At 48.3% G+C, this 58,115-nt stretch overlaps 1 pseudogene; it reads left to right on the top strand.

Moving 5' to 3' along the window:
• The first annotated feature begins 7,458 nt into the window (after positions 1-7,458).
• LOC149326737 (uncharacterized) lies at positions 7,459-28,706 on the top strand (annotated as a pseudogene).
• The last annotated feature ends 29,409 nt before the right edge of the window (positions 28,707-58,115 follow it).

The following is a 58,115-nucleotide window of genomic DNA, read 5'->3' as shown; positions in this document are numbered from 1 at the left end:
TCGTCTCCAGAGGTGTCCACCAGAATTCGGACTGCTACCGGACCGCACGCGAACGAAGAACGACCCCTCAATTTCGACTTCAGCCATGGCTACGACACCAGCCCCCATTATTTTACACCAGCCCCGACTGCCGCCCACGTTCAACACTTCACCGCGCGAGGATCCCGAGGAATGGTTGGAACTGTTTGAGCGTGTCGCCGTGTTGAACAGTTGGGACGACCAGACCAGACCGGGCCCGAAGGCCCGGGCCGGGACATGATCTGTTTTGCCGGGCCATGGCCGGGCCCGGGCCTGAAGTTGCTGGCCCGGGCCAGGCTCGGGCTTAAAGCTGCGTACCCGAGTCGGGCTTGGGTCCGAACAGAAACGGCTGGTGTCCGACTATTCATTCACTATTTCAGAGTGAAGTACACAACTGCGGCATTTGAGCAGCGACACGGATGAGCTCCGGGTTATGCTACGCGCTGAGAAAAAAACTATGCTTTATTCATTGACTTATTTATTTCCTTATTTCCACGTCGCGGCTGCTTAGTGGTCGAGGCACTTGAGTACTGAGCTGGGGAACCCGGGTTTTCTCCTAGTTTCGGCGGCCGCATTTCTATTTAGGCGGCAAATGGTAGCCATGTACTTTGTAGTATCATTGCTCGTTGAAGAAACCCAGGTGGTCGAAATGATCCGGAGCCCTCCGCTTCGGTGTCTCTCACAGCCTGACTCCCCTTGGGCCCTTAAGCCCCAAAAATATAGCTTTTATTTTATAGCTATATTTTTCTGATGTGAGAAAATTCGCTAACTAAATCGATCAAAATTTTTGTATGGGCTAGTCGGTGCTTCATCTTAAGGAAGGTAACAGCAGCGCAAAAAGACGGGGACACAAGAGACACACAACCAACAGGACTTCAGCGCCAGTCCTGTTGGTTGTGTGTCTCTTGTGTCCCCGTCTTTTTGCGCTGCTGCTACCTTCCTTAACGCTAAATAAAGCGCATTTGGTTTTCTTTTTGATCAATTGACCGGAACGTCTCGTAAATGAAATAGCCACAAAAGATCGCGAGAGTTTGTAAATCTCATCTCATAACCACATCTATCCCTGCTCGCTTCTTTAGCCTGTTTGTCATGACAAGTGTTTTGCCCTGTAAGTTTTCACGTGGTTCGCGCGCTATCTTCTGCTCCACCAGTAAGAGTAAAATTCAATCGGTCTTAACTGGCCATTGATCGTTCGTCATCCCAAAACATACCTATACACTATTAGAAATGCATTCAAGAAGAACATACTAGTTTAGAACGCTTATAGTCTTGAAAACACACACCGTGAAATACTCGAGCCTGTTATCTTTTCGTTTCTGCCGAAAGGCGGACAGTTCGGCTATGATTTCAACCTGTAAGATTGCGTTCACTAAACAAATGTCATCCCACTGCTTGCTAGGCAGCTTTAATGTTTATACTTCTCGGCAGCAAAATATAACTGATTAAAATCATGGGGGAATGCAGAGTAGCCTATTACGCGAGTACGCAGCCCTTTTTATTTGGCTCTCGGAACTTCCGAGTTTATCTTTGCGCACCTACACGAGATCACTGTCGAAAAGACGGTCCTGGCGAGCGCTACTCTTAATCCCTTCCTCCTGGATTAAAAAGAACCAACTTTCTGCAAGCCAAACTGTGGTTTCAGAACCTTTGTCGGCCAGTTTATTATCGGTCTAGTAGCGGTCTACTTGCTCAGAGTGAGCAGTACACCTCAAGGGTTAGTGAAACGGGCCGGGCCGGGCTCGCTAGAGCGATAATTTAGCGGGCCTGGGCCGGGCCCGGGCTTGAAGCCGCGGGCCTGGGCCGGGCTCGGGCTTCAGGTCTCGGGCCCGGGCCGTGCTTGGGCCTGAGTTTGAGGCCCGTGCAGTGCTCTAATCCCGCTATCTTCAGCGGCAAGGACGACCATGATGTTGAGGATTGGCTCACATCGTATGAGCGGGTGACCGCATACAATAAGTGGGACGCGAAAACCAAGCTGAACAATGAGATTTTTTATCTGACGGGCGTGGTAAATCTGTGGTATCGGAACCACGAGGCGGAAATTACATAATGGTCCGTTTTCAAAGCAATCTTCTCACAGGTATCCGGCCGCCCGGCTGTCAGAAAACTCCGTGCCGAACAATGTTTGCGTGCGCGGTCGCAGCAGGTAGGAGAGAACTTCACGAGTTACATCAAGGATGTCGTCGATCTGTGCGAGAGGGTGAACGCACAGATGTCCGAAGCCCGCAAGATCAGGCATATTCTGAAGGGCATTGATGACGACGCCTTTCAGATGTTGTCGGCGCGAGACCTGCGCACCGTTGCGGTAGTCGTCGCCTTATATCAGAGCTTCGACGAACTACGCAAGCAGAGGGCTCTGACACGCGAGCACACCACGACTGTCGTCTCGCTTGCTGGCTTGAACGATGCAAGTGACCAGTCATCGCTCCTGCCGCACATCAAGATCTTCATCCGTGAAGAAGTTGCACGGCAGCTCTCGCTTATTTCACGCCATCAGGAGCCATCACCACACAACTCCGAATCTGCGCCTCATCATTCAAAAACAGGTCGCTGAGGCTCTCCCGCAAGCCCCTCAACCCACACCTCTCGCGACCCCGCTGACATTTTAAAATATCTTTAGGGGTGACTGGTGGTCACGTGGTTTCGGCGACGTCACGACCTCCGCAACCAAATTCATTGATTGCGAGGAGTCCTCGTATCACTACTGGCGCGTTGGTCCATTGTTTAAGCGATGCGGCTCTGCCTCGGCAGGCGGCTGTTTCAAACACACACAGCAGTCGATGGTACTTGTACAGGTAATGATGACGTCAGAGGGTCCCGTGAAAAATTTTGTGCCTTCACCAAATTTCCTAACAGAATGGCGGGAATTTATCAGGCCGCTACCTAAATGATCTTGCATTAGAAATTGAGCGGACACTTAGGCTCCGCTTTAGCGATATGACACGATGCCGATTATGGGCCCCTTAAACGGCCAGGGCTCCTCTTTACGCATTACTTTGCAGAGAGGGACACTGTTCTTTCGTCCGCCACCACATAGCGGTTAACCTTCCATTAAGAGCGCAATCCAATCGCATTACAAATCTCTTCCGCCCAGGTGCTCCTTGTCTGCTGCCTAGGTGTTGCCTACATGTCCATGTATGCGCAATTGGTCATTCTCTACTTTTACATTCATTGACCGCGGGCATTCTTCATGCACTACCGGCTCAGAGGCGCAGCGGTTGAGCGACGTGTCACTGCCCCGGCATGGGGCTGTTTCTAACGCAGCCAACGGTGGGTCTTGTGAGAAATATTTCGCGCCATACTGCGAAGAATGCGCGACATGATTCCTGTGCAACTCACAGTTTCTTAACGTTCCCTTTATGGTCCAGCCGTTCCACCGATTGCAAAATGAAGACGCATCGCATAGAAGTCGCTACTTCTGCTGGAACACCGATGCTCAGCTTCTTTGTCCAGGCAGTAAGTTAAAAATGAAAGAAAATTGCCACGCTCCCTTTATATTGCGGGTCTTCACTGGATCCTTGCTGATGCCTGTCTCGCCAACCCAGGTATATAATGCCCATTTTGGCACAGATGGGCAGCACGGTGGAGACTGCGAAGGAACACTGTCACGAGAGGCATCTCTAATGCTATCGCATGACACTATTAAGAGTAGATTAACTTTCTTTTAAGTTTTTGCACTAAGTGTGGACGAATGGACAAAAGTTTTTTTCAACAAGGTTGTGTGAAAATATAGCCGTTAAAGGCATGCATGGATTAAAATCACTTTAGTATTAAAACGTCTTGCCTCCACTTTCCATGTCATTTTCGCAACAAAATTGCACTGCGTAGAAGATGGACAAAAAACTACATTGATCTCTTGCCACATGCTTAGATAACTCTCGTTGTTTTGGCTCTACTAAAGTACGAAAGTTCGTGCAACTCAATCATTCCTGGAAATCAGGCAGCAAGCGATTACATTTGCATTCACTTATAACGGACCTGCCGGTAGAGCGGACTGCGTTTGGTTGCGTCCTATGCTTGCAGTAAGTGTACATGCCTTACTACACCCAGAAAAGTCGTCAGAGCGACGTTGATTATTGTAATACGTGAGTGGCTAACCCATGCTTCCAGAGAACTAACCCTATTAAGACGTTTCCTGGGGCTATCCAGCGCAGATGTGCCCCTGGCCGTGGCCCTTCAACCGGACGAGCCTCTTTATGAACGAGGTTATAATCATTGCCATTGGGGCGGCCGCGGTCATTGGTGGTAGATCGGTAACCTTCTATTCGATCTTCGACAAAGGTGTAAGGATGCAGCGACGAAGCTACTGCATCAAATGTGCCTTAAAAACATCTGTCTGCCGCCTACGTGCTGCCTTCACGCGCCAGCAGCGCAGACAGCTAAGATACACAGTAAAAAATTTGTACCCTTAAAGGTGTAGCGCTCATGGCTGCGCCCTTTCCACACCCTCATTTTAAACATTTTTTCTTATTCTTTTGGAAAAGGGTGCCCTGAGCACGTTAGCACCTTTAATGCACCCGTGGACCCTACAAAGCTGCACGGGTGCAAGGGTGTTGTAGCTCCTTCGGGTGCAAGGGTGCGTAAGGGTGTACGGTATTCTTTGACCTGTCGAACAGCACTCCAGTAGTTCCAGCGTGCTTTTAATATGACGTGAGCGATTCGAGTTTTCCATTAAAAGACAGCTGCAGCCTTGATGCGAGCAGCTGTGACTAGGATCTACGTTTCAGAATGTGATAATTAACTGTATTATTGTAGCTGAAGTCCTAAGCGTCACTATAACTCCAAGTATGGGGTCGCTGAAATGGCATATACGAACTTAGAAAAAATATGCGCGGAAGGGTATCTGTTGTTTCAGCCGGCGTCTTCGCTTCGGCGGACGCGGTTGTTGCGACGCGCGTCTTTTCTCTCTCTCTGTTTCTCTTCCCTATTATCTTTCAACACTCTTCTATCTGCATGTGGCAGCGGTCGTGGCTCGGTTCCAGCTAGTCGGCAGGCCCGTGCACTTCTTTTTCATTCTTCTCTCAGTCGCAACAACAACAAACATTACTCCACAGCAAGGAGGTTCGAAAAAACCGTGTGTTGGAGATGCCGTAACGTTAGTGTAAAGTTAGACAGGTCGTCGGCAGCTTCTTGTGTGAAATGCTCAGCTTCCATTCAAAAGTGCACCCGAAAAAAGAAATTGATCAGCGCCTTTTAAAGCAATAAACAGCTATGAAACTTGAGAGCAGTTGAAAAAAGGGTGCGACAGACAAACTTTGCACCCTTTTAGGCAGCCAAAAAAAATAAGGGTGCAACTGTAACGATCCCACCCTTGCTATGCGTGCGACGAGCATACTTTGCACCCTTTTGGGAGGGTGCAAGGGTGTGAATTATAGACAAGGAAAGGCACCCTTAAGGGTGCAAATTTCTTTACAGTGTACGGTTGAGCGAGAGCTACTGTATAAGCGCCTAGAGTTGCGTGTTTCTGTTCCTCGCGTCGGTCGCGCCTATATTGGCTAATTGCTATCTCATTATTGAAAAACTTCCATGCACTACGGGAGAGGCCAATTCATTTGCAGCGTTTATCACTATACCGCTGCTCACAGTACATTCGTACATTCACTGTTTCCCTCCTCTGCGGCATTTTTTTGTTTTTCCAAGTGCACATGGTCACTGAAAACAATGTTTTCTTAACAGTAAAACGGATTTTTATCAAAAGTGTACGCCCATTGTTAAAAGAAAAACGTTTGTGATTTGCGGCGTTTACAACAGCTGGCGCCACCCATCCACCCTATGGCGAGTGTTTTCGTAACTCACTGAGATAGCCCTTCGTGCAACCGGCGCATTGCTAGCAAGTTTTGTCATTGAACGCGACAGATATATGCTCAGAATGAAGCAACTTAGGTAGCCACAATTAAGCGCACTGAGCCGGCGCTTGCTCTGACCACTCCAACAAACCCGCCTGCTGTAAGCAAGAAAGGCGGCTTTCCCTCAGATGATAGATGCTTAGGGGGCCAATACGGCGTACAAAGGCGCAACCCTGGAACTATGCAGTAACTCTAGATGGGGCTATAGTCACTGGAAAATTTTAGAGTACCGCAAAGGTGCTAGTTATGCTTGCAACAACAGCCGTCAGGCGCCATTTTCCTTCCAGGCCGGCGGACCGGCGCCATCGGAATAGCAAGTGACCGCCGCCGTCGGCTTGGCACTATAGTTTTAAGCTCAGCAAAACCGGAAGATTTCGTAATTTTTGTTCAGAACAGTACCACCAGTTATTGTGTGGTGAGCGGAAAGTAAGGAAGAGTGTTGGTGAAGCCGCGAGAATTGCAAGGCGCCTACACTCGCACATCCTCGTTAGCTATCAATTGTTCTTCTGCCTGGAATGGTGTTTGCAAGTGACTGCCTGTGTTAAGCAAAAAAGGCCGTGTGGGCTGCCAGTAAACAGCAGGACCCTGGATAAGGTGCCTTCCGTGGAATCTTTGTATTTCGAAGTGCAAAGATGGTATCAAGTGCACTCGATTTAAGTTTCTTTAAACATCGACCCTGGTCTTGTGAAAATCGCTCGCCAAGAAATGTTCCTGCTTTCATGAACAAAAGTAAGTAGAAGGCATTAATGCAAAACACATCGGTAATACTTGGTGTCCATAATTTGTAAAGAAAGTCAGGTGTTTGCAAAGGATGCATAGTCGCTAATACAAAACAGATCCAGTTGGCCAGTTATTCTAGTCAAAAACGGCATCGACCACTCTTTAACAAGTGAGCTAGGAACTGCAGGAACAGGTACCTAAAATAAAGAAACTTAAAAATCTGTCACTTCGGGTCATTGAGCCCTGATGAACCTTGAAATCCATAGAAGGCGCAGGCGAATTTCATGTATATGCACATTCTCAACAATAAGCCAAGAGCGGTCGCACACTCGCGCGCACATGAAAACACGTGCGTGAACACTGCATTTATTTTTGTATAACTGAATACAGACAGATCTGTTGCCGGCTGGCTACATACCGTATTTACTCGCATAATGCTCGCACTCGCATAATGCTCGCACCCCCCACATTGCCTATCGAAAATTGGAATTTTTTTTCCCTCGTATAATCATCGCATCCCCAACATCACTCGACAGAACTAAGGAAAAGTGCATGCACTATCAAAATATAGCATTACCAAACTAATAATAAAAGGACTAACAGATACAAAGGAGCGGATGACCCAGCTACAGCCTAAGACAACTACGGCTCAGATAGGAAAGAAAATGATTACTTCAAAGCAAAGCGGAATCTTTGGGCTACATAAAAACATTCAAGAGAGCGAGAAGGCGAGAAGGTGTTTCGTCAGTTTTGTTCCGCTGGTACCGCCGCACGTTCTCCCGAGTTCCGCGCATAGTTCTGCCATTTTGCGAAGACTTTCGTAGGCCTCGCTCAGTGCGTGCTACTTTTGTCACCGTGCTGTCGGTGCCGCTTCGCCATGGGGCGATACGCAAGCTACACCGCTGCCTTTAAGCTAAAAGCTGTCGAGTACGCTTTGGAGCACGGCAACCGCGCTGCCAGCAGACACTTCGGAGTCAACGAGTTTTGTGTCCGCTACTGGAGACGGCAGCACGACAAGCTCAAGGCAACCAGCAAGACTCGGCGTGCCTTCCGTGGTCCGAAGACGGGAAAGTTTCCTGGGGTTGAAACTGCACTCCTGGACTACATTAAGGCTCTACGGGCGGATGGTTGCGCCGTGTCAATAGAGCTGATGCGGAACCAGGCGCGCGTAATTGCAAGGAAAGAAGGCATCTCGGCGCAAGATTTCCGGGCAAGTAACGGGTGGGCCACGCGGTTCATGCGGCGCAATGGACTTTCGCTCAGGAGGCGGACGACGCTTTGCCAGCGGCTACCTGCAGCCTATGAAGACAAGATTGTGGACTTCCATCGCTTCGTGATACGAATTCGGCAGGAAAAAAACTTCTTGCTCTCCCATATCGGAAACGCGGACCAAACGCCCCTCAATTTTGATATGCCGAGCAGCACTACAGTGGAGCAGACAGGTGCGCGGTCTGTGCACATAAGGACGACTGGTGCCGAAAAACAACGATGCACGGTCATGCTAGGCGTGACTGCGGACGGGCGGAAGCTGCCACCATATGTGATTTTTAAGCGGAAAACCCTGCCAAAAGGAAAGCTGCCCTCCGGAATACACGTGCGGGTGCAAGAGAAAGGTTGGATGACGGCAGAATTGATGATCGACTGGTTGAAGACGGTGTGGGCACGGCGACCGGGAGCACTTCTTTGTCCGTCGCTTCTCGTTCTAGATAGCTTCCGCGGTCACCTCATGGACTCTGTTCGCGCGAAGTTGACGGAATTGCGTACGGACATCGCAGTAATACCAGGTGGCCTCACATCGATGCTGCAGCCTCTGGACGTGTCTTTGAACAAGCCGTTCAAAGATAACGTTCGGAGGCTGTATGCAGAATGGATGGCCGAAGGCCAACACGCTCTTACGCCGGGTGGCAAGATAAAGAGGCCATCTGTGGAGTTGCTGTGCAGCTGGGTAGCAGATGCATGGAGCATGATTGGCGCTGACGTGGTCGTGAAGAGTTTCAAGAAAACTGGCATTTCCAACGCCCTGGACGCGACAGAAGACCACTTGGTGTGGGACGAAGATGAAGAGGGTGAAGCTGAGGAAGCCGACGAAGCAGCGACCAGCGATAGCGATCGCAATGTCGACGTGGACTCCTCGGACTCTGAGTGATGGTGATGTTGCGGGCGGCCAGCCTTCGCAAATAAAGTGTTTCTGCAGCTAGTGTTTGTCGTCTCTGTGGTTTTATTACAAACGTAAGTCCTGCTTGCAATTGAAGTTTTGGTTAAATTTACAATAGCTGGCTTGAGAACCCCGGTTCACAGCCTATTTACATTTGCTTTCAGCACTCCAAAGCATTGTTCAAAAATTTTCCCCGCGTAATTATCGCACCCCCTAACTTCGCACCGATTTTCTGGGAAAAAAAGTGCGAGGATTATGCGAGTAAATACGGTAGTTCTCGTAATATGTGGGTTGCGCAAAATACTACAAACAAACACTATGCGACCTGTTCCAGCGCGCTTGCGGCATACTGCGTTGATATTGTCACGTTGTAGTGACGGCAGTCTAGCGGTCAGGAAGACACCAGAAAGACTTGCAAACGAAGCTCTTTATTTGGGCTGACTTGCGCCCGCAAAAGGACTGAATCACTCGGTGGCGGCGTAAGCAACAAGCGTGCTCGTCAATCTTCGAACTACGAATGTCCGCCGCTCGCGGCATCGCTCAATTTAAAGCCTTCAAGGAAGCCTCCAGATAGCAGAACAAGATCTACAGTAATCTGGAAAAACCTAGATGCAGCCTTTCATGGCTGTGATCAATCGAGATTAGACTGGTCGCTTCTCGCGTCACGAACAAAAATGATAACAGCCCTTTCCTGCAGCCTTGAGCGTGAACGAACAAACACTACAATGATATGTGGCATTACCCCCCTTCCAAATAAGCATAAATAAGCATAAATAAAATGAAAATAAACACGGAGAATGAAAACTTCGAGTCCTTTAGTGTTCATAATATGGCTTCAGGCGTACGACATGTACGACTTCCGGGCGTGGGCGGCGTCGCTGAGATGCTGTCGTGCTGTCGGGGATGACTTCATAGTCGAGGTCACCGATGCGACGGAGAACCCTGTACGGGCCAAAGTAGCGTCGCAGCTACTTTTCGCTCAATCCACGGCGGCGAACTGGCGTCCATATCCAAACACGATCACCTGGCTTGTAATGCGTGTCTCGTCGGCGCAGATTGTAGCGTCGGGCGTCGGTGTGCTGCTGGTCTTGAATGCGAAGCCGCGCAAGTCTTCGGGCTTCCTCGGCGCGCTGAAGGTAGGCGGCGACGTCGAGGTTTTCTTCGTCGGAAACGTGCGGGAGCATTGCGTCGAGTGTTGTCGTGGGCTTCCTGCCGTATACCAGCTGGAATGTAGTAAACCTGGTTGTCTCCTGGGCGGCAGTATTATAGGCGAAGATCACGTAAGGCAGAATAGAGTCCCACGTCTTGTGTTCGGCGTCGATGTACATGGAGAACATGTCTGCGATGGTCTTGTTCAGGCGCTCTGTGAGTCCGTTCGTTTGCGGATGATAGGCAGTTGTCCTCCGATGGCTTGTCTGACTGTACTTTAAAATGGCTGGCGTCAGCTCCGCTGTAAATGCCGTCCCTCTGTCTGTGATGAGCACTTCGGGGGCGCCGTGTCGCAGGAGAATTTGTTCGACAAAAATTCAGGGGGCACTTTGACTGTCTAAAGTGGGTAGAGGCGGAAGCGTTTTCCGCACCACCTTCGCTGTTTCTATGGCACTGGTGGTGTCACATATAATTGAGTACTAATGACTAAGTGATGGCAAATCACTAATTGTTAATTACTGATTAATCCCTGCATACTAATTAACTGCTAATTAATGACGCTTAAGCTCCGCCTTTAGGAGTGGAACGCGACAGCGCGTTGTAGCGCTGCCAGGGAGTCCGCGGAACGCCACCACCCGTTCGGCGCGATGCCTTGCCCTTTGAACGCAACGCTTTTTGAGGAAAGGGAATGGCGCTGTAATTCTGAGTCATCTCGGTGGACACCTGAACCGCACCGTAGAGGAAGGGAGGAAGTGGGAGTGAAAGAAGAGAAAGAAGGCCCGTAATGAAGAAAATGAGAATTGTATTTGAGGAAAGGAAATTACGCAGTAGCTGTCTCACACATCTCGGTGGACACCCGTCTAAATTCAGGGGCACTTTTTTGACCTAAATTGTAGTCACTGATGAGCGGTTAAGATGTTAAGCTTCGCCTCTAAGAGTGGAACGCGACAGCGTCTTGCAACGCTGCCAAGGAGTCCATAGAACGCCATCGCCCATTCGGTTCTACGCCTCGCTCGTCGGTAAATTGGTTTTTGAGGAAAGGAAATGTATCTGTCTCTCATTTTTCGGTGGACACCTAAACCTCGCCGGAAGGGAATGGAGGAAGATGAGAGTGAGTGAAGACACCGTATTCACTAGACGCGCCTTTGTTCATTCCAAACCATCGAGCTGGCATGGCCGAATGGATAGCATGCTCGTCTCTCACGCCGAAGACCGGGGTTCGATTCCTGAGCTCGACCGATTTCTTAATTGGTTTTATTTATTTATATGGCCTGACTAGTAAAGCTAATTAGGCTAATTGGGTAATTAAGCAATTAACTAAGCTCAGTCCCACTTACTTGGAGCATCACTATACGATCCCTTCGATTGGTTGCATGGTTACTAGCCAAAGTGCAATTGGCCCCGTTTGAAATTCGCGCACTGTGACGTCACGACCGTTTCCACCAATTGAAAAGCGTGACATTTTCTGTCGACAACTGCTGCTTACAACGATGACACATTAAAGGCTTCCGCCTTAAAAAATTTTGCGACTTGTGTTGGGCTACCATTAGGCAACGCTTTTGTTTCGGCGTATCGGGTCATGTAGTCGGTGGCCACGATGATCCATTTGTTACCTGATGATGAAGTCGGAAAGGGGCCGAGGAGGTCCATTCCTATTTGCTGAAAGGGCTTAGTTGGAGGTGGTATGGGGTTCAGGAGTCCGGCTGGTCTAATCGCAGGCGTTTTGCGTCGCTGACACTCACGGCCCGTTTTCACATAATGGGAAACATCGGCAGCTAGCCACAGCCAATAGTACTTCTTCTGGATGCGGTGTCCAGGCAGCTTGCTGACAAAAAGCGCTGCTGGCGGTCATACTGGCCGGCTCTGGCATCAAGTGTTTTTTCCATGGTGGATGCCTCTTCGACGAATTCCGCAACGGTTTTCGGTGGGTTCCGTACGAGGCCCGCAAAGAGTTGCTCTTTAACTCCTCGCATAAGCAGCTTGACCTTTTCTTCTTGCTTCATGCTCGAGTCGGCACGCCGGAAGAGACGCTTAATCTCCTCAGTGTACACTGCAACGGTCTCGTTTGGGTGTTGTATGCGAGGCTGTAGCAGCTGCTGGGCTCTCTCCTTTCTCACGACGTTCGTGAAAGTCTTGAGAAGCTGCTCCTTGAAGGTTTCCCAATCCGTAAGGCTAGCTTCCTCATTCTCAAACCAGACTCTTGCTGGTCCCTCCAAGGCGAAGAAAACGTACCTAATTTCCATGGCATCGTCCCAGTTTTAAAGACAGCCACACGGTCGAACTGCTCCAGCCATTCTTCGGGGTCGGCGCCAGGCGAAGCGTCGAAGGTTGGTGGCACCCGGGGCTGGTGAAGAATGATTGGAGTCGTCGTCTGGGGCAAGCTCATGGTGGACGTTGCAGCTGGCTTTCGCTTCCGGGTAGGGTCCGGCAGAGTCCCGAACTCAGGTGCGTCCCCTAGCAGACGTCGGCTTGCGCGGTGGACTGGAGTCAGGTCCTCCGGTGAATGATTCAGGGGGCTGGCTTCACGACTTGGTGGGGGTGTCCGGTACATAGAAGGCTACCCAGCACCTCCACCAGATGTCACGTTGTAGTGACGGCAGTCCAGCGGTCAGGAAGACACCAGAAAGACTTGGAAACAAAGCTCTTTATTTGGGCTGACTCTCGCCCGCAAAAGAACTGAATCACTCGGTGGCGGCGTAAGCAACAAGCGTGCTCGTCAATCTTCGAACTACGAATGTCCGCCGCTCGCGGCATCGCTCAATTTAAAGCCGGCAAGGAAGCTTCCAGATAGCAGGACAAGATCATCTACAGTAATCTGGAAAAACCTAGATGCAGCCTTTCATGGCTGTGATCCATCGAGATTAGACTGGTCGCTTCTCGCGTCACGAACAAAAATGATAACAAGCTTACCTCGCATAACCGGCTGTTTTTTGACGGCACAAAGTTTTCCCGTCCTATGTACCGCCGTTGCCGGTGATTTTTTCCTTCAAGAATGCAGAAAAGAGCTTCTCCTGACTCAGTCCTGTTGCTGAACCCAAAGGCATAGCCGCCAGGCATGATGCCGTGGAATTTCTCGCGTTTTCGCGTCCACGAACAGACTGAAAAAAAAAGAACTCCCGCAGAAGGCATGTATTCCGCCCGCGCGCTTGGAAGGGATATGGCAGCGCGAAGTCACGTGGTCCGCTTCTGCTAGTCGGCGCGCCGGCGGAACGCGGAAAAGGAATGCGAGGCTCTAAAAATTTTCCTTTGACGCTAGATGCGGCAAGTGACGCACACCACCTGGCAGGGTGGGCTAGAAGGCACATGTAAAGGCTAGAATTGAAAGTTTTAAAATTGCTCCCATGTGTTAATTGCCGGCCGTGTGCACTAGTTTCAAAGCCGGCACCATGTCGTGCTTATCGCGCTAGTTCCACCATTTAGAGCGGTTTGCACAGTCGGTACACGTGCACGCACGTATTGATCTGGTAGCCAGTCGGGCACGCCTGACCGTCGGGTAGCTGCAGTTTTCTTCCTTGGTGGGGACCACGCGAGCTGGGGAGCGCTCTTCGGCGAACGCGCTTGCGACTGCGTGGGCGAGTGTAACGTTGCCTCGTGGCTCGTTATAAAGGAGTGATGCGGCCATGATATTTCGTTTTAAAGAAAACGTAGTGCCCTAACACATCCTAATGCGATCGCATTAGTGGTCCCTCTCTTCAAGAAGATTTGGCGTTCGTCGTTCCGTCCGTTTTACGAAAAAGCAGGTCGGGCATTTACCATCGTGGTCGGGTGACCGCCTGCCTAGGATTTATTCGGGGACCTGCCAGCAATGACAGTTGAGAATTAAAATAAGCATATTGCCACGTATCATTGTAGTGTTTGTTCGTTCACGCTCAAGGCTGCAGGAAAGAGTTGTTATCACTTTTGTTCGTGGCGCGAGAAGCGACCAGACTAATCTCGATTGATCGCAGCCATGAAGGGCTGCATCTAGGTTTTTCTAGATTACTGTAGATGATCTTGTCCTGTTATCTGGAAGTTTCCTTGCCGCCTTTAAATTGAGCGATGCCGCGAACGGCGGACATTCGTAGTTCGACGACCGCCGAGCACGCCTGTTGCTTACGCCGCCGCCGAGTGATTGAGTTCTTTTGAGGGCGCAAGTCAGCCCAAATAAAGAGCTTCGTTTGCAAGTATTTCTGGTGTCTTCCTGACCGCTGGACTGCCGTCACTACAACGTGACATCTGGTGGAGGTGCTGGGTAGCCTCCCATGTTCCGGACACCCCCTACAAGACGAGACGCCAGCCCTTTGAGTCATCTACCGCAGGACCTGAGTCCAGTCCACCGCGCAAGCCGACGCCTGCAAGGGGACGCACCTGAGTTCGGGACCCTGCCGGACCCTACCCGGAAGCGAAAGCAAGTACCAACGTCCATCATGACCTTGCCCCAGACGACCACTCCAATCATTCTGCAGCAGCCCCGGGTGCCACCAACCTTCGACGCTTCGCCTGGCGCCGACCCCGAGGAATGGCTGGAGCAGTTCGACCGTGTGGCTGTCTTCAACAACTGGGACGACGCCATGAAATTTAGGTACGTCTTCTTCGCCCTGGAGGGACCAGCAAGAGTCTGGTTCGAGAATGAGGAAGCCAGCCTTGCCAACTGGGAAACCTTCAAGGAACAGCTTCTGAAGACCTTCACAAACGTCGTGCGAAAGGAGAGAGCCCAGCAGCTGCTACAGTCTCGCATACAACACCCAAACGAGACTGTTGCAGTGTATACTGAGGAGATGAAGCGTCTCTCCCGGCGTGCCGACATGAACATGAAGGAAGAAGAGAAGGTGAAGTTGCTTATGCGAGGAGTTAAAGAGCAACTATTTGCCGGCCTCGTTCGCAACCCACCGAAAACCGTCGCTGAATTCGTAGAAGAGGCATCCACAATGGAGAAAACTCTCGACGCCCGAGCCCGCCAGTATGACCGCCAGCAGCGCTTTTTGTCAGCAAGCTGCATGGACACCGCTAACAATGATAACCTGCGGGAGGTTATACGTGAAGTTGTGCGAGAGGAGCTCCGACGGTTGCTGCCAACGGGAACGCAGCCGCAACTTTCATCGCTCACTGACGTCATCCGGGACGAGGTTCAACAGGCCTTGGGTGTGACGCCGACACCCACGCAGCCTCTGCAGCCCCCAGCCATGACTTACGCCGCAGCTGTGCGCCGTCCTGCACCTCGACGACGGGACCCAAGCCCCTATCGCCCTCAGCCAGCTGCGTTGGACCGCCGCCCACTCGCCCCAACCCGCCCGTCCTACGAGCGACGCGCGCAGCCGAGGAAATGCGACGAGTGGAGAACTCCCGACCAGCGCCGCCCACTATGCTTCCACTGTGGCGAAGCCGGTCACGTCCTCCGGCACTGCCCATACAGAAGACTGGGCATCCGAGGGTTCTCTTACGACGCTCCACGACCCCGACCCGGCCAGCGACCAGCCGAAATCGAGGAGTTTTTACGTCGGGAAGAATACTCATCGCCGAGCCGCCTATCACGTTCCCCGTCGCCATCGTCCCCGCGCTTTGTTTCTCCTAGCCGAGGTTACGCCGTGCGTGGACGCTCCCCCAGCCCACGAAGGTTAAACTAAATAAAGCAGCTTCTGGAGGTGAGGTTGCTTCTAAGCGTAATGACAAAGATCCTTCATCGACGAGTACTCAAGACCATGCCTCAACTACGACGACAACACCGACGACGACAACACCGACGACGACAACACCGACGACGACAACACCGACGACGACAACACCGACGACGACAACACCGACGACGACAACACCGACGACGACAACGCCGACGACGACGACACCGACGACGACGCGGCCAGACTTGAAGCTTTTACCGCTGCCCAGTGAAGTAACGTCGCAGTACGCCCACCGCAGCCTCACTACTCGACGAAGCCGAGATCGGACACCGAAGACAACGTACAATACCAGAACGCGAACAAGTGACCTTGAAGTTACGGTCGACGGTCACGCGGTTACTGCCTTGGTGGACACGGGAGCTGACTACTCTGTCATGAGTGGCCCACTCGCTGTCCGACTCAGGAAGGTGACAACAACCTGGGATGGCCCGCTGATCCGCACCGCAGGTGGCAACCTGATTACGCCGTCAGGACGCTGCACCGCGAGAGTTACTGTAAATGGGAAAACCTATGCGACAACCTTCCTGATCCTACAGCAATGCTCGAGAGACGTGATTTTGGGAATGGACTTCCTGAACGAACATCGGGCGATCATCGACCTTCGATCTAAGTCGATCAAGCTTTCCACAGAAAAAGCCATACCTGTTGCGACGAGCGCGACTCATCACGTTGCCTTAAACGTCCTCGATGAAGCATTGAGCGTGCCGCCCCGATCAAGTGTTCTCGTCGGCATAGGTACTGGAGACATCGAAAATGCCGAAGGTGTTATCGAGGGGAACACCCAGTTACTCCTGGATCGAGGATTGGGCGTCGCGAGGGGAGTCGCCGAAATCCGAAATGGCCGAGCCCAGGTGTTGCTAACCAACTTCACCGAAGAATACCGGCATCTAAACAAAGGTACGACGATCGCTTTCCTCGACGAGCTGGCAGACATCAGAGACGTATTTGCCCTACCCGACCAACCTGCAGAACTATCTGAACAAGGCCATCAACCCAAGTTCGAAATCAACCCAGCATTACCCCGGAGCAGACAAGACCAAATACGCAGTCTTCTTCAAAGGTACACCGATTGCTTCTCATCAGCATCGAATGTGCGACGAACCCGGCTTGCCAAGCACCGCATTGTCACAGACGAACACGCACGACCACTGCGACAGAGCCCCTACCGCGTATCGCCGTTAGAACGCCAAGCTATCCGCAAGCAAGTTGAGGAAATGCTTCGTGACGACGTCATCCAGCCATCGAGGAGCCCCTGGGCAGCACCGGTCGTCCTAGTGAAAAAGAAAGACGGCACCCTTCGCTTTTGCGTCGATTACCGCCGCCTGAACAACATTACGAAGAAGGATGTCTACCCCCTCCCCCGCATCGACGATACACTGGACCGGCTGTGCAACGCTAAGTACTTCTCATCGATGGACCTGAAGAGCGGCTACTGGCAAATTGAAGTCGACGAAAGAGATCGAGAGAAGACTGCGTTCATCACGCCAGACGGACTCTTCGAGTTCAAGGTGATGCCATTCGGCCTCTGCTCTGCCCCAGCGACGTTCCAGCGAGTAATGGATACGGTGCTCGCAGGCTTGAAATGGCAGATTTGCCTAGTCTACTTAGATGACGTTGTTGTCTTCTCCTCAAGCTTTGAAGACCACCTCAGAAGGCTTCGGATAGTGCTGGAAACAATCAAGTCTTCAGGCCTGACACTGAAACGAGAGAAGTGCCACTTCGCTTACGAGGAGCTGCTGTTCCTTGGTCACGTCGTAAGCAAGGATGGAGTTCGCCCAGACCCCAAGAAGACGGCTGCGATCACAGAGTTTCCACAGCCTAATGACAAGAAGGCTATACGCAGATTCCTTGGATTATGCGCTTATTACCGGCGATTCGTCAAGAACTTTTCGCGCATCGCTGAACCTTTGACCCAACTTACCAAGGCTGACGTGCCTTTTAAATGGGAAAGGCCGCAAGAGGAAGCTTTCAACGAACTGAAGCGCCGCTTACAGTCCCCTCCTGTGCTCGGGCACTTTGATGAAAACGCCGAAACCGAAGTTCATACCGATGCAAGCAGTGTGGGCTTAGGAGCGGTCCTCGTTCAGAAAAATGGCAGACAAGAGAAGGTTATCGCGTACGCTAGCCGTTCACTGTCGAAAGCCGAGGCCAACTACTCGACCACCGAGAAAGAATGTCTCGCCATTATTTGGGCCACGTCGAAATTTCGCCCCTACCTGTACGGACGACCATTCAAGGTTGTGAGCGATCACCATGCTCTGTGCTGGCTAGCCAATTTGAAAGATCCCTCCGGCCGCCTTGCTCGTTGGAGCCTGCGCCTTCAAGAATTCGACATAACTGTAGTCTACAAATCTGGCCGCAAGCATTCCGACGCAGACTGCTTGTCGCGAGCCCCCGTCGACGCAGCACCGGAAGAGGAAGACGACGACGCTTTCTTAGGACCGGTAAGCGCGAGCAGTTTCGCGCAGCAGCAGCGCTCGGATCCTGAGTTGCAAAGCCTGGTTGATTATCTGCAAGGCAAGACCGCATCGCCTCCCCGAGGGTTCAAGCGCCAACTGTCGTCCTTCGTCCTTCACAATAATGTCCTTCTGAAGAAGAACTTCGCGCCAACAGGACAGTGCATCTTCTTGCCGTGCCCAAAAATCTCAGGCAAGAAATTATGCAGGCATGTCATGATGAGCCGACTGCAGGGCATCTCGGGATTGCTCGCACGTTGCACCGCATCCAGGAGAAGTACTATTGGCCGCGGCTAGCTACCGACGTTTCGCATTACGTGAAAACGTGCCGTGAGTGTCAACGACGCAAAACGCCTCCGACTAGACCAGCCGGACTCCTGAACCCCATACCACCGCCAACTAAACCCTTTCAGCAAATCGGGATGGACCTACTCGGCCCCTTTCCTACTTCATCATCAGGTAACAAGTGGATCATCGTGGCCACCGACTACATGACCCGCTACGCCGAAGCAAAAGCGTTGCCTAGTGGTACCGCAACAGAAGTTGCAAAATTTTTTGTCGAACAAATTCTCCTCCGACACGGCGCACCCGAAGTACTAATCACAGACAGAGGAACAGCATTTACAGCGGAACTGACGCAAGCCATTTTAAAGTACAGCCAGACAAGTCATCGGAGGACAACTGCCTATCATCCGCAAACCAACGGACTCACAGAGCGTCTGAACAAGACCATCGCAGACATGCTCTCCATGTTCATCGACGCCGAACACAAGACGTGGGACTCTATTCTGCCCTACGTGATCTTCGCCTATAATACTGCCACCCAGGAGACAACCAGGTTTACTCCATTCCAGCTGGTATACGGCAGGAAGCCCACAACAACACTCGACGCAATGCTCCCGCACGTTTCCGACGAAGACAACCTCGACGTCGCCGCCTACCTTCATCGCGCCGAGGAAGCCCGAAGACTTGCGCGGCTTCGCATTCAAGACCAGCAGCACACCGACGCCCGACGCTACAATCTGCGCCGACGAGACACGCATTACAAGCCAGGTGATCGGGTTTGGATATGGACGCCAGTTCGCCGCCGCGGATTGAGCGAAAAGTTGCTGCGACGCTACTTTGGCCCGTACAGGGTTCTCCGTCGCATCGGTGACCTTGACTATGAAGTCATCCCCGACGGCACGACAGCATCTCAGCGACGCCGCCCACGCCCGGAAGTCGTACATGTCGTACGCCTGAAGCCATATTATGAACGCTGAAGGACTCGAAGTTTCATTCTCCGTGTTTATTTTCATTTTAAAGCATCGAGACGATGCTTCTTTGGAAGGGGGGTAATGCCACGTATCATTGTAGTGTTTGTTCGTTCACGCTCAAGGCTGCAGGAAAGAGTTGTTATCACTTTTGTTCGTGGCGCGAGAAGCGACCAGACTAATCTCGATTGATCGCAGCCATGAAGGGCTGCATCTAGGTTTTTCTAGATTACTGTAGATGATCTTGTCCTGTTATCTGGAAGTTTCCTTGCCGCCTTTAAATTGAGCGATGCCGCGAACGGCGGACATTCGTAGTTCGACGACCGCCGAGCACGCCTGTTGCTTACGCCGCCGCCGAGTGATTGAGTTCTTTTGAGGGCGCAAGTCAGCCCAAATAAAGAGCTTCGTTTGCAAGTATTTCTGGTGTCTTCCTGACCGCTGGACTGCCGTCACTACAACGTGACAATATGTAGAGAGCTGACGTGGTTTCTTGCGATAGAGCCTGGGCAAAAGATATGAGGCTCCCCAATAACGTTATGTGAATAATTAGGCTTACAGGAGCTCGGTAAATGCAACCTCTGTCTGTAATCCCACAGATGCCTTTGCTTTAATCCGCCCGGTAGAGCACGGCGCCATTTGTGGTATGAGGACTCTGAAATCTATGACTATCACATGTTTTTAATAGTTTATCAAAGAAAACAGTGCTGGACCTGGAATTGGGTGTTTGGTACCTTGGTGTTTGTATTGCCACGCTGACCTGCCTTGTTGTGGTCTCTTGGGCCCTGTCAAGCTGCCTCGAGCAGCTTTTTGCCCAAGAGTTCCTACCATGCATATGGTGAAATAAACGAATTGAATTGAATTGAATTGAATTTAATCATTACCCTTTTAGTCGCGAGCCCTATGTGCTACTTCTAAACCACTGAAGACCGCTCGTTCAGTCTAAGCTAATGTAAAGTGAAGGAGTACATGTGCGGAAGGGATCTCTAATGTTATTTTAGCGCACAGTTAAGGGTAGTTAAGAGTCTAACAAGTTTCTATATGGTCTGTCACTATACTGGCAAAAAAACTGAGCACGTGACATAAAATACTGCTCATACTCACCTGTAATTCCATTTCTCATTTTTCTTGGTAATTTCTGCATATTTGCGCTGCTTTTTCGAAGAATAATGTTAGTCTATTATGCTTAGATTTTAATCTCTGTATCGTATGTGCTCTAAAATCTGCCGCACCTTTTCTTAAGGCGACACAGATGAAGAGTCCGGCGGCAACGGAGCTGGTGGCGGAGGTGAGGGCAGCATTTCCTACGGAAGCGGGCCATCGAGAAGTACGTCCTCTCCTCCCGGCCATGGGTAAGAAGGTAGTCAGTATAACAAGCATACCGTCCTCCACGGTATGTAGCCGCCGCGTTGGTTCAGTGATTATGGCGCTCGCCTGCTGACCCGAAAGACGCGGGTTCGATCGCGGCCGCGGCGATCGAATTTCGATGGGTCTAGAGGCACATTTACTGTGTGATGTCAGCGCACGTTAAAGAACCCCAGGTGGTCAAACTTTCCGGAGCTCTTCACTACGGCGCCCTCATAGCCTGAGTCGCTTTGAGAAGTTAAATCCCGTAAACCGTCAACCATTACCCACTAGAAGGGTATGCTGTGAGAAAGGGCTCGAACATCACCTTGAGAACTTCTGTCGTTCACGAAAACAGTGAACAACCATTACAAGGCCTCACACCTGAGCCAGCGAAAGCGAACGCTTCGAGTGGAAAAGATACATGAGAGCATACACTATTAAACCATCGTGGAAGTCGTACAAACTTAGAAAATTAATTGTGGACTACGAACATGTCAACAATTGGAGAAGACTGAAAATGTTCCATGGTAAATTCAATGCCACAAAATTTGAAGCAAGGCAGATTTTGTGTTGCTGCCGAATAAAGGAACTCAAAATTAATCACAGATATATGTATGAACAAAATCTTTGCAACAAATGTGATAATTATAATCCAAGGACAGGTTGTCGGAAACAGAAGCGTATTTTGACTCCGTTCTCGCGCAATAGAAGACCGATAGCCCGGTAACGATGATTTTACGCTCCGATTTCGGAACCTACCTGGTTTCTTAAGACCACGATGCCGGCTAGTTTGTAGTGAAAGAACCGAAGTTTCGTTTCGGTTGTAGTTGCAATTTTTTCCGCTAGGCGGCGCTTTTTAACGCGCTAAATCTGCAGTGGAAGTTAGCAAAAAGCGATTGGAGGATTGGTGGCTGAGAAGCAGAGATGTGGCATAAGGTTAGAATTGTAGGAAACCGTAGGTAAAGATGATGGCGAATCTTAATGAGAATTGCCAACACAGTAAACAACAAAATAATAAAGAAAGAAAACCTGAGCATGGTGGCAATTGCCACCACCTCGTTTCAAAGGGGGCGCTCCTATCCATCCATCCATCGAAGCAAGATCCGGAAGATAGGAGGGAGGGCCATAGTACGCTAGTGCTTATCGCTGGTGACTGAAACATGAGGCGCTGCAAAAAAGCTATTCTGGACCGTGTGAATGGTGATAGGCGGGTAGCAGTCGGGGTGTTTCCAGGAAGGACAATGGACGATGTTCTGAGAGCGGCAAAAAGTGAACTTTCCGAGAATGTTGCAACGCGTAACTTGGTAGTGGTAGCGGCGGGGCTAAATAATGTCCTGAATGGTAGCGCCGCACAAGTAGGGAAAAGATTAGCTGAGGGAGTTGACGGTATAAAGACGATAGCACAGCAAGCGCAGATCGTGGTGTGTACAGTGCCGGAGGTTCAAGGAAGGAATGTAGAGGTTGCTAACAACGTTGTGAATCTTAATCGAGAGATAAGGCAGTTAGGCCTAGAGAAAGGCTTTGAGGTGGTAGACAAGGTCAATTGAAATAGGTCGCGAAGCCGGAGCTTGAATGCGGTCCAGAACCAAGTGCTAGCGACATCAAATTAGTGGTGAACTAAAGCGCCAAAATGAAATGAGTGGACAAACACGACTAGAAGAGGAAAATAATTAGGACATATTTTGTGTTTCAAAAGCATTCAAAAACAATTGCAGTGATTCCTTTTTAAAACGTTTTAGCTGTGTGCATTTTGTTAGAAAGTATAGCGCTTGCTTTGTAAAAATTTTATGACAGCGTTCGCTCAGAGCAGCGGCAATGGCAGCGGGAGGATGCCAAGGTTGACGGTGCTCTGATGTCATACCCTTATCATATCTTTTGACCATTCTGCTTGCTTTTGTTTGAAACTCGATTCTGCTAGCCCTACTTTTTCCTCGATGCTTGTTGCTCGAGTTCTTGGTGTGCATCGTTCGTGTACAGATTCCGCTTTTCCCTTTTGCCAGCGCTTCTGTGTAGTTTCGTTCGGTTGGGTGCGGTTCTGTCGCTTTTGCCCCCAAAGGGCATCGTCTGTGGCCATGGGGCCCCCGTACGCAAAAAAGAGGTGGATGGTTGCACGATGTGCGAGCGATAACCTGTCCGGCGGCGTCACATTTCATCGCGACACCTGAGGCGAGGACGAAGGAAAAAGGCACGAGAACTGACTACCTAAAAAATTCAGGGCCACTTTGACTCTCTAAAGTGCGTAGAGGCGAAAGCGTTTTCCGCACCACTTTGACTGCTTCTGTGGCACTGGTGGCGTCACACGTAATTGAGTACTAATTACTAAGTGATGACAAATCACTAATTAATGGTTAATTACTAATTAATGCCTGAATACTAATTAAATGCTAATTAATGACGCTTAAGCTTCGCCTTTAGGAGTGGAACGCGACAGCGTGTTGTAGCGCTGCCAGGGAGTCCACGGAACGCCACCACCCGTTCGGCGCGATGCGTTGCCGTTTGGAAGCAACGCTTTCTGAGGAAAGGAAATGGCGCAGTCATTCTCTGTCATCTCAGTGGACACCTGAACCACACCGTAGAGGAAGGGAGGAAGTGGGAGTGAAAGAAGAAAGACAAAGACGGCCCGTAATGAAGAAAATGAAAATTGTATTTGAGGAAAGGAAATTACGCAGCAACTGTCTCACATATCTCGGTGGACACCCGTCAAAATTCAGGGGGGGGGGGGTGAGCTTTTTTGACCTAAAGTGCGGTCACTGATGTGCGGTTAAGATGTTGAGCTTCGCCTCTAAGAGTGGAACGCGACAGCGTCTTGCAACGCTGCCAGGAAGTCCATAGAACGCCATCGCCCATTCGGTTCTACGCCTCCCTCGTCGGTAAATTGGTTTTTGAGGAAAGGAAATGTATCTGTCTCTCATATCTCGGTGGACACCTAAACCTCGCCAGAAGGGAAGGGAGGAGGATGGCAGTGAGCGAAGACATCGTATTCACTAGACGCGCCTTTGTTCATTCCAAACCATCGAGCTAGAAAAAAAAAAAGCTGGCATGGCGGAGTGGATAGCGTGCTCGTCTCGCACTCCGAAGACCGGGGTTCGATTCCCGAGCTCGACCAATTTCCTACTCGGTTTTATTTATTTATATGGCCTGACTTGAAAAGTTAATTAGGCTAATTTGGTAATTAAACAATTAACTAACCTCAGTCCCACTTACTTGGATCGTCACTATATGATCCCTTCAATTGGTTGCATGGTTACTAGCCAAAGTACAATTGGCCCCGTTTGAAATTGGCGCACTGTGACGTCACGACCGTTTCGACCAACTGAAAAGCGTGACATTTCTGTCGACAACTGCTGCTTACAACGATGAGACATTAAAGGCTTTCGCCTTAAAATAGCGTTGGTGGTCGGCACTCGTCGTGTCTTCTTTCTTCGTGTCGGGTGTCGCGCTGATTGATTGTAAAACATTTTATTCGCCGGGAAGAGCTTGGCAAGAGGTCGCGTTAAGTGGTCGAGAGTACATAGCCCTCGACGACTTTGTCAGCCCACTCCACCGCCAAAACTTGCGTTCTGGGGTCAGAGCTAGCCAGCACGGTCTCCCACCGCTCGAGAGAAGGAGCTGTAACTAGATCACCCGGAGGTGGCTCTATTTTGCAGTCCCACAGGATGTGATCGTAGGTAGCACGTTGGCCACAGTGTTTGCAGTTTGGGTTGTAAAGATCTGGATAAATGCGCGCGAGGAGTGATGGGGTGCGTATCGATCTCGTCTGTAGACGACGCCACGTAACCTCTTGTTCTTTACTAAGTCTTTTGTCTGGAGGGGGGAAAATTCTCCTCTCTAGTTTAAAATGATTGGTGAGATCATGATATGTGATCATGGAGTCCTTCGTGAAATTCAGGGAGCCAGACTCATCCACTGCCCGGTCGACGAAACCTCGGCTTTATTGTGGGCTGCCTCGTTCCCCGGATTCCCCGAATGGGCTGGGACCCATATCAATTCGGAATAATTTGGTGAGAATTTGGTTGCGTTAAGGATTCTAAGGGAGGTGTTTGTAATTCGCCCTTTAGCGAAATTATTGATACCCATTTTGGAATCGCTGAAGATGATGCTTCCTTGGGTATGCGCTAGGGCGAGGGCTATAGCCGCCTCTTCTGCCGTTTCAGAGGATTTCGTTTTGATTGTCGCCGAGACGATGTGGTCACCATTCTCGTTCACAACCACAATTGCAAAGGCATTGGTATTTTTGTATTCTGCTGCATCTACATAAAGTGTTCCAGCGCACTGTCTGTATTTGTTATGTAAGGCTTTGGCTCTTGCTTGTCTTCTACCCTCATGGTGTAAGGGGTGCATGTTTTTGGGGAGTGGTTTGATTAGTAGGGCCGTCCTATAGTCGCGGGGTAAGTCTACTTTAGCATCGTTATTCGTAGGTTGAAAGTTAATTCCGAGCCTGGTAAGAATACTCCTGCCAGTTCTGGAATTGGCTAATCGCGCTGTTTGAGCCATTAAATGGGCTTCTTTCAGTTCATTGTAGGTGTTATGTATTCCTAACCTCATAAGCCTTTCAGTTGAGGCATTTAGTGGGAGTCCTAACGCAGCCTTATAGGCCTGCCGTATCATACTATCCAATTTGTCCTTTTCTGCTTTCGAAAATTTGAGATAAGGGGTGGCATAGAGAATCCTGCTTAGCGCAAAGGCCTGCACTAGTCGGCATAAATCTCTTTCCCTCACCCCTTGTCTGCGGTTAGCTATGCGGCGGATTAATCGCGCCGTCGCTTCTACCGTGCGTTTTAGCTTAGTGAGTGTGTCAGTATTCTTTCCATTTGTTTGTAAATACAACCCCAGTATTCTCATGGTCTGTACCTCTTTGACAGATCGTCCATTAACATAGACGTTTATTTGCGGGGGGGTTGTCGTGGTACGCCTACCTCTTTGTTTACGACGGATCACGAAAAGTTCAGATTTTTGCTCAGAACAAGTGAGGCCGGATTCCCATGCGCATGCCTCAATGATGTCCACTGCTGCTTGGAGTGTGTCTTCTATGTAGCCTTCGCATCCTTTGGTTACCCAAAGTGTGATGTCATCTGCATAGAACGTGTGATGTAGGTCTGGTATTTGTGCCAGTTTGGGGGGAATTTTGATGAGGGAGAGGTTAAAAAGGAAAGGGGACAGGACGGAGCCCTGTGGCGTTCCTTTACTTCCTAGTGTGATTGGGGCAGACTCTATTGTTCCGACCGTTATCACTGCTGTTCTGTTAGTGAGGAAGGATCGGATGTAGTTGTACGTCCTTTCTCCGGGGTTGATTTCTGACAAGTTTGTCAAAATGGCTTTGTGGGTGACGTTGTCGAAAGCTTTAACAAGGTCTAAACCCAATATTGCTTTCGTTCCTGTTCCCTCGTCAGCTTCAATTATGTCCTTGTTAAGCTGCAAGAGTATGTCCTGGGTAGATAGTTGGGCCCTGAATCCTAACATTGTTTCAGGTAGGAGGTTCATGTCCTCCGCATAGTTTTGGAGCCTATTGAGGATGACATGTTCCATGAGTTTGCCTAGGCATGATGTTAATGAAATTGGGCGTAGATTCTCAGTGCTGAGTTTCTTACCCGCTTTAGGAATAAAAGTGATTTTCGCGTGTTTCCACTCTGGTGGTATGTTGCCTGCATGCCAGTATTTGTTCATAAGGTCTGTAACCGCCGCGATCGACGTTGCGTCTAAGTTCCTGAGAGTCTTATTTGTTACTTTGTCTGGTCCTGCCGCAGATGTTGTCCGCAGTTTTCCAATTGCGTACCAGACCTCTGCGTCTGTGATGTCTGCGTCTAAATTTGGATTAGGAGTCCCCCGGTAGTCTGGTTGTGTGGTACCATCATCCGTGTTTAGATAACGTTCTGCTAGCTCTTTGATTAGGTCTTCAGTTGTACCCTCATATTTATGTATGAGTCTGTACAGTTGACTTTGTTGCACGGGACGTGTTTGTTCTGGGTCGAACAGGTGTCTTAGAAGATTGATTGTAAAACATTTTATTCGCCGGGAAGAGCTTGGCAAGAGGTCGCGTTAAGTGGTCGAGAGTACATAGCCCTCGACGACTTTGTCAGCCCACTCCACCGCCAAAACTTGCGTTCTGGGGTCAGAGCTAGCCAGCACGGTCTCCCACCGCTCGAGAGAAGGAGCTGTAACTAGATCACCCGGAGGTGGCTCTATTTTGCAGTCCCACAGGATGTGATCGTAGGTAGCACGTTGGCCACAGTGTTTGCAGTTTGGGTTGTAAAGATCTGGATAAATGTGCGCGAGGAGTGATGGGGTGCGTATCGATCTCGTCTGTAGACGACGCCACGTAACCTCTTGTTCTTTAGTAAGTCTTTTGTCTGGAGGGGGGAAAATTCTCCTCTCTAGTTTAAAATGATTGGTGAGATCATGATATGTGATCATGGAGTCCTTCGTGAAATTCAGGGAGCCAGACTCATCCACTGCCCGGTCGACGAAACCTCGGGCTTTATTGTGGGCTGCCTCGTTCCCCGGATTCCCCGAATGGGCTGGGACCCATATCAATTGGGAATAATTTGGTGAGAATTTGGTTACGTTAAGGATTCTAAGGGAGATGTTTGTAATTCGCCCTTTAGCGAAATTATTGATACCCATTTTGGAATCGCTGAAGATGATGCTCCCTTGGGTATGCGCTAGGGCGAGGGCTATAGCCGCCTCTTCTGCCGTTTCAGAGGATTTCGTTTTGATTGTCGCCGAGACGATGTGGTCACCATTCTCGTTCACAACCACAATTGCAAAGGCATTGGTATTTTTGTATTCTGCCGCATCTACATAAAGTGTTCCAGCGCACTGTCTGTATTTGTTATGTAAGGCTTTGGCTCTTGCTTGTCTTCTACCCTCATGGTGTACGGGGTGCATGTTTTTGGGGAGTGGTTTGATTAGTAGGGCCGTCCTATAGTCGCGGGGTAAGTCTACTTTAGCATAGTTATTCGTAGGTTGAAAGTTAATTCCGAGCCTGGTAAGAATACTCCTTGCAGTTCTGGAATTGGCTAATCGCGCTGTTTGAGCCATTAAATGGGCTTCTTTCAGTTCGTTGTAGGTGTTATGTATTCCTAACCTCATAAGCCTTTCGGTTGAGGCATTTAGTGGGAGTCCTAACGCAGCCTTATAGGCCTGCCGTATCATACTATCCAATTTGTCCTTTTCTGCTTTCGAAAATTTGAGATAAGGGGTGGCATAGAGTATCCTGCTTAGCGCAAAGGCCTGCACTAGTCGGCATAAATCTCTTTCCCTCACCCCTTGTCTGCGGTTAGCTATGCGGCGGATTAATCGCGCCGTCGCTTCTACCGTGCGTTTTAGCTTAGTGAGTGTGTCAGTATTCTTTCCATTCGTTTGTAAATACAACCCCAGTATTCTCATGGTCTGTACCTCTTTGACAGATCGTCCATTAACATAGACGTTTAGAAGAAGCGTCGCGGCGTTCAGCAGTTTATTTTTCCCGCCAAGCAGCACGTGACGCTGACGTCACGAATATGACGTCACTAAAACACGTGACTTCAACGTCGCGTTTTTGTTTTAATTATGACGTCACTTTTTAGTTGTCCACGCATTTCGAAGACGGCGCTGGCTGCGCACCATGAGCCGCCATGTTTTGAAGGTATGGGCTTCTATGCAGCCTACGCTACCATAGTACATAGTGTCGCGCTGAAGCGTCGCGGCGTTCAGCAGTTTATTTTTCCCGCCAAGCAGCACGTGACGCTGACGTCACGAATATGACGTCACTAAAACACGTGACTTCAACGTCGCGTTTTTGTTTTAATTATGACGTCACTTTTTAGTTGTCCACGCATTTCGAAGACGGCGCTGGCTGCGCACCATGAGCCGCCATGTTTTGAAGGTATGGGCTTCTATGCAGCCTACGCTACCATAGTACATCTACCTTGTGGTAGACATAAACAAGGAAGCGCACAAAGCAGGTTTGGGCAGAGACTTTGGACGAGATGGTATCCATTTCAGTGGAAGGGTAGGAGAAGAAATAGGCTGGCGCCTGGGAGTCCGAGCGGTAGCTTTTAAAGCGAAAGCTTTACTACTTGCACTTTCAGCCTTTCGCGTGGCACGGCGGTGTCACCACCACCGGCGCCTAACGCCTTCGCTCTCCGCTAGGAGCGCAACAGGTGCTTTGTGACGTCACGCCGAAGAGAAGGGCGACCGACTCGCGCCGTCGCAAGCCGCGGCGGTGCCACCACGGCGTGGATGGATGGAAAAAACTTTATTGTCAATAAATTGGTGTTCTTGACCCTTACGGGGCACTGGGCGCCGTGGTCGATCCTTGGTCCAGGATGCCGCACTTGACTGCTGCCATCGTGGCTCGGCGCACAAGGAATCGTTGCGCTTCCTCGTCCTCGCTGGCCAGCAAGTGCTCCCACTGCATCACACTCGGGTTTATTCTTGGCTCTAAGTCTGCCTTAGGGCAGGTCCATGTGATATGTTCTAGTGTAGGTTTACCCTGACACCACGGACATTCGTCTGCATATTGTGTAGGGAAAATCTTGTGCAGTTTGTGAAGGTGTGGGTAGGTACCGGTTTGTAGTCTGCGCCAGTCTACCGCCTCCTCTTTGGTGAGCCTTTTGTGTGGGGCTGGGTAGCGTTTCTGCTGACCCCTGTAATGATCGAGTATATCTGAGTACGTGGGGATAACTGGGTCAAAGGTGCTTGTGGTGCAAAATGCTGAGTCTGCTCGGTTGACGTATCCTCGAGCTAACTCGTCTGCTGCCACGTTGCCCCTCATCCCCTCATGTCCCGGAACCCACACTATACTATGTTTAGTGTTTTTGTGTCTTCTCGTCGTGTGTAGAATATGATTGGCGATGCTGTCGATCCTGCCTCTTGTGTAGTATCTACATGCTTGTTTGGAGTCCGTCACTATAGTGAGGTTGTGTCCTGTTGCGTTGCCGTGCGATATTGCCAGAGCAATGGCGGCGTCTTCAGTTGCTTCTGTGTTCGGGTTGTTTATCGTTGCGCTGGTTATTTCTTGCCCTCCTTCGTCTGTTACAACGGCGATTGTTTTGCGTTGGTATCGGTACTTTGCTGCGTCCGTGTAGACTACGTTGGGATTGTCGCTGAGTTCCCTGGTGAGTGCTCGGACTCTGGCTTGTCGTCTTTCATGATGTAAATTCGGATCCATGTGTCGTGGTATTGGTCTTACCCGGATGTTGTTTCTGTCTTCATTATTAATCTGTTCCTTGTCTCTTTGTGTACCTAGAGGTAGCCGTAATTTCTCCAGTAGGTGTCTTCCCGTTCTGGTTTGAGTGAGTCTGTCTAATTGCGCACTACGTTGCGCTTCGCGTAGTTCGTCGAAGGTGTTTGATACTCCCAGGGCCAATAGTTTTTCGGTTGGTGTGGACATTGGCAGTTTGAGCGCCGTTTTGTACGCTTTGCGTAGTATGGTGTCGATTTGTAGAGTCTCTTGCTTGTTTAGTTCGTGGTAGGGGAGGCTGTACGTAACCCTGCTCGTGACGAGGCTGTCAATGAGTCTCAGGGTGTCCTGTTCTCTCATACCCTTCTTTCTACTGCTGATTCTCCGCACGATTCTGGCGACTTGCTCTGTTGTATTCTTAATAGAGGCAATGGTTTTGCTACATCGGCCTGTGTTTGCAGCCACATTCCAAGTACCCTGACTTCCGTTTTCTCAGGTATTGTCTCGTTTCCGAGTTTCAGGGTGATTTGGCAGTCGTATTTTCGTGTACCTTTTTTGATTCTTACGTATTCTGATTTTTCTGCTGAGCACGATAATCCTATTGCCCTGGCGTATTGTTCAGTATGGTCGATCGCTTTTTGTAGCCGCTCTTGTTTAGCTGCTAGGGAGCCTGTGGTTGTCCATATTGTTATGTCATCTGCATACATTTCGTAGCTGATGTTTTTTATTTCGTCCAGTACTTTCGTGAGTCCTATCATCGCTATGTTGAATAGTAGCGGTGATATTACTGAGCCTTGCGGGGTACCCTTGTTTGGCACCGTGAAGCTCTCCGATCTTGTATCTCCGATGCCTATCGTAGCTGTTCGTTCCGTGAGAAAGGCTTTGACATAACGGAAGGCTCTGCTTCCACAGTTTATGTTATTGAGACCTTCCATGATGACCGCATGTCCCACGTTATCGAAGGCTCCCTTTATGTCGAGTGCTAGCACTATGTGTTCGCCGCTTCTTGGTATTTCAGTGAGGACATCCTCCTTTAATTGTAGGAGTACGTCTTGCGTGGACAGTCCCCTTCTGAAGCCAAACATGGCATCAGGGTAATATCCCTTGTCCTCCATGCAGTTTGTGATCCTTTCATTAATCACCCTCTCGTATATCTTCCCTAGACAGGAGGTTAGGGAGATTGATCTTAGGTTTTCAATTTGGAGTCTTTTACCCGGCTTGGGTATCGTAATTACTTCTGCATGTTTCCATTCCGCCGGCACGATTCCTTTTTCCGAGATAGCGTTTAGGTACTTCGTAAGCTCGGCGATGGCCGTGTCTCCCATGTTTCTAATGGTAGCGTTATTTATTTTGTCCTTTCCGGCTGCCGTATTCTTTTTTGCTTCCCCTATGGCTGCCCTTACTTCCTCCTCGGTGATTGGCCTATCCATCTCGGGGTTGTTTTCGCCGGTGTATACTTGGTCTTGCTTTGGGTGCATGATTGTGCCGTAGCATTTTCCCCTCAGTGCTTGTGTTAGTTGGTCTTCCGTTCCAGGGAAGGTGTGGAGTAGTTTTTTCATGGACTTGCCGCTTTCCGTTTTGGTTTTTGAGGGGTCTATCAAAGCTCTTAGTATATTCCAAGTTCGGGCCGTGCCTAGTGTTCCTCTAAGTGTTTCCGTGAACTGTTGCCAGTTTTGCGTGGTGATGTTGTCTGCGTGTTCTGATGCCTTCTTAGTCAGTTCTGCGATCTTCAGCTTGAGTTTCCTGTTGTGTTTTTGCTGCCTCCATCTCCTGATAAGGCTTCTTCGTGCTTCCGATAGGTGAAGAAGGTGGCTGTCTACGTCCGGGTGTTGTTCCGTGCGAACGATCATCTTCGTGTATTTTTGTCTGACCTTCATAAGCTCTGTGCACCACTCTACTATGTTGGTTATCGGTTTTATTATTTCGTCGCTGTGGTTTCTGAAGGCTTCCCAGTCTGTGATTTTGGCAGTCCCATGGCATCTCTTCATTTCTCCTGCGGCTATTTCTAAGTTAAGGATGAAGTGGTCGCTCCCTAAGGTTTCCATTGTATTTTCCCATTGGATATTCTCGTTGTTTTTTGAGAAGGCTAGGTCAGGCGTGGTGTCTTTGCAGACGCTTTTTCCTATCCTCGTCGTAGTTCTGGGGTCGTTAGCTAGCTCCATGCAGTATTTTTCTGCGCTTTCTGCTATGCTTTTACCTTTGGAATTGAGTTTTTGGTACCCCCAAATGGGGTTTGCCGCATTAAAGTCTCCTAGGATCAACAGTGGGTTCTGGCCTGCCATATCGCTGGCTTTTTTGAACAGTTCCCCCATAACATGCATCCCACCTACCACGAACCCCGCCGCAGAGCTCGCGCACGGGCACTCCACAAACACTATGGCACGGAACCGTATGCCGTTTGGGTGGATGCCGCATGCATGGGCGAGGACGCGGTTGTAGCCATCACGAACCCCTCCCTCCAACCCATTGCCACCCTTCACATAACCCCTACTGCCACTTCGGAGGAGGCCGAAGAGGCCGCCATTGCCCTGGCCATCACCCGCACGGTGGCTCGATATATACTGTCAGATTCCAAAACTGCCATACTAAATTTTGCTCGCGGGAGAGTTCACGTCCCTGCATTTCGCATACTGGACTCCCTCGCCGCGCACCCGCCCCGCCATGTGGAGCTGATATGGGTGCCTGCCCACTCCGGGAATCCCGGAAACGAGGCCGCCAACGCTTTAGCCCAAGCTTCTCTCAACCGGGCACCGGCGGCCTCCGACCTGGGGTTCTCGCGGGAGCGCATGCACTCATTCAGTGAAATGACGCAGGCCTACAGAGCCGAGCGTCGGCTCTACCCCCCACCTCATCCTTCCCTCGACAATTACCATCAGACACTTTGGAGGCGGCTCCAAACACGCACTTTGCCCTCCCCTTATATACGCTCGCGATATCACCCAGTCCACACGAACCCTTCCTGTACCCTCTGCCACCACCCCAAAGCAACTCTCGACCATATTCTTTTCCTCTGCCCGGCGGATCCTCCCCCGCGGGGCCTGGAGCACCTTACCACTTGGGAGGCTTGGGAGACCCTACTGCGCTCCGAGGACCCGGCCAAGCAAGCCATCGCCACCGGCCGGGCTGCCAGCGTCATGAGCCTCCGGGACATGAACGTTTGAGTGCAGTGGGGCCGTGCGGGGGCTCAAGGACCGACGTGTCCAAAACTCCCTTGTTACAAATAAAGTTTTCATCATCATCATCATCATCGTGTATTCTGGTGTTCTTTTGTTTTGGGGGGCTGTATACGTTTATGATGAAAGCGCTGTCATCAGCTGGTTTTTCTGGTACAATTTCTAGTACAGTGTGGTGTACGTCCGTATCCGGTATGTTGGTTTTGCAGATTGCCGTAATTGACTTATGTACTAAGGTGACGGCCTTGCCGGAACCGTCTTCGTCATACATCTCGTATCCTGTTATGCTTGTTTTAGCCCTGGCCCCGTATTCTTGGATGGCAATGATGTCCGGCGGTTTTTCTTGGTTCATTATGAGATGGATTAACTGAGTTTGTTTTCCTTTTATTCCTGTACAGTTCCATTGCCAAATTTTCAAGCTTCCTTTCTTGTTTAGCCTTGTGTGTTTGCTGTTAGACATTTTGTATTCTTGCTTCCTGCTCGTCGGTATGGATGGGCCTATTGCTCATGTGTTCTCTCATGCGTTTGCTGTGTGCTTCCTTCGTTGTAGTCGCTGCTTTCCCTTTAATGTAGTTGTATTTTCCGTCCATTTTCTCCAGGTCTTCACTGACTTTGACATGGTGTTTCATTATTGCTAGCAAAGTTGCTCTCACCATCTCCTGATCGAGTTCTTGGATTTCTTGTAGTTGGTGTTGTGCCGCCTCTATGGCGGCCACCTCTGCGGATTCTGTCCTACGTTGGTACGTTTCTACTTGATCGGCCTCCGTGATGGACATGGGCTGTCTGGCGTGTTCGAGGTTTTTTAGTGCGTTCATGTATTGTGCTTTTTGTCTTTGGAGTTCTATTTTAAGATGCGTGTTTTGTTCTTCTAGCTCTTTGACCCTTTGATCGCTTTGAGCAAGTCGCGGTTCTAGTTTTACTATTCTGTCCTCAAGTTGCATTGTCTTAGAGTGTGACACAGTGGTTGCACAGCTATGTCCAATTGGCCAGCTCACCTTCTTTTCCAGTCTCTGCTGTGGCTGGTTGAGATCTTGCTTCATGTTTTCGCTCGCCAGGCCTGGGAAGTCCCCCTTGCGTTCCTGGAACCCGCTGTTTTCTTTGCGCGTTGTCGACCTGGATCTGGATCGCATCGCTGATGTTGACCTCGATCTCGTGCGCTTGTCGGCGTTGCTGCTGAGTGTTGCGTTGTTGTCTGAACGAAGCAGTTGCTTCGCTGCGTCTGCCCCTTGTATTTCTCTGGATCTGCTCGTTCGTGTAGCAGCGTCCCCGGTGTCTTGCGTTCGCTGTCCCGGCGATCCAGCGTCCCCGTTGTCTTGCGTTCGTTGACCTGGCGGGGTCTTGCCTTTCGGTTGCCCCGTTTGGTACTTGGCTTTTTTATACCGCATCTCGCAGTCCTTGTCTCCAGTAGCGTGGTCACCACCGCAGAGCGCACATTTTGTTTCTTCGCATTGATGGTTTTCCTATGGGTCCCGGGTTCCACATGACTTGCATACCTTCACCTGTGGGGTGGGGCACGCGTCTGTTCTGTGTCCAGGCTGCATGCATGTGTGGCACACCTGCCTTCGGACTCGGTACGGGTAGCATTGGTACTCAGCCCCTGCAAAAATCACTTGCTTGGGAAGGAATTTGCCGTCGAAGAGTAGCATTGCTGAGGAGGATTTACCCAGCATTCTCGCCCCGACGATTTCGACTCCATGCGTTCGGACTCTCAGTTCCGCCAGTAGGCCTTCAGTCTTGAGGCCCGGCTCGACTCCGTGGATGCCTCCTCGGATCACATCCGTGGATGACTCCTCGGATCACATCATCCGGCGCCGCAATGTACGTGTTGACTTCGTAGTTGACTTCGTAGACTTCGTAATAGCACGCAGCAGTGGCGGCAGTTCCTTCCACCGTTTAATCACTCGTCTTGCTGTTACAGACCTCTGACCACGTGCACGCATGATCAGCTGACAGGCCATCGACAAATAGCTGCACTAGAAGGGAAGCAAGCGCTACGTCACCACCGGACAAGACTATAAGAAGACAGCTCTGCCCCCGGCGCGGCCACATAGCACGCAGCAGTGGCGGCAGTTCCTTCCACCGTTTAATCACTCGTCTTGCTGTTACAGACTTCTGACCACGTGCACGCATGATCAGCTGACAGGCCATCGACAAATAGCTGCACTAGAAGGGAAGCAAGCGCTACGTCACCACCGGACAAGACTATAAGAAGACAGCTCTGCCCCCGGCGCGGCCACATAGCACGCAGCAGTGGCGGCAGTTCCTTCCACCGTTTAATCACTCGTCTTGCTGTTACAGGTTAGTTGTATTTTTTGTCTACCGTAAGAATTCAAGCAATAGTTTTTTTTGCCGCTGCTGCTGCTGTTGCCATTGTTAGTGGTGTACTTGGCGTGATGTCTGATGAGGACATTGCTGATATCTGTCTGGAATGTCACGTAGCCATCGAGAAAGATTCCACTGCCATAAGCTGTTCTGAGTGTGCTTTCACATACCATGCCGGGAGTTGCGCAGGAGTGGGAGAGGCAGCCGTAAAGGCCAAGCCTGACATAGGAAGGTCATGGCTGTGTCCAACATGCAAAGCCTCGAAGTTAAGAGGTAGCCAGAACACTGGAAAGGCTAAACATGACTATGATGTTGACATTGTGGCGAGGCTAGCCAATATGAACAAGAAAATTGGAGCCCTTCTCCCCCTCCTGAGCAAAATCGAGAAACTTATGACCATGAAAGAACCTGTGGAAGCAATTGAAAAGAATGTCAAGTTCTTATCGGACAAATATGATAGCGTAATAGAGCTCGTCACAGCCCAACAAACAGAGATAACTGAACTGAGGGAAAGGGTAGACAAAGTCGAGTCGGATGCATCCCTTCAAGAAATTAAAGAACTGAAAAGAGAGATAAACGATCTGGATCAATATAGCCGTAGACAGAACCTGGAAATTCATGGCATGGAACATACAGAAGATGAAAATTTGCTGGCAAAACTAAACACTATCGCGCGGAAACTGGAAATCCCGGAAGTAACAACGCGAGACGTAGAGGCAATTCACAGACTCCCTTGCAAACCTGACAAAGTCCCTCCAGTGCTAGTGCGGTTTTCTTCACGTACGCTGAAAAACCAATGGGATGATAAACGATCACTCTTGAGGACAAAAGTACCAGGCATCAGACTGTTCGATAACTTGAGCCCGCAAAATAAGAAGCTCTTTTGGCTAGTCAAAACAAGGGCGACCGAGAAGTCGTATGAATTTTCTTGGCAGAGGAACGGAAGAATCTATGTTAGGAAAAGGGCAGGTGAGCTCGCCATTCTGATAAAGACTGAAGATGATCTCAGCAAGATCAACTGAAAGACGCAAATTCCCTGTTAATGCCTTTGACCCATGTCACAGCCTTCCCGCAATACGGCTACTATGACGGACAGGCATTCGCTGATGCTCTCATCCATCTACACCCACTGCGTAGATTCCTTTCAGTTTTTCACCTGAACACGCAAAGCTTGCGTAATAAACAACTAGAAGTAATTAGCTATTTAACATCCCTGAAACATGAATTTAGCGTTTTGTGCTTTACGGAAACATGGTTTAGTGACAAACATGATGCTGTCCAGTTTGATGGTTACAGATGTGAAGCCCTCTGTCGCGACCGCCAAAGAGGTGGTGGTATAGCACTATACATTTGTAATACATTCAGTTATACTGTCTTGGAAGAATACTCTGTGGTCACCATTGACTACGAAGTGCTTACAATCAATTCCAAAGGTTTTATTATAACAGTGTTATACCGCCCGCCTTCCGGATCCCTTCCCGTGTTCTTAAACTTTTTTGAGCATTTCACGGAATATCTCACATCGAAAGGTCTTCCCGTCATTATTGTGGGAGACTTCAACATTAATGTATTATGCAAAGACTCATCATCAGTTGCACTTCTTGAATCAGCGCATTCAGCTGGACTGAAAAATGTTATTGATGCACCCACTCGTGTGACCACCAGAAGTGAAACGCTCATTGACCTGTGTTTTACTAGCTGTTTAAAAGATGTCTGTGCAGGTGTCCTAGCAACTGGTATTAGTGACCACATGCCTTTTTTCTGTTTCCACCCTATAGAAAATCAGACGCCTCGAACTCTGCTTCATCGACGACGCATTAGCGAAAATGGAATGATTCTTTTCGGTAGCATGCTATCAAATACAGATTGGAGTGAAGTCTTAAGCATTCAGAATGCCAATGATGCGTACAATACTTTTGTTGACAAAGTAATTAAATTCTATGAAGCAGCATTTCCTGTTGAGAAAGTCGTTAAATGTCGCAAAGCAAGAAAGCCATGGATTACAAGGGAACTTTTGGAAAGAATAAATAATCGAGACAGGTTATTTCAGGAATTTATCAGGACTAAAGATGTAAGTAAATTTCTGCAATATAAGAAGATTAGAAACAAACTTAATACTGACCTGAAGAAAGCCCGCACAGAATATTATGTTAACAAGTTTACGACGGTTTACGGCTGCCCTGAAAAAGCTTGGCCTCTAATGAAATCCCTTCTTTCGCAAAATGCGCATACTGCCCCACAGGAACTCATAATTGATGGCATTGCTTATTCAGGCTCCACATTGGCTGAAAAATTCAATACTCATTTTCTAACGTCGGGCATTACGCATAATTGCGATAGCGCCCACTCTGAATTGTATTTTGATGATCGGTTGGCAGATACAATATTTTTATCTCCAACTACGCCGTACGAAGTTGAATCCGTGCTGAAAGGTCTCAAGGACAACTGTGCTATCGGGTACGATGAAATAGCAGCTCGTCCAGTGAAAGCGGTGGCTAACCTGCTGAGCTTACCTCTTTCACACATCTGTAACTGTATCTTGCGTGATGGTTTGTTTCCTGAAAAAATGAAAATTGCCCGCGTCTGCGCGGTATACAAGGGAGGCGACAAGAACGTTTTCGGGAACTACCGTCCTATCTCCGTACTTCCGATGTTTTCAAAGATAGCGGAGCACGTAATCAATAGTAAATTGGGTAGCTTCTTACACAGCAAGGGCGTCATCAAACCGCAGCAGTACGGGTTTCAGAAAAGTAAATCAGTAGAGTCTGCTTTGTTAAACATAAAAGAAAAAATCATTTCGAACATTGAAAATAAACTTTACACAGTAGGCATATTCTTAGATTTCAAGAAGGCCTTTGACTCCATAAAGCATGACATTCTTTTCTATAAACTGGAAAGATACGGTGTTCGTGGAACTTCGCTACGTTTAATCAAGAGTTATTTGCAGAATCGACTCCAGTACGTTGGGTTTGGTAACGTTAAATCAAGTTTGCAAGTTATAAAATATGGTGTGCCACAGGGTTCGATTTTAGGACCATTACTGTTCCTTCTCTATATAAACGATATTGTAATGATACCGCAGACACCTAACATTATCTTGTACGCAGATGACACAAATGTATTTTTCAATGGTCCCGATCTTGTGGAAGTAATGGATACGGCAAATGAGTGGCTTTGTATTCTGTCTACATGGTTATCCTCAAACAAACTAGCGCTTAATGTAGAAAAAACCAATTATATAATATTCCGAGCAAGGAATAAGTTAATTCACAATAATATAAAGTTAACATTTCAGGGCCATCAAATTAATAGAGTGGATGTACATAAGTTCCTAGGCGTGTACTTCCATGAACATCTAAGCTGGACACATCACGTATCAAAACTGCGGATAAACGTTTCAAAAACGCTTGGCCTCCTCAACAGGTTAAGGTTTATTTTGCCAGCTTGGTTTAAACAGAAACTCTATTACGCAATGATTTTCTCCCGCCTATACTACTGCATACTAGTTTGGGGCAGCACTAGTAAGGGTAACTTAGAAAAACTGTACGGCCTGAAAAAGAAGTGTATTAGATATATAGCAAATAAATCGCGATATGAACATGCATTCCCTTTGTTTTTAAAATATAAAGTATTACCCATTACTTATGTGTTCCAACAGAGTCTGGCAAACTACCTGTATTTAAAAATAAAATCACACGGACAAAATTTCGTTACGAGATATAGAAGACCAGACTGTGGTCATATGTTAAGAGAGGAAAAATACGCGAAACAACGCGCTAGAACAACCTACGGTGAGGAGTCAATAGATTATCAGCTACCGTTATTACTGAACACGTTTCCAGAACTGCATTCCATCGCAAATGATTCTAAAACACGCTATTCTTTTAAAAAACGAGTGAAAGAAGCACTACTGCTAAAGGTTGCAGATTGTTATCAAATGTCGCGATAATATATGTCGCGATAATAAGAAAAACCTGAAATAAAAAATAAAAAAGGCAACCAATATGAACTGGCGCATATCGAATGTTAACTCAGAACCAGGACTGGCCTTCAATCGTTGTTGTTGGCGAGTTATACCCAGATAACGTTTTCAAACTGATGTTACCCGAGACGTCACCAAAGAATGTGTGAAACTGTTTTGTGCTGTTAGCTTTTTCTTGTCGATACTCTGTTCTTGCTTTTATTACTTATGTATATTTCTTTCTTTTGTTTTGATTGTCTTGTTGGCTTTTTCTTGTCGATGCTCTGTTTTTGCTTTTATTACTTATGTTTATTTCTTTTTGTTTTGAATTGAAAAAGACTGCGCATGTGACTTCTCTAATGTACAAGGTCTCCTTCAGCAAATACTGGCACTGTTCGCCGCACAGCGTGCGTGAAGGTCACGAGGCCCCGTCAGGCGCCATATGGACGCCTTTTGCCTCGTGAACCTCAGCAGATATAAAAACAAAAATCCCCAAGTATATGTACCCCGATTCTGCTGAAATAAATTTCATTTCATTTAGTTGACGCCCTTGATGCTGAGTTGTCTTATTTGCTTGATTTGTCTTGCCGTCTCTTCAGATGGCGTGCTTGTGATGATTATGTTGGATCCAGGTCGGATTCTGGTAATGAAGTTCTCTCCTCCGCATGCTGAATGGTGGCCGGTAGCTGCCTGGATTGCTTTCGAGATGAGAAACTGTGGAAACTGTTTCAGTTGAAGCCCTTGCTTAGGTCTTATAATGACTTTCACGTCGGTCTTAGGTAGCGGTGGTATCCTCCGCGATGGCGCCTTGCCGCCTGTCTTCTCCAAATTGGTCGCTGCGTCCCGTCCGACTGGCGTCTGTAGCCTCCTGGCTTCCGCTCTGGCTTTCTTTTCTGCTTTTGCTTGTTTGAGCTTTTCTCGTCGTCACGCCCTGGCCCGCATAACTGGCGTCCAGTTATCCGCGCCATCGTTGTCGTTTTCCTCCGCGTCCGTGTTTGCGTCGCTCGCGCGTTCCCGGCACGTTTCGGTAGAACTTTCGTCCTCAGAAACTTCGTCTTCCATGTGAGAATCCTCGCACTCTGAATCCTCGCTTTGCACGCCCTTGGGAGCGTTTCCGCTCCCGCTGGGGCTAGCGAGTTTCCCTGCTGATAAAAGCATTGAGCGCTGAGCGCTGATAAAAGCATTGGAGACAGTCATAACACATCAGCAAATTCCGTACAGCTGGAGACAGAGTAAAATGAATTTGATTTATAAAGGGAAAGGAGGTAAGATAAACATAAAATACTTCCGTCCGATTACTGTAACATCCGTTATGTAGATGGTGAAATTAAAAATGCAGTCATGGGTAGAAAGTAATCGGATACTCGGAGAACTTCAGAATGGGTTCAGAAGGGGTAGGCGCTTAGATGATAGCCTCTCCGTGCTTACTCAGTGCATAGAAATAGCTAAGGTGGAAAACAGACCTCTGTTTTCAGCCTTTCTGGACATAAGCGGTGCATACGATAACGAGAACAGGGAACTCCTGTGGAGCATATTTTAAAATTTAGGTATCGATCGTGAGGTAATTGATTTTCTACAGGAAATCTACTGAGATAATGAAGTTGAAATTACATGGGAAGGAACAAAAAGTACCACAACTGTGGGGGTGCACAAAGGATTAAGGCAAGGTTGTTCTGTATCACCGCTGCTGTTCATGCTTGACGTGATAAATATGGAAAGAAGGCTAGAAGAAAGTAATCTAGGTTATAATCTGTCGTACAGATTAGGCGGAAATGTAGTTGAGCAGCGACTCCCGGGTTTAATGTATGCGGACGATATTGTACTGTTAGCAGATAGCCAGGAGATTTACAAACTTTGGATTATTGCTGTGGAGACGAAGGAGACGCTCTAGGATTCAGGTTTAGTGCAACTAAGTCAGGTGTGATGATTTTCGACGATACAACACTGATCAGGTGCTTACAATACAAGGCCACGATATACGCAAAGTGGCCGAATATAAATACCTAGGGATATGGCTAAACGAAGGGCAGATATACACGGAAAAGCATAACGAGGCTCTTAGGGCAAAAGGACGAAGAGACGCGGGGATAATGAAACATAGGGCATTATGGGGGTACAACAAATATGAAGTACTAAGAGGTATTTGGAAAGGAATAATGGTGCCGGGACTTACCTTCGGCAATGCGGTTCTGTGCTTAAGGGCAGAAGTTCAGTCGAGATTAGACATAAATCAGAGAGCTGTTGGAAGATTAGATCTAGGTGCCCACGGCAAAACCACAAACGAGGCAGTATAAAGGGGAGATGGGCTGGGCATCGTTCGAAGCATGGGAAGCTAAGAGTAAAATACTATATGAAGAACGCCTGATGAAATTGGAGGATAACAGGTGGGCAGCTAAGGTATTTAAGTATTTATACAGAAGCGTTGATTCACAGTGGCGGAAAAGAACTAGAAAACTAACCAGTAAGTATGCAGGTCATGAGGACGGAGAAAGAAAGAGCATTAAACGACAGGTTAAAAAAGCGGAAGTTAAAAATTGGATGAATTCAATGGAAAAGAAACATAGTGTAGAACTATATCGATACTGGAAAAGGCAGATCAGGAAAGAATTTTTCTATGATAACTCAAAACGCAGTGCCCTAATTTTCGAAGCTTGGTCAGGGTGTCTTAGAACGCGCAGCTACAAAAATGAATTTAACGAAGAAGATGACACATGTGCAGTGTGTGGTAGATCTGTGGAAACATTTGAACCTCTCATAATCAAATGTGATGGTACCCATCCGGATGTCGATGCAGGCACAGTCACTCTTTCTGAGGCCCTAGGGTTTCAAGGTAACAATGGTCATGTAAATAAATCTGCAGTGGAAGTTAGCAAAAAGCGATTGGAGGATTGGTGGCTGAAAAGCAGAGGTGTGGCATTAGGTTAGAAGGGTAGAAAACCGCAGGTAAAGAATATGGCGAATATTATCGAGAATTGACAGCACAGTTGAACAAAAATAAATGGTGGCAATTGCCACCACCCCGTTTCAAAGGGGACGCTCCTATCCATCCATCCAAGAATTTTTATGATCACTAAAAAGGCAGTTCCCTACTCTTCGAAGCTAGGTCAGGCTGTCCTAGAGCGTGGTGCGACAAAATGTTAACGAAGATGAATACACATGTGCTGTGTGCGGTAGATCTGTAGAAAACAACTGAGCACCTTATACTCAAATTGGATTTTGTCGATATGGATGTCGATGGGCACAGTCACTGTTCCTGAGGCCCTAGGGCTTAAAGATAACAATGGTGAATAAATCTGCAGTGGAAGTTTGCAAAAAGTGATTGGAGGATTGGTGGCTGAAAAGCGGGGAGGTTACATAAGGTAAGAAGTGTAGGAAACAGTTGTGAAAGAAGATGGCGAATCTCAATGAGTATTAACAGCACAGTTGAATAAAACGAAAGAAACAAAAGCTGAGCATGGTGGCAATTGCCACCACCGCATTTAGAAGGGGGTGCTCCATCCGTCCGTCCGTCCGTCCGTCCGTCCGTCCGTCCGTCCGTCCGTCCGTCAGTCCGTCCGTCCGTCCGTCCGTCCGCCCGTCCGTCCGTCCGCCCGTCCGTCCGTCCGTCCGCCCGTCCGTCCGTCCGCCCGTCCGTCCGTCGTCCGTCCGCCCGCCCGCCCGTCCGTCCGTCCGTCCGTCCGCCCGTCCGCCCGCCCGCCCGCCCGCCCGCCCGCCCGTCCGCCCGCCCGCCCGTCCGCCCGCCCACCCGTCCGTCCGCCCGCCCGCCCACCCGTCCGTCCGTCCGCCCGCCCCTCCGTCCGCCCGCCCGTCCGTCCGCCCGTCCAGAAGAGGCGATACAGCTCCTGTTGCGCGTTAAAGATCACTTAGACGCTATACATGCTGCGTCATCTGGCTTGTAATTATAGAAATAAAATCTTGTTTTCGTCGAAATTCTTTTTTTCTCGAACGGTGGCCTTTTTTGAATTCGCTCTGAAGACACGGTAGCGTCGAAGTCGCTTGGAATCCTCCGCCAGCGCGACGTGCGCTCTAAAACATCTCAAATCGTAGGAGTGCTCCGAGCAGCAGCGATACTGCCGTATCGCTGAAGATACTGCCGTTTCGTCAGGATTCATTTCTGAAATCGGCGACAATGCCTCTATTTTTATGTCACTATTTACTATTTTTTCTATTCAGGTACAGACGTCTCTATTCACGTTTTCATTGATTCTTACGGAAGCTCACGTTTTTCGGTAGTAATATTTTCGCAGAAATGCACAATTCGCTATTCCAGTATGCTAAAAAGTCACATTTACCTTCTTTGGTGTTGTGCAATGTAATAAATTTTAATGTCATGGTTTGTGCAGAGAAAAAAAGCTTTTCATACAGTGGTACTTCATGATACAGCGCCCATATAAGACGCCTATCTAACACAGTAATGCGCCGATAACTTACACCTAGGCTATCGCCATGTAACCCACATTAGGAGGCATACAAGGCCGCCCCAGATGCCTATAAAACTGTGCTCAAACAAACAAAACATCAGTTTCTTTCTTACCGCTCTACCATCTATGCTATCTGCCCACAATAGAAAATTGTGGCGCGTCATAACCCATATACCGAAAAATCTATTAACTAACGCGTCAGGAGACCCTTTTCCGGCTCGTTTATGCGCATCAGCACATAACGAAACCTTTGTTTAGAATGTTTCGCGCATATCAAATACCACAGGTCCCTTTCCAATCGAGTATCTATGCACACAGGTTTTAATTGATTCATCTGATATTGCTGCACTTACTGATGCCCTGATAATTCTTTAATTTTCTAGTTTTGACTGCATTGATGCTATTTTTTCATAAACAAAACTACCAGCAACTCCTTAAATTGAACCGAGATTTTTCAGCGGTCTCTCGATAGTTCCATTATGCCACACAGTGGAAAGTAGTGAAGGCGTTTCCACTACTGAAATTGCGAAATGGAAAACTCTTCGGCAAGTTATCGCCCTATTTCACTCACTAGAAATTCATACCTTTCTAACTTTCTCGAGTCTAATTCGTTTTTTAGTGCCGCGCAGCATAACTTTCGGAGGTCATTTTCTTGTGAAACGCAACTTGCCAACTTCACTATCAAGCTTCAGCATATTTCAAATCGTGCATCAAAAGCTGACCGCGTTTTCCTTGATTTCTTTAAAGCATTCGGCAAGGTATCTTACCGCTTATTTCTTTAAAGCTAACCCAATTCAATACCGACAAAATCAATATGAAATAAATTTATTACTTTTATCTTACTGATCGCACTTTCTTTTCGTTAACAATTATAGCTCACCTTTTAGCGAAGATTACTCGGGCGTGCCACAAGGGTCAGTGCTTGCACCCATTTTATTTCTTTACATCATTGATATACCTTGCACTGTATCATCTAACATTGTTTTGTTTGCTGACTAGTGCTTTCTTTTCCACGAAATGCAATCCGGCCATGATCCTAACCTTCTTCAGTGTCATTTCTTTTTGGTGTAATGAATATCTTCAGTCGTATACAAAACTTGTCACACGGCTGCCGAGTTCGCCGGGAGCCGCAGCAAGTTTCTAACCGTACAAATTTCACACTGCTGCTTCGAAGAGTTGCTTTCACGCATTCGGGGCCCTTCGCCATGTGTAAAACACGCAGGAGTGGCCCGACCATGTCTTAGAGTTGAGCTAGTTGGTACATCTTCAAAATGTCACCAGCGCTGCGACTAGGAACAAGAACAGAGGAGGAAAGACAAGGACAAGCGCTACTAACAACTGAAAGTTTATTCGAAAAAACACAGATTATATGCACACAACTGACAACCAAAGCGCCTGCGCTTCCCGCAAAAGGCACGCAAAAGAAAGTTAAGAATATAGATAAAAATTTCACACTCATGTAAGTTTACAGATGGTGTGCTAACGCACGTGTCGCTGTTCTTCTGGATGTGATAGGCTTCACACAACTCCCCAGTCAGCTGATCTGGATGTCTGAATTTATTCTTAGCCCTGTTAAGCAGTGGAAAGCATGCTTTTTATTAGACACTTTGGACACACCGGGTTTGTTCAGATGACAATCTCTGTAATGAAGGGACAGATTTGATGAAGGAGCACCATTCAAAGAGGTTTTATGCTGACGTAAGCGTGTATTTATGCATTTCACGGTTTGCCCAATGTAATTCTTGCCGCATTTAAAAGGTATGTCATATACCACTCCCTCTGCACATGGCACAAAGGGTGATTCATTATCCACCTGGCATGCATTTTTTCTTTTGCCTCTTATTTGCTTCTGTTCCCGGGCTCTTTCGTCAACAATAGCACAAACCTTGCCTAGTTTATTAGGGACCGAAAAGAGCACTTTAACCCCATATCTAGTGCCAACCTTCTTAAGCCTATGGGATAACTGATGAATGTAGGGTATTACCGCATACTTCGTTCTATCATGGCCGGAATTTTCCTGTGCTTCATGTCTACCAAACGACTTCATCTTCTTCAGGATCTTGTTGCTAGCAAGCGCTATCACTTCTTTGGGGAAGCCCGCTGACCTTAGCCTTTGAACCTGCTTATCGAAACTGCTGCCTAAAGTATGAATACATGATTTAGTAAGTGCAGATCCTAAACAAGACACTGCTATGCCGTATTTAACTATTTTCGAACGCCCAGACTGATAATTTAGCAAAGGCTTTTACGAACGCTGTAGGAAGGACCAATAAACATGATTCACCTTTTTCTCCAATCTAATATCGAAGAACTGCAGCTCATTTTCTTCCCGTAATTCAACTGTAAATTTCAGACCAAACCCGCAGTTTTCAAAAGGTATTAAAATGTCATCCACCTGTGCCTTGAAGTCATGGGATTCAACAAAAACAAGATAATCGTCTACATACCGGAAGATCTGTTTAACACGGTTGTCTAAGTTAACTTTAATGCACCTATCCGCATAGGAAAGAAATATATTACTAAGTACTGGAACCACTTTAGAGCCAATGCACACCCCTGTTTTCTGAACATATAGCCTGCCTTCCCATTCAAGAAATGTGGATTTGAGATAAAATGACACAAGCTCCAAAAACGAGCCCACAGAAACACCACACTTCGAAATGAATGCTTCTTCATCATTATCGTCTACTATACATTTCTTAACATACTGGAGGAGCCTATCATGTGGCAATGAATAGAATAAATCCTGCACATCAATACTAAACATATCACACCCACCGGGATTATTTACTATCAGATATTGCACAACCGCCATGGAATTAGATACAAGAAAAGGGTCTTCTACAGTCAGTGAACACAAATTACTTTGCAAAAAACTTGAAATAGCATGTTGCCAAGTTCCCCGTTCAATAACAATGCAACGGAAGGGGATGTCAATTTTGTGAGTTTTGGCAGCAAATGGTGTCTAATAAAAAAGCATGCTTTCCACTGCTTAACAGGGCTAAGAATAAATTCAGACATCCAGATCAGCTGACTAAGGAGTTGTGTGAAGCCTACCACATTCACAAGAACAGCGACACGTGGGTTAGCACACCATCTGTAAACTTACATGAGTGTGAAATTTTGTATCTAGATTCTTAACTTTCTTTTGTGTGCTTTTCGCGGGAAGCGCAGGCGCTTTGGGTTGTCAGTTGTGTGCATATAATCTGTGTTTTTTTCAAATAAACTTTCAGTTGGTAGTAGCGCTTCTCCTTGTCCTTCCTTCTCTGTTCTTGTTCCTAGTCGCAGCGCTGGTGAAATCTTGACCATGTCTTAATTGCAACTTCTACTGCTCAACTGCATCCTAGCGACCGAAGGCTAGCACTCGACTCTCGCGTGGGATGCCTCACAACCCGCACATCTCTTACTCGGGGGTTACGGTTAAAAAAAAACAACAAATGACATGTCGGTTACCACGTGTCAACGCGATATTCAGCGACAGCTGTTAATGCGATATGTTGGGTTGAGAATATGAGCGCAACCTCTTATCTGTGTAGTTCTATGGCACTCTTTTCAGTATCCCACGCACAGTCGTTTACGCGCCAGCGAAGCGGCACTGGGGCTACCTCAGTACGCCAGCACACAGCACCTCCTCCAACTCGGCATCTACAACACGCTCACAGAACTCATAGAGGCACACAATACCGCCCAAATCCACCGCCTCTCCCGCACTAAACACGGGCGGCTCATACTTGACCGTCTCAACATCAACCCCATAGGCGACGTCCACCCCACGACGCCCATTCCGATATGGGTCTATAGCCGCCTAGTTATAAAACCAATCCCCAAAACATGCTACCTGGCCGCCATGATACGCGCCGTCAGCTGAAAGCCCAAGCACTAGATGCCACGTACTTCGCCGACGAACACGCAATATACGTAGATGCTGCACGGCAAACTGCAAACACATACGTGGCTTGTGCGACCACGCCACAGTCTACTCTCATCACCGCCGCCACAGTAGTAGCTCACTCTCCGACAGCGGCAGAAGAAACCGCCATCGCGCTCGCCATCGCTGACCCCTGTACGCGCACAGTCCTCAGCGACTCCAAAAGAGCAATACAAAATTACTCGGCAGGTTTTATCTGCCACCCCGCTGCACGCAGCCTTCGCGGCTGCACTCCCGACCATAAGATCAACCTGGTCTGGGTACCCGCCCACGCGGGAAACTCTGGAAACGAAGGGGTCGACCTACTAGCCCGAGGACTAACCAACCGGGCGGCCGGCCCCACGGACCTAGACGCTCTTGCCGATGCTCCCCAGACCTTTGCCGAAATTACCAACCTCTACAGAGAGATGAGACGCCAGTTTCTGCCTCCACACCCCGACTTGAATCGAGCGCAAGCCACCTTGCTCCGCAGGTTGCAGACACACTCTATCCTTAGCCATTCTAGACTTTCACTCATCACAGACGGGGAATACGACCCCCTCTGCCAAAATTGTTACCAGGGAGAAATCGCCACCCAGGCTCACATCCTCTGGGGTTGCGCGGGAAATCCGCCCCCTCGAACCATACTGCCAGCTCCCTCCGAAGACGGATGGAACACACTCCTCAGAAGGCCAGACAAGAGCATACAACTGGCACTCATTTCGTGGGCCCAGGAAGTCGCCCCCACCTGGGGGCCACACCAAGCCCACCTGCCCTAAATCCCGCCAATCTATGGCAATAAAGTTGTTTCTCTCTCTCTATACAGCGCTGGTCGAAAAGCAGTCGGCGTTGCCGATATCATAGCCCGAGGACTTATTTGCCGGGCAAATGGCGACCCCAGTCAGGATTTCTCGAGGGAGCGGGCACACACGTTCTCAGAACTGAGTCAACAAGAACGCCTTGCCCGTCGACTCTACCCCCCTCCCCACCCCCGCCTATCCCACTCCCAACAAATCCTCTGGAGTCGACTCAGACCCGAACTCTTCCTACCCCTCAGCTTCTATCCTACTTCTGCCATGTTTCCCCAAAGTGCACTCTCTGCGGAGAATCGCACGCCCCCCTGGACCACATCCTCTTCGGCTGCCCTGCCGATCCTCCCCCGCAGGGACAGCCTGCCATCGGTACATGGGAGGAGTGGGAGGCCCTCCTTGCGTCGCAGGACCCAGCCACGCAACTTCTCTACCACAAGGCCACGCTTCTTTTTTTTTCTTTATTATCAAGACCACGCTTCGGTTGCTGGGTTCGATACCCAGTGCCGCCGAGTACCCACCGGTTTCTTTATTCGGTACAAGATTTCCCCTGGCCTGGTGCTCGGCTCTTCTAGGGTGAGATGCTTGGGAAAAGGGTCTTAGACCAAAGTTGCCTTGACGGATCAGAGATAAGTTCCGCCGCCAAGCAACCATAATTCCGCCTCGTGCGGTAGAAGCCCAACTTGTGGCCATTTTCTTTGGATGCTCATCGACTTCAAGCCCAAGACACGGGATTTGAGGGCGCAGGCTCATTTCCCAAGCTATACAAACCTAGGAAGCCGAGCATCAGGCCAGGCCATAGCTTGAACCCATTTTGAGAAAACCGGTGTGTACCGGCCGGCGGTGGGAGTCGAACCCACCACCTCCCGAAGCCGAATTGGGTGCTTTACCACTGGCAAACTGGCAAAAGGCAGGGTTAATTCGAGACACATGGTAGAGGCCTTTGCCCTGCAGTGGGTGTAGTCAGGCTGATGACGATGACGGATAAAAGGAGACCGAGGGAGGATGCGTGAGCGCGGGAGTGCGTGGCTTCGGGCCGGGAAAAAGTGGTTCGGCGAAGTAAGTAAAATCACAAAGAGTAAATAGCTCTTCGCGGTTTGAGGGCTAGCCAGTTAGCATCCTGTATTTAAAAGGGCGCGGCCAGAAAAGGAGCTGGGGAGATTGGAACTTCAAAGAGAAAAGAAAGGGGGTGCGGTAAAGTGAAACAGATTTGAAATTCTCAGAGAATACCTCATGAGTCTTTATGAAGGCAATGCCAATAATAGTCAAGGCAGTGGAAATAGCGAGGGCAGCAAATATGGTTGCTGTGTCACAGGAGAAGCAAGAGTTAAGTGCGAGACTCATTTTCGGCTCCCTAAACGTTTGGTTGAAGCGATAATCGTGGAGCTTGAATCTAAATTCCGGCAAATGGATTTAAACATTTGCTAAAGTGTTAAATTGTGATTGCTTGCTTCAAGCGATACTTTTCGCCAACAGCAGCGGTGTTGGAAGGAAAAAAATATGCACGTTAATAAGCAAAGACGCAAGCAAGAGCTATAGCCGTAAATATAAATCACGCAAGAGCCCAACAATGTTGGTCAAATGTTTACGGGAATCCCCCAAGGTGGAGTAGATTTGTAATAAGGGAGTAATTACTCATTGACATCCACCCGAGCGCAGCCATACGGCTACGACGGAAAGTCATACAGCTTTTTTTATTTATTTATTGATACCCTCAGGGTGGGAACATTACAGAGGGGAGTGGGTTATTACAACGATATATACGAACACAGCAAAAGTTTCACAATATAAGTAACAAATAACGTCAATGTCTGGAATATAACTGGAACAGTGTTAAGTGTGCGGGCATACAACAGGATGAATGATTAAAACCTAAGGGACAGTTTCTAATTGTAATATCACATGTCAGTACACAAAAAACAGCGAAAATACAAATGAAAGAAACTAGGAAGGTGATCTGTTATACAGTACAAAACTTGTTAGTAGCTACATATTGCGTATGGCTGACTGAAAGAATGAAGGTTGGGTGATCATTGCAACTGAGGAGGGAAGGCGATTCCAGTCTACTGATGTGCGGGGAAGAAAGAATCAGAAAATGTTTTAGTATTGCATAAAAATGTGCCAACTTTGTGAATGTGGTCTAAACGTGATGATACATATGAAGGTGGAAACAATAATTGATCATGCAGAATATTATGGTGAAAGGTCTTATGAAACATAAATAGCCGTGCAAGATTACGCCGGGATGCCAGTGATAAGAGGTTTAGGTTAGATTTCATGGTAGATATGCTGGATGTGCGATTATAGTTAGAAAAGATGAAGCGAGCTGCATTGTTTTGGATCATTTCGATCTGGTTAATCAAAATTTTAATACCTGGGTCCCAAATTGACTATCCATACTCGAGTTGTGAACGAACAAGTGTTTTATAGAATAGAAGCTTAGTGTCAGTAGGCGCTGCATGAAAGTTGCGTTTTAAGTACCCTAGCATGCGATTAGCTTTGCGAATGATGAACTCGACATGAGTTTTCCAGCTGAGGTTAGAAGTGATATGAATGCCCAGATATTTATATGTCGTGATAGATTAAAGAGCAATATTGTTGAGGTGATACGTAGGTAAGTCGCAAGTTGTTCTAGATATGCGCATGAATTTACATTTCTTTACGTTAAGCGTCATTTTCCATGTCTCGCACCAAGAGGAAATGTTGTTAATACCAGCTTGAATTGCCTGTATGTCGTCTTCGGTTATTATTTCGCGATAAAGAACACAGTCATCTGCAAATAGGTGAATGGATGAGGTAACGCAGTTAGGTAGATCGTTAATGAAGATTAAGAAAAGCAAAGGCCCGAGAACGGTTCCTTGGGGAACGCCGGAAAGAACGGGATGTGGACACGAGTTAACGCTATTAGCAGTTACAAATTGTTGACGGCCGGTTAGAAAACCCTCTAGCTACCTTAGTACTTTAGTATCGAGCCCAATCATGCGCAATTTTAGCAGTAAAAGTCGATGACACACCTTATCAAATGACTTGGCGAAGTCTAAAAAGATGCAGTCAGCGATAGAGCGATGATCAAGAATTGTGTGTAACCTATGAGTAAATAAAAGAAGTTGCGTCTCGCATGAGTATGACTTGCGAAAACCATGTTGTGCAGGATGAAAAAATGAGTTTGATTCTAAGAAATTTACTATTTGTGAAAATAGAACATGCTAGAATATCTTACAGGGGATGCTAGTGATTGAAATTGGGCGATGGTGGTGTGGGGTGTGCTTATTTCCAGATTTATGTGCTGGAACCACCTTCCCTGTCTTCCAATCCTCCGGCATCGTACCATTATCTAAGGATTGCTGGAATATTTTAGTCAGAATAATCGATGAATATATTTTAGTGCTTTTTAAAAATTTTGCGTTAATTGCGTCAGTGCCGGCGGCTGAAAAGGATTTCAAGTTGTCAATAATTCTAGAGATTCCTTCCGGATTTACTATAACAGGATACATTGGTAAGTAATTATGGGCGCTAAATTCTGGTGAGTCAGTGGTCAAGTCTTTTGTAAAGTGACTGGAGAATACATTGTTTAACACTGTTGAACATTCATTGTCAGAAACAACTTCATCATTGGAGTCTGTTAGAACAATCCTAGTTGTGTCAGAAGGATTAATAACTTTCCAAAGTTTTCTAGGATTTTCTAACAACATATGGGGTAAAGTCTTAGTAAGGAACAATTTCTTAGCGTTTTTAACAGCTGAAATATAGGCTTCATTTGCAGAGCGATACAATGACCAGCGAAACTGACTATGCACTGTTTTTGCTAGACGGTACAAGCGTTTTTTTTTCGATTAGATAGGCGCCTAATGTAGGTGTTATACCAAGGGGCTTTTGAATTATACGAGATGGTCCGGGTTGATATAAAGCGGTTAGTGAGAGTACTAATCTTATGCTTGAACATTGACCAGTTAGTTTCAACGGGGCGCGAATCATAATCTTCTAAAAGCGCCGTGAGAAAGCAGCCAAGCTCACTATTGATTTTGTTAAAATCAGCACGATGGTAGTTGCGCAAAGTTTGTCTTCCTAGGTGTCTTCTGTTTAGGTATGCTGATAGAAAAATTCAATATGCGATGATTGCTTAGTCCTGGCAAGTATGATATTTGTGAACACAGTTCAGGGCTAGAACAGAGAATTAAATCTAGTACGTTTGCGGTAGTGTCAGTTATTCGTGTAGGTTCAGTGACAATTTGTGTAAGGTCTTGGCAAGTGGAAGAATCTGAATTTATAGGATTAACAGAGCAGGACCAATCAATGCCAGGAAAATTAGTCTCCGAGTAAGAACACATGTGCTAACGGGTAACGTGTCGTTACGAAATTAACGGCGTCATGAAGATCGGAGATAAATGTAGATGATGCATTAGGAGCGCTATAACAAGCACCTAGTATGACTTGGCGGTGGGTTAGTTTGACAGATACCCATATAATTTCCAGGTTGGTTGCAATGTTAAGGGCGAATGATTCCAGGTGTTTACTAACAGCTACAAGGACGCCACCGCCTTGCCTCGCATCTCTGTCGCATCGATAGAATTGAAACTGTTTAGGTGAATCAAGAATTTCACAACCGTGAATGTTCCTATGTAGCCATGTTTCAGTTAGTACAATAATATCGGCGGAGCATGAATCTAGAACAGATGACAGTTCTGTACGCTTTTTGACTACACTTCTTATGTTAGTGAATAAGATGGATACATGTTCTTGGGAAGACTTATAGTCACAGCCCCTCTGTGATTGTTAATTAGATGGTAACACGGTTTCTTGTACAGGAGTGGCTGGCTCAGATGTGTGGGTATTGTACAAATGGTCTGCGACTGGGGCTTTGGAGCCAGCGTGTGTTACCTCAAATGTCCTGTCACTGACGGAATTGTACATGTAACATCTGTTGTTCATGATTAACTTATTATATTTAATCTGGAAGGGAGAAGTGTGTGGTTGGGATTTGGCAAATTCAGTTAGTTTCTTTCTGGCATGGCGTGTATCCGGTGAGAAGTCCTCAGTTACACTAACGTCGCTTTCTTTATGTTTAGATTTATTTTGCAGTACTTTTTCTTTTGTTTTAAAGCTTTTGAATTTAACAATAACGGGACGGTTCTTGGACGGTTGCTGTCGTCCTATCCTGTGCGCACGTTCAACATCAGCTGCAGATATCTCGCCGTCGAGACATCTGGATAACAAGTTTATCACTTTCGTTTCCGTCTGTGCCCACGTTTCCTGGTCGTCTGGGATACCGTGGAGTAGTAAGTTATCTCGCCGGCTCCTATCCTCGAGTTCAACCAGGCGTGTTTGTAAGCGCTCATTTTTTTTCTGTAGCTTATCGATAGTGCATTCCATTTCTTCTTTAAACGTGTCTATGGTTTCGACTTTACGCTCAACGTCAGCAAGCCTGCAGCCTAAATTCTCTAGAACAAGTTCAATTTTTTTGCTGACTTTGGCGGACTTCATCGATACCCTTTTTCAATTCCTGATGGCTGGTAGTGGCTGCAACTGACTGGGCCTGTAATTCGTGAAGGATGCGCAACATTTCGCCATTACTTGAATTTTCTTCAGTTTTGTTAGCAGCGGAAAATTCTGCCGCAGGCGGAGGATTTCCGGGCTTGACAGTTTTATCACCGCGCGTAGTGGGACCGGGGTTCAATTCAACATCCCCAGACATCAGTAGTAAAAGGCAATTGTTGAGGCACTCAGACAAAATATCGAAGTAAACCCGTGGGCACGGGAACAGCAGTAGGCAACGATTGTCGCTCTTATTTGCATGTAAAGAAACACAGTTACGCACTTGTAGCAGCGTAAACGGAAGCTTGAGAATCATGTTCGTTGCCGTGCTGTCCGCGTGCCCACTGAAGCGGGTGGGGCGTTGCCGAAGGCTTATAACCGGTGCAGCTGAGCCTGTCGATGACGATGCGGCTTGGCTCGTGAAGAAGGAGCAGCCAAGAATTTCCGGGGCCACTCGTCCGTCGCCTGGTAGCTGTAGGGCATCGGCCGGCTGGGTTTCGTGAGACGTACCCGCCGTCTGCTATCCCAGTGTTGCCATACTATAGTGTTGCCAGACTTGCGCGACTTCCAGTGTTGCCAGGCTATAAGGTTGCCAGATTGTGAACTAAAACCCAGTGTGGCCAGACCATTTGTTCCCTCTCCCTTTTACATTCTCCTCCGCCTACAGCTACGCTGTCGCGCCGCAACCGCCCAGCTCGTTAGAGCAGCCTTGCCCGGAGTGGCCGCCGCCTGTTCGCCAAGCGAAAGAGCACGTCCGCGGCGGTTGTGGAATTGTTTTTTTAGTGACTTGTCGAGCAGACGGGTACCACAGACGAAATCTGCCGATGCGTGGCCCCAGTGAGCGTATTAAGACGAGAGAAACGCGTGATTTTGTTGAAATAAGCGTGCTGTGCTCAAATTCACTTGTCGAGCAGACGGGTACGACAGACGAAATCTGCCGATGCGTGGCCCCAGTGAGCGTATTAAGACGAGAGAAACGCGTGATTTTGTTGAAATAAGCGTGCTGTGCTCAAATTCACTTGTCGAGCAGACGGGTACGACAGACGAAATCTGCCGATGCGTGGCCCCAGTGAGCGTATTAAGACGAGAGAAACGCGTGATTTTGTTGAAATAAGCGTGCTGTGCTCAAATTCACTTGTCGAGCAGACGGGTACGACAGACGAAATCTGCCGATGCGTGGCCCCAGTGAGCGTATTAAGACGAGAGAAACGCGTGATTTTGTTGAAATAAGCGTGCTGTGCTCAAATTCACTTGTCGAGCAGACGGGTACGACAGACGAAATCTGCCGATGCGTGGCCCCAGTGAGCGTATTAAGACGAGAGAAACGCGTGATTTTGTTGAAATAAGCGTGCTGTGCTCAAATTCACTTGTCGAGCAGACGGGTACGACAGACGAAATCTGCCGATGCGTGGCCCCAGTGAGCGTATTAAGACGAGAGAAACGCGTGATTTTGTTGAAATAAGCGTGCTGTGCTCAAATTCACTTGTCGAGCAGACGGGTACGACAGACGAAATCTGCCGATGCGTGGCCCCAGTGAGCGTATTAAGACGAGAGAAACGCGTGATTTTGTTGAAATAAGCGTGCTGTGCTCAAATTCACTTGTCGAGCAGACGGGTACGACAGACGAAATCTGCCGATGCGTGGCCCCAGTGAGCGTATTAAGACGAGAGAAACGCGTGATTTTGTTGAAATAAGCGTGCTGTGCTCAAATTCACTTGTCGAGCAGACGGGTACCACAGACGAAATCTGCCGATGCGTGGCCCCAGTGAGCGTATTAAGACGAGAGAAACGCGTGATTTTGTTGAAATAAGCGTGCTGTGCTCAAATTCACTTGTCGAGCAGACGGGTACGACAGACGAAATCTGCCGATGCGTGGCCCCAGTGAGCGTATTAAGACGAGAGAAACGCGTGATTTTGTTGAAATAAGCGTGCTGTGCTCAAATTCACTTGTCGAGCAGACGGGTACGACAGACGAAATCTGCCGATGCGTGGCCCCAGTGAGCGTATTAAGACGAGAGAAACGCGTGATTTTGTTGAAATAAGCGTGCTGTGCTCAAATTCACTTGTCGAGCAGACGGGTACGACAGACGAAATCTGCCGATGCGTGGCCCCAGTGAGCGTATTAAGACGAGAGAAACGCGTGATTTTGTTGAAATAAGCGTGCTGTGCTCAAATTCACTTGTCGAGCAGACGGTTACGACAGACGAAATCTGCCGATGCGTGGCCCCAGTGAGCGTATTAAGACGAGAGAAACGCGTGATTTTGTTGAAATAAGCGTGCTGTGCTCAAATTCACTTGTCGAGCAGACGGGTACGACAGACGAAATCTGCCGATGCGTGGCCCCAGTGAGCGTATTAAGACGAGAGAAACGCGTGATTTTGTTGAAATAAGCGTGCTGTGCTCAAATTCACTTGTCGAGCAGACGGGTACGACAGACGAAATCTGCCGATGCGTGGCCCCAGTGAGCATATTAAGACGAGAGAAACGCGTGATTTTGTTGAAATAAGCGTGCTGTGCTCAAATTCACTTGTCGAGCAGACGGGTACGACAGACGAAATCTGCCGATGCGTGGCCCCAGTGAGCGTATTAAGACGAGAGAAACGCGTGATTTTGTTGAAATAAGCGTGCTGTGCTCAAATTCACTTGTCGAGCAGACGGGTACGACAGACGAAATCTGCCGATGCGTGGCCCCAGTGAGCGTATTAAGACGAGAGAAACGCGTGATTTTGTTGAAATAAGCGTGCTGTGCTCAAATTCACTTGTCGAGCAGACGGGTACACCAGACGAAATCTGCCGATGCGTGGCCCCAGTGAGCATATTAAGACGAGAGAAACGCGTGATTTTGTTGAAATAAGCGTGCTGTGCTCAAATTCACTTGTCGAGCAGACGGGTACGACAGACGAAATCTGCCGATGCGTGGCCCCAGTGAGCGTATTAAGACGAGAGAAACGCGTGATTTTGTTGAAATAAGCGTGCTGTGCTCAAATTCACTTGTCGAGCAGACGGGTACGACAGACGAAATCTGCCGATGCGTGGCCCCAGTGAGCGTATTAAGACGAGAGAAACGCGTGATTTTGTTGAAATAAGCGTGCTGTGCTCAAATTCACTTGTCGAGCAGACGGGTACGACAGACGAAATCTGCCGATGCGTGGCCCCAGTGAGCGTATTAAGACGAGAGAAACGCGTGATTTTGTTGAAATAAGCGTGCTGTGCTCAAATTCACTTGTCGAGCAGACGGGTACACCAGACGAAATCTGCCGATGCGTGGCCCCAGTGAGCGTATTAAGACGAGAGAAACGCGTGATTTTGTTGAAATAAGCGTGCTGTGCTCAAATTCACTTGTCGAGCAGACGGGTACGACAGACGAAATCTGCCGATGCGTGGCCCCAGTGAGCGTATTAAGACAAGAGAACCCCGTGATTTTGTTGAAATAAGCGTGCTGTGCTCAAATTCACTTGTCGAGCAGACGGGTACGACAGACGAAATCTGCCGATGCGTGGCCCCAGTGAGCGTATTAAGACGAGAGAAACGCGTGATTTTGTTGAAATAAGCGTGCTGTGCTCAAATTCACTCGTCGAGCAGACGGGTACGACAGACGAAATCTGCCGATGCGTGGCCCCAGTGAGCGTATTAAGACGAGAGAAACGCGTGATTTTGTTGAAATAAGCGTGCTGTGCTCAAATTCACTTGTCGAGCAGACGGGTACGACAGACGAAATCTGCCGATGCGTGGCCCCAGTGAGCGTATTAAGACGAGAGAAACGCGTGATTTTGTTGAAATAAGCGTGCTGTGCTCAAATTCACTTGTCGAGCAGACGGGTACGACAGACGAAATCTGCCGATGCGTGGCCCCAGTGAGCGTATTAAGACGAGAGAAACGCGTGATTTTGTTGAAATAAGCGTGCTGTGCTCAAATTCACTTGTCGAGCAGACGGGTACGACAGACGAAATCTGCCGATGCGTGGCCCCAGTGAGCGTATTAAGACGAGAGAAACGCGTGATTTTGTTGAAATAAGCGTGCTGTGCTCAAATTCACTTGTCGAGCAGACGGGTACGACAGACGAAATCTGCCGATGCGTGGCCCCAGTGAGCGTATTAAGACGAGAGAAACGCGTGATTTTGTTGAAATAAGCGTGCTGTGCTCAAATTCACTTGTCGAGCAGACGGGTACGACAGACGAAATCTGCCGATGCGTGGCCCCAGTGAGCGTATTAAGACGAGAGAAACGCGTGA

This window comes from Amblyomma mixtum, chromosome 10 (genome assembly GCF_055824585.1).
Source record: "Amblyomma mixtum isolate Tamu chromosome 10, ASM5582458v1, whole genome shotgun sequence".
NCBI lineage: Eukaryota > Metazoa > Arthropoda > Arachnida > Ixodida > Ixodidae > Amblyomma > Amblyomma mixtum.
This window is presented reverse-complemented; position numbering and strand designations above follow the sequence as displayed.